This window comes from Sinohyriopsis cumingii, unplaced genomic scaffold (assembly GCF_028554795.1).
Source record: "Sinohyriopsis cumingii isolate HCF-2022 unplaced genomic scaffold, ASM2855479v2 utg002698l, whole genome shotgun sequence".
NCBI lineage: Eukaryota > Metazoa > Mollusca > Bivalvia > Unionida > Unionidae > Sinohyriopsis > Sinohyriopsis cumingii.
The window spans coordinates 410784-482872 of NW_028316273.1; the positions used below are offsets into that span (position 1 = coordinate 410784).

At 37.4% G+C, this 72089-nt stretch overlaps 2 protein-coding genes and 1 pseudogene across 3 annotated transcripts in view; all 3 read left to right on the forward strand.

Moving 5' to 3' along the window:
• The first annotated feature begins 7363 nt into the window (after positions 1-7363).
• Positions 7364-41494, forward strand: LOC149770115 (uncharacterized). Of its 2 annotated transcripts, XM_089949371.1 has the most exons (3): positions 7364-7485; positions 34443-34511; positions 35908-41494. In XM_089949371.1, exon 3 carries the CDS (start codon positions 35913-35915, stop codon positions 38040-38042), a length of 2130 nt encoding a protein of 709 aa, XP_089805497.1. In that variant the 5' UTR covers positions 7364-7485; positions 34443-34511; positions 35908-35912; the 3' UTR covers positions 38043-41494. The 2 variants fall into 2 exon arrangements, with proteins under 2 accessions (XP_089805497.1, XP_089805498.1); XM_089949372.1 differs by lacking the exon at positions 34443-34511.
• Positions 41495-51883: 10389 nt separating this feature from the next.
• The window catches only part of LOC149770116 (uncharacterized), a 21505-nt gene continuing 1299 nt past the window's right edge, over positions 51884-72089 (forward strand). Inside the window, exons 1-2 of the mRNA XM_089949378.1 lie at positions 51884-51976; positions 69084-72089. The exon at positions 69084-72089 is cut by the window's right edge and continues 1299 nt beyond it. Coding sequence (XP_089805504.1) covers positions 69089-71218 — 2130 coding nt within the window. The 5' untranslated portion in view covers positions 51884-51976; positions 69084-69088 and the 3' untranslated portion in view covers positions 71219-72089. The remainder of the gene's footprint in view (positions 51977-69083) is intronic.
• Positions 71877-72089, forward strand: part of LOC149770117 (uncharacterized) — a 4030-nt pseudogene continuing 3817 nt past the window's right edge.

The following is a 72089-nucleotide window of genomic DNA, read 5'->3' on the forward strand; positions in this document are numbered from 1 at the left end:
ACAAGCCATGCAGATCATGTAACTAGCTGGAGTCCCTCCATGAAGGAGAATGCAAATGACAAGGCAAAAACATATCTGTGCTGATAGTAGCAATGGTAATACATATACTTACCTTTATGCATCTTGAATTTCCTCAAAATGTACCTTCTAAGTTAACATCGTTTCTTTCTTAGTCTCTCCGGTGGCCTAAGTTGTTAGAGCGTCCGTCGTACTTAATTTAAACAACGGTAATAGCGGCTGCCTCTGTGGGTGCTCAGCATTATCAGTTTAGTTTTAGGACAGGTCGGCCTGGTGTCAGGATAATGTGACTAGGTGAGACATGATGCCACACGTTTGTGGCATGACACTCCAGTGTTATACATCACTATAAACTGCCACACTGCAGACATTTTAGTGATATGACTAAACAAATTCTAAAAACTACGTTAGAAATCCAAATCACACACAGACGGACACGCACATTTGTAGTTCATTCTGATAATCAGACGTACATGGGTCCAACACTTCATCCACACTGCGAAATTGTATTGTAATTTAGACCACATTGCCAACAGACATCGCATCATAATGAAGAATTTACTGCAATCAAAGTGGAAATTAATTTTATATCCCCACGCAAACAATAATTCAAATCCTAAGTCCTTTTGAGAATTTCAATTAATGTAATCCATATTTCATAGAACAGCTGCATCAAGGCAGCTCTTCCACTCACAAATGTATGGTACATAATTGACCGAGCTATTAAACCCAGTCCATTACAACAATGAAAACAAAATTCATTTGGATGGGCAGAAAAACAAACTGTCTTATTTCCAGACCAGCTGAAAAATTGGTTTCAAGGCGAATTCATTCACAATAAGACTCTAAATATCAATTTTAAAATGACCAAAGCTAGGTTTATTTTTAAGCGAACGACTGCGCACGCGATATGCTACAAAGTTCAAAGGTCCCTGAGTGGTGCTATTCGAACGCGCATACTGTTACTGTAGATTGTTGAGCTTATAGTTTTACATTTACTTTGAACTCCAAAATAAACTCAATAACATAATGAGTATATGTCAAAATCAGTGTAAGTATTTTTTAGCGCTCATTACGCCCGGTTGAAAGTTCCTTTTGTGACTCAAAAGAGCTCGCGTAATCTTTATCGTATCTTTGAAATGAACCAAACATTTGAACGAGAATACAATATTTGATTGTTACCAGAGCAGATTCTTTCTGTGACATTTTAAGGATTTTTTTAAATGGGTAGATATCTGGATTTGCTTGCCTGTTGTGTCTTGGCAAGCGTCAAGGCAAGAAAACAAATCACGTTTTCCACTAAACGTTTCATTTTTACATACATGATTGATGAACACATTGTCGTTAAAGAGTTGATCTAAGATATGACAGTACTAATAATTAAGCAAACGAAGGGATAATAAACGTAATAAAATACACCACACAAAAGTTCCCTTAAATTAAAAGGGACAGCTCCGGTACCCTAGGTAGTAAGAACGTCCACCTCAAATGTGATGTCTGAAATTCTTTTAAAGCTGTGTTAAAAGTCCAAATCCACACACACACACACGCACAAAATTAAAATGACTTAAATAAACTGATCCATGAAAAAGATAGCTTAACATTTATAGAATAGGCGAGGAAACAAAATGCAAGTTGCAATGCCTTAGCATGAATCTGCATTGGAATACAACGGGAACCTAAATAAGGAAGTCTCTTGCAAAACAATATTTTTGGTTCTTTTGATCAAAGTTAAGTTGGAGCTTTTTTAAATACACCCATTACAGATCAGTTGGAGGCATATTCCTTACTTCTATAAAATCGTTTTAATTTCCAATCATTTTATAGGTTTCTATCTTTTCGCATCAATAGCTCTGAAGGTATATGTTTGTATATAAGCAATGTACGTTTACTGGACATCAATTTGATCCAGACATTTCCATTAAGAGTTCCAAATCTTTATCATAATTTGGTCGACCGCAGTACCGATTTCTGAACAAACTCGCTCCCTGTATTGTATTGGACCGCAAATAGCTTTTAGCGAACCTAACCAAATTTTGAATAGGTAATTATTAAAGACAGTCGCAAAACAAAATCAAATAAACTTTGCACTTCGGTGCGCGACAACCGGTAGTGCAACCAGCGTCAGAGACCACCTGTTGTGTGCTGTAAAAGCAGGGCTGCTAGACCTGGTGTACAGCTTTTATCGGTCCCATATTTACTACGAATTAAAAAAGATTATAGTTCAGATGCGATATTACCTTCCGTGCCAAATATGGTGGAATGCTAAGGTTGCGTAAAAACGCATCTGTAACGAGTGTAATAAAGATAAAAATGCATAGCAGCATCTAAACCAATCGCTCCAGATTCCTTTTACCCATTCATTTACACCACCGGAATATATTTTATATGTCTTGGCTAGAGACAGCGTTGTGCAGCCACCGCCTCTTCATGTAACTGCGATTACAATCGTACTTATGACGAACCCCAGAATTATGAAAATCGATAAGAAACGTGATTCCCTCTTGGTGTAAGGGTGAACGCAATCTTAGGTCCAGGGTTGTATTTTCATATATAATGTTGCTGAACCGCGTTAATTTGGTTGTGAAATATCACTGGCAATGCGTCAGATGATTCATGCTGTAAGCCAGATTGTTCTCTTTAAGTGCAAACAATGACTGTAACTGCCCTCACCCTTCTTCGCCTTCCAACACGCCCATCTATGTTCCTGCTGATCTCAACGATCATTATCTGGGTATCGGCAAGGACGCCAAATTACCTCTGAACTAGTTTAGGGCAATAACTTCTAGCATAGGACAGATTTATTCCTTACGGCCTCTTTCTTTGTCGGGTCCTTCAATCCCATAAACTTCATTGATCAGTCTACTTGTTCAGTCGGAGTTTGACCTTGAACTATGGTGGAGTTTCTTCGTTTTTGCAGCTTGTAGTTTCTTCAGCTTATTGCCTAAGAGATTAAGATGAATAAAGGATACACACCCCTTTCGCTCTAGCATGCAATGAACCCCACTTTACCTCGAATGCGCAGTCCTGCTTGGCTCTAACCTTCCGATTAATTTAGACATCTCCAAACCGAATTCTTTTCCGATATCAATACACTCTGCTAGGGGATGTTCTACTTGCCTTATCTAGCTTCCACCTAGCTCGCACCTTGCTGCAGCGAACCAACTAGATGGTTTCTGTCGTCAGTTGCTCAGTCTGATTAACTTAGTGGCAAATATGTTTTCATCATCCTCTTTCACGGGGCTGAATAGGTGTGTGAACTACCTCGTAGATATCGGCATTAAATCCGCATGCTGCCATGTCGCAGACAATGTAACTACGCTCGGTTATTAAAGCGTGGGCATGTGGACTCCAAAACAACTGCGAACAGATCCCACTACACTAAAAAAAGTGGGTTCGCGAACACTCAGCCTTCCAAGGGTTAAACTAAAACTTTCAACGGACAATAAATTCATTTATAGGGCATACTCGGGCTAATATACCACACAAATATATACGACAAGCTGCGCCTGAAAATAAAAGAAATATACGTAAAGCAAGCAAGCGGCAACAAAATAAAAGAACACAAACAACAAAACAAACATATACTTCAAGAAAATGTCATAAGACAGAACGTTGTAACAGATCTCACCTAAACAGGCCTCGATGAATTTATATTTGTAGGCGAGGTGACATTTCTTCCACGAATGGCAAGGTCATTATGGTGGAAATATAGGATGATGAGTGAAGTGTACTCTAAAGTTAGAATGTTTGCAATATATCATATTTCTGAATATTCTTTCCATATTAAGATGCGACCAATATTATGGTAAAAGTCTTTTACTCCGGCTGCTATTCCATATATATTTGAAGTTTTTGTAACCTAGGTTTTGCTGATTCAATTCAAAAGTCTAGATATGAATGTATGTAAGCCACTGTATCTCTTTCTCTCTATTTACTTTACCTACGTAAATATACTCGGACCTTCACTCCTTGTTAGCAACCCGCTTATATGGAGGCAAGCCCAGACACGCATTCCTCCACGCATCCACCATGAACACGTCAATCCATTTAGAGAGTTATGCCTGCATCCATATATCAATTAATTCATCAATACAATTGTCTCTTTCAGTGATCAGGTCTTTGAAAGGCACTACGCCAAGGGTTTCGACGGCAGCAACATATTTTAATCTAAGCATAGTATCAATCTTGCATTGCGTGTGTAAGCGCTTGTATGTGTATGTGTATGCAACCGTTTGCACACGTTTACAAATCCAGAGAGCTCTTAAAATATTAAGAGTGCCCTTCAATTATTTAAATTAAAGTTCAAGCAATATAATAAAATTCTGATAGAAATTCTAACATTACTGACTTTCATTATTTAGAAAACACGGCATTGTCAGGAACAATGAAAATAAATGAACAAATCAAAAGTCAATAATTATTGACCCCAGAAAAGGTTAAGTATGAGCCAGTGCCTATGAGAATAAAGTAAATAAGAGTTGGGTTTTACCTTGCTTTTTGTACCCCTGTTCCATTTAGTTGGCGTAGAGGTGTGCATATGTACGTCATATGCATGTGTAGAACTATTTTTGTAGGTCTGGGGCTGGGTGGGGCGGCGCTTTGCAGCCGTCGAAGAGCTGACAATAATTTTAAAAAGAAATGCATTCATTCCTGATGTGTGTGTGTGGGGGGGATGTGTAATCCATAGCGCCAAATTTTCGACAACTTAATATGAAATGGAATGTTTGTTCTGCACTAGATTGTAGAGTCCTTCGTACAGTTTTAGAGACTTCGTTTTCTATCTTCTGTTAACTTATTCGCTATTTGATAATACGCCATTATTAAGAAATAGGTAGAATCATTATGTGTTTGTATTGGAGAGTTGATAGTCCACAAGGGAGAATATGTATATAGTATTGAAAAATCTTCACCTGAAGGTCCGTTGTATAATACTATAAACAATTCCTGTTGCAATCTTATTTTTAAAACTAAAATACACTGATGCATCTTGTTTACAACATTGGAATAGCTTAATATCACCGCGGACTAATCAACGGCTGGTAAAGTTTTTTTTTTTTTTGTTTTGTTTTTCTTTTTTGGTTTATATATATATATATATATATATATATATATATATATATATATATATATATATATTTCTATCAATATGTCTTCTTCATAGCAAACCGACATCAGGTTTTACTATCGTATTATTAAAAAACGACTTTCGCTCGTAGCAAAGAATGGCTGAAGATTATTGACAAGAAAGTGTGTATAAACTATTTAATTTTTACCAATCATTTTGCATTTAATCCGTCATAGAATACGTACTCAAACTTTTGACTTCATCTAAGACATACATCTCTGTGTTTCTGTTCGTATTTTTTTTTTTAAATTAGTATTCGTCACTCTTAATTCTCGTAAAGCATGGGAAATGTGTACGATTAAAAGTACGGTTGAAATATTTCATGATTAACAATTTTGAATATTTGCCTTCTCCTTTGTTTGAGCTTTAAGATGCCAATATTAGTTGGTCAATTTTATTTTTTATTATTGTCTTGTTCTTAGAAACTTCGTATTTCCATTACGGTTTACACTTGGCTAGACTGAATCTCATCTAATACTGTTTGCACAAATTATAATTGACAGATCCCACTGCATTATTCCTTAATTTCAACTTTCTCTATATATCCGAAAGTGCACTTCACATTTTCAACTAAGTTCTTCATTAAATATTAAAGGCATTAAGTGTAATGGCAGTATTACGTCTTCCTGTCTTTTGAGTTCTGTCTTCTCTCTCCTTAGAGCATACAAAACGTCTGTTTAATATTCCCTTGTAATGGTTATCTGACATCAGTCTTTTAATGTCATTTTGATCTCAATTTGTTACGACATTGTAAGTCTGAATCTGTTTAAGGTAGAAACTCAAATTCTGCATCATAAAATATTGAAAGAATTAATATTTTGCAACTTTTCTTAAAATTTTTAGAATTACAGAACTTTTGTGGTCCTAAGGACTCAAAATAATTAACAGGTTCATTAAGATTTCGTTATTCAGATGGTAAACAGATCATTAGTACCACTGGTGCAAACTTTACACTTCAATTTATCAATAATGGCAGCTCTGTCCGCGCCACACATCAAGCACAAATAGTCGTGAATACCTCACAATATGTGAAACATTGAGTAATAAATCGCCTATCGGAGAAGTAATTTTAATTCCTTTTTCATTGCTGTGTCCCAGAATGAAACAACGTTGTTTTGGGTTTGCATGGGTTCAGCCAACGTTAATGTTTTAATGCTTAAATGGTAATTAATTTCATTAAATGTATATTTAAGACAGACAACAATATTTCGATTCGACAAAGCCTTATTTAATGTTTTCTGCACTAATGTACGCAATTATTACTATTTGGATTAGACGGGAGTATTGGAACTACCAAGGAATTGACTATATAGATCTTCTTCGAGTAGGAAAAATGAGTACGCTATAGATTGCATGCGATTCAAATCGTCTTATGATTGTTTCCCTTGCTTACAAATTCAACTATAGGTCAATGTATATTCAACTAATTTGATCCAATCAAATACTCTGCTTCCTAAATAATCGATGTATGGATTTCAGGTATATAGCACTAAGTAACAAAGTGGCAGATTTAAACGCCTGACCAACATTAGAGCCGAAGAAATATATCCGAATATAGGACTTGAACTCGAAAGTAAATATTCAGTCACATTTTATTACATTCCATTTTAGCCTAGTGGTTAGAGCCTCCGCCTCGGACGCGGGAGGTCACGGGCTCAAACCCCGAATGAGTCATATCAAAGACATAAAAATGCTACAAGCAGCTGCCTCGCTATGCGCTCAGCATTAAGAGGTTAGTGTTACAAATGGTCGGCCTGGTGTCAGGATAATGTGAGTGGGTGGGACGTCAAGCTACATGTCTTCGGCATAATGCCCCAGTGCTGGACATCACTCTAAACTGCCACACCACAGACATCGTAGCGATATGACTGAAAAAATGTTAAAGCTATCTTAAAAATCCAAATAACACACAGACACACATTACATTACATTACATTTTAATTAAGGTAGTAATGCTAGAAACTACTTAAACTTAATGCAGAATAATGTGTTGTTTTGAGGTATAGTGACCATTAAAGTAGTCGTGACAATGGGACATGAGCTACACAACAAAACCCTTGCCATTCAAATTATACGATTCTTAATATTTTTTCTCCTCAGAAGTTCATTTCTTTTGAATGATAATTACTTGTTCAAATACCCGACAAGTAACATTCAGCGAAGAGTAATCTCCCATGGTTTACCAAAGATCGTGTTTCTAATTTTACTCCAAATGGAATAACCCGGTAAGTACTAAGGAAACAAGTAAACAAAACCAAAAGTCTAAACCAGAGATTTTGCTGACTTCAGAATCAGCGGAAGAAGCATAACGGATACAGTTGATTATACGGTACAGTTGGGTGAGTTAGTATGTGACATTTTATTTCGATTACCAGTCTCCTATCAGATTTCAAGACAACGTATACCTTGTGCATCCATTATTGGACACCATTGAAATGTGCCAGTGTAATGGAGAGGCGATGTCGCGTGAAATATTTGGAGCACTCTTTATCTTTGCCAGAACGATTTATTCACAAGGCAGCTTTATTCATTAGCATGAATGTTTGATTTTATAAACAAGATATGGTCTTGAGGATATGAAGTTAATCCTTTCAGCGGTTTAGATTTCAGCTGTGTTTCTTTTTACTTTCATCTACCAAACCTTTACACCAAGCGCGATGTTATATTTCGTTTGTTTACTTTACTACCTTATTTTCCTATCTACGCGCGTGTGCATGCATCGTTATATACATAGACAATATACGCTAATTTGTACATAATGTAATAATCGCCAGTTACGTGTTTAAACAAAAGGATGCATAGTCATCTCACGCCTTTATATTTGTTTAAATTTCGAGAGATCTTTTAAGAGAATACGTGCTCCTAAATCAAACAGGCCTGATAGATAGATAGAGAGATGGATGGATGGATGGATATATAAGGGATTTAGAATTTCCGAGTTCCTAACTTTTGGCACGAAGGTATATCCAGTAGCAATGTGAATAAAAACACAATGTATTGTTTTCTCTTTTGAAAGTGAAACAAGTACTTCTGAGAATAGAATTAACAAAGTATGTGTTTGACCCTTGCCCTTTGTACCACGTGGTCTAGTTAAGTAATCTAGGATTGCAGAAGTGTACATGAGTTGAACTGTCAGAATAAGTGCTATTGCTACATTAGAAATCGTCAGGAAATAAACTTCTGAACTTGTACAACGTGAAATCTGTGTGATTCATATTTTCAATGCAAATAATGCGGTTCCTCGAATTGGGAATGATCCTACCAGACATGAAACGCTTGTGCAAAATATAACCAAAACAATATTATGATATAGGAAGGGTAGGTGTTAGGTTTGAAAATCTGGGGGGACAGATTAATTTTATTTTTTTAAATAAAAATGTACATTGAAAAATATCTTCCTATTGTTGTAGCTGTGTAGGGTAGATGGCAGCTACATTGGGGAATTAGCTGGTAGAGCAAACATACAAATGTCTAGGCTACATATTTTTTAATGATTTCTTTTCAATGTACCAAATTCAAATTCAAAAGCTCTCTCTAACTTGCTTATTTTGATTATAATGGTGTGCGTAATGGTTGGTGTACATGTGTCTCTGGTTTATGTCCGCAAAGTGGACTAATAATTGATCCTGGGGTAAGGAATTAGAGCCTCATACCCCAGGCGTTTATGTGCACAACGAGCACTGTTAATGTAGCCGTCATGTCGTAGGAATAAATGTCTCTAACGACCTGAATGAAGGGCTTTCATGAGCGGGAATGGACCCAACACGCACTCATGTTCAAATAGATGAATTTCAGTTACCCATTACTGAGCTAGGTGTCGACCAAAGCAGTATGTGACGCCAGCAGCGATTGGTCACCATTATGACGTCACATCGGGACACCCAGGTTTAGACGGATGGTAGTAGTACGACATCTCCGTTGTGGTACAGATGTCCGGGAGAAGCAAGGGAGGAAAGGTACCCGGAAAACAGGCGCAAACGACACAGAACCCTCAAACGCCAGCCCGTACTCAACCAAATATAGTCCAGGTAATCTAGTGGACATAAAAATACCAATAATGTGTGATCCATCTGCGCAATTAATCCAACAGAGTGAGCCATTTAAACAAAAAATGATTCATAATAAATAAAGTTGGAATTTTGTCTATAAAGTGTACATCATACTAATGAAAAATACCAATCGGTTAAGTAAAAATGATTTCGAAATGTTTTGTATCACACATAAGCAATGAAGCAATAACGAAATTTTGATGGCGTTATCGAAATGATCAATTTAATTTCTAAGATAGAGATTTTATCTAAAGCAGTTTCAAGCCAAATGGAAACTGCATGATTTTCTAAGGCAGTTCTAGTAGGTTGCTCGACCTTGTCAATATCAAGTATGCCCGGGGTCTTCAGAAGTAAGGCAACACTTGGTTCACGGTGAGCTATCGTCCAGTCCCACATTCGTCGCTGGTCCCTCCCTTGAAAAGGCCTCTCCTGAGTGTCCACATCGTCGACCGGACCGCTAACTTCCTAGCTGGTATGTACTTGCCTGAGTACTGGAGAGTAGGGTTCCTTTTACTAACAGCAGTATACTCCACTATTATTGAATAGTAGAGACCCGTTGACATGTATGTATTGACGGACAACTGTCTTTGTTCTTCCACAATTCTGCGGGTCCCTCTGTCCGCTCGTGCAGCATGTTTTACATGGCTCCGTCATGCAACTTCGTCACAGTACCAGCTAGGGCTCTGAAATAGCCCCTCAATGGCTCCTTAGAAAACCATGGTTAAGCAACAGCAGCTTTCCAGCGAAATAATCCTGCACTACTCTTTGTCGTCCCGGGAAAACATATTAGTTCTTGTTGGGTTGTCGACTCATCATTTCTTCGTGATTAATTCATGGCCGCCTCGCGGACGCACAGATGCAGTGCTCCAAGATTTTAGGTGGTCGACGTCATCTTGCTGAATGAATCGATTTGATTGATTGATTGGATTATAGGGGCGTTCGCACGTAGTTCACGTGCATCTGGTTAATTCCTGCACTGCAGGATGTTTATTGTTCCTCGGGAAAGGAATCAGAGCCACATCCCCCAGGCGTTTATGCACTCAATGAGTACTGATAATTTAGCCGTCAGTTAGCGAGACATAATGTCCCATGCTATCTCTGTGGTTGGCTATCATGAGTGGGAATGGACCCAGTATTCACTCATGCTTAAGTAAGTCTGTACCAGTTGTGTGGATGAGTGGGATTAGAACCGACACTGTCTCATGTATATATGATTTTTGTTAGTGAGGAATTTATGCGCGCGCTGCACGCTGATAATTGTTGTCCGGCCGAGGCATGAAAGGAAGTGTGCAGGATTGCAGGCGCCGATTCACACACAGGAAGGTGTCCGTTGACGAATCCAGGCTGTTAATTTAAAGATGTCGTCTTGAAGGAATTTTGAATAAATAATCTTAATTTCCGAAAGGTTCTAATAATTTTTTGAATTTGGGAGCAGCTTTGTGCTGTTTTATATTGTTAGTGTTGAGCATACATGGAAGTTAGTTTGAGAGTGTTATAAATAGGGTAGATGAAGCAGCAGAGAGGGCGAACAGACCAAATGATTCCGACAAACAAATAAAACAAACAAAAAGAAAAATAAAATCTGTAGAAAGGTCCAGATTTTCACAAATAAACGTTTCCTGGGAGGTTTTTATTTTTGTTGAAACCAAACCCCATCAATAAAACCTAGTTCGAAAAGATAGCTGAAAAATAAAGTACTCAACGTGTTTATTTATTTTTTTTTTTTTTTGTTTAATTACTGGACGACCAACATTGGTAGGCGCCCTCTCTGCTGCTATTAATTAAAAGATTTTATCAAGACCCACACGATATCTTGTTCTTGGATCATGTAAATTTATTGTTATAAATCCATGCGGAGTAGCTTGCGCTCGTGAGAAGAAATTTCTGAATTTAATTATATCCATGTCACCACCACACCAAGTTTGATGAATATTTCGCAGCATGTGTGTGTCTACACCATTAAACACAACTAAAATATTGCAGTTGTCCCTGATCACTTTTGGTATTTGTGTATATCGTTGAGTAACATAGATCACATCTGTATTTTTATGTCTACCTCGGGAAAATATTCTAGCTGGATTTGATTGTTTATCTAGCATCACATCGTCGTATACAACTAGATTATTAATAAATCCGTCTAAAACATCTACGGACGGTGCTTCATCAATATCGGTTATAAACTCTATAACATCATTACCTTCATCCAGTAATCGCGCGTTTTCACTGAAATCTTTAAGTACATCATAACATCGTTGATCATCAGCGGATGGTGCTACTAAATACAATTTATCCCATTTCAACCATCTCATTATTAAATTAAGTAATAACTGCGTCTTACCCGATCCAGATGGTCCAATGATAATCATTCTGATGGAATTCGCTATCGCAGGAGGATGCTTAACTGGCTCTCGTCGCCGAGTTGCTGAGAAATCAATTATATCCATATATATTATAACATGAATTTATATTGTTTACGCTGTAGAGTTTAAACTCCAACTGTTGATTTAGCTACAGTTATAACAAAAAATAAAAAATAGCGTATGGTGGAAAATGTTCTGTGTGCGGTAGGAAGAAATTTTCGTTTTTACCTAATAAGCGCGGTGGTGATGTTGCTAATTTGATGTCAAAGTTTCCAGGTGCTCCATGGGCTAAATACAGCGGAGAAAAACATCTACCAGGATATAATTATTGCAGTCCCGGTACCAGACTTGATATCAGGCTCGATAATCAAGATCAACCAAAACCAGGCGAGGAACCAGTAAACGCTATTGATCGAGCTTGTCACGCTCATGATGTTGCGTATAAAAGTAAAAATCTACAAGATAGACATATTGCGGATGTGAAATTAATTCACGCGCTAGATTCTATAAAAAATAAAAATATCAAAGAAAAATTAGCTAATTGGTTAGTAAGATCCGCGATGAAAAGTAAATTATCGCTTGGGGCTGGTAATTTATAAATGGAATCGATTTATTATTCACCGAGAGGATACTGGAGAGGCAAAGCAGCAGTTGGTAAACTTGCTGATGCAGCAGCGGTTAAACATTCTACTGCTAAAACGTGGTTATCCAAACAAGCAATATGGCAAATTTATCTACCACGTCCTAAACAAATTCAGTACGCGTATTTCGATGTCAGTGTTCCCAATGAAGTTCATCAAGCTGATATTCTGTTTTTACCGCATGATACTGTGCGTGGAAAAACGTACAAGTACGCGTTAACCGTAGTTGATGTTGCAAGTAGATATAAAGAAGCAGAACCGTTATCGACGAAAACATCATCTGAAGTAGCCGATGCGTTTGAGCGAATTTATCAACGAGGTGGTGGACCACGAGGTCGTCTACGATGACCACAGCTACTACAGGTTGATCCTGGTAAGGAATTTCTTGGTCCAGTATCATCGTTGATGAAACAACATAATACCAAAATACGACGAGGGCATACTGCAATTCACCGTGATCAAGCAATTGTTGAGCGATTTAATCGAACACTTGCCGAGCGGTTATCTGGATATCAATACGCGAGGGAATTTATTCAGGATAAAAGATCTCGCGAATGGGTTGCAAGATTACCAAACGTGATAGCTGCATTAAATAATGAGATCACACGAACAACCAACATGAAACCCACTAGCGCAATTACGAAAAAAAATATACCAACACAACGAAAAGATGTTGAAAAACAGAAAATATTGGGTGATGTCACAGTCAGATATTTATATGAGCCTGGTGAACTTGAAGGTGGTAAAGCGAGAGCGACTGATCCTATTTGGAGTGTTACCACACACAAAATATCCACCGTGACAAGATCGCCAGGTAGACCTGCAATCTACAGATTAGATTCGGCTGCTCCTCAACGCGGATTTGTACGTGAACAATTACAAATAATCCCCACGGATACACAACTACCACCGCGATCACTTAACTAGCGCTAGTGCCTGAACCGCGACGTCGATTACATTCGAGACAGGTCAGCATGGTATTTTCACGTGTATGACCGCGACTATTATCTTTTCTGTCTACGGTAAATTGTCTTGAATCATTACTCGAATACCGCCATAACATTATACAATTGCAACTTGTGCAATGATTATTCTGCTGCTGTTTTAACTCAATAATAAATTCAACATCAAGATCAAACTCGCGTTTATTTTTTTTATCAGATTGTTTATATCCGATTAATTTTTTTCTTATTATATCATCATCGATGATGTTAAATTTATCAACGATTTCAGGAATTATAATTCTACGTAATTGAGATATCTTTCTGACCCTCGATACCGCTAAATAGACTAAATTTGACCACTCGATACGATCGTCTACAATCCAGACTCGTGTGTCAGAAATAGTTAATCCCTGAGACGAGTGGATCGTCATAGCGTATCCCAACACCCATGGAGATTTGTCAGCGTGTAGTGCATCTTCGACTACACTGATATCAACGGCGACAATATCATTTAATACGAGATTCTGTTTTTCAGTCTGTCCTGGAATATCAACATTAATATTTTGTTTTCGTGTATCTGATGGTCTATAACACAACGGTACGGGTAATTCTGAATATTTTTCTTTATGTAGTTGAAATAACTGCTGTTGTAAATCGTCTCTGATTATTTTTCTGCTTGCTACGATCAAATCGTTGGGTCTCCATAAATTTAAAAAATCGCTCATTGAGGTCTCTGAGATTACTCCGCGTAATATTTCACACTGAATTTTGTTTGATTGTAATCTGATTAATTTTTTTAACTCCTTTAAATTTGCATCGAGAGCTCTATGATCATCATCTATTTCTTCGTAATAATCAACGAAAGTTTTTAACCAATCATGTGGAAATGGTCCAACAAAAGGCGGTGGTTGACCATGATCGCCACACATTATTATAGCGGTATTTTTCGTCAGCAACCAATCAAGAAACGTTTTTAATGTATCCAATGACACCGTACATATCTCATCCCAAATAATTATTTTAGGTATATATTTTTCTCCCATTCGTTCAGGAGTCCATGTATCCCCGCGCCACCGAAAGAAACTATGATACGTGCAAGATTGTACTTGCCGTTGTTTCATCTCGCGTGCAAGTCTATGTGTGGGTGTCAGCACGATCATATCTGAATTTCTAAAAACATTAATTGCTCGAGTCGTTTTGCCGCATCCACCAGGTCCATTGAGATATACTGTCTTATATCTGGTTATTGGATCACTCACCGGCGGCGCTTTCGACATTTCTGATATTTTATTACCCTCACGATAAAAATCTCTCATTGGAACATCTGCTGATTCTGTGTAATTGTGTAATATTTCTTTTTTTATCCTCCACGAACCCCATCGCTCATCATTACTTGTAAATTTCATAACAGATTCTAAATATTTACTCGAAATATAAAACGAATCTGTTGCGACTCTGACTGCGGTCATAGGAAATCTATTAATCATCGATAATAAATTTATGGAAACATAAGCCAACATGGAAGATCTTAGATGAGTATACTGTGGGGAGACGTCATTTATGTAACTAACGATCGTGCCCAATTTTGTTCCGTCGGATAAATAAACATTTTCTCGATTTACAAATATATTTCTCGCTGTTGTATCAGCGATTATAAAATCGTACTCGGCATCATCTAAAATTAATCGTGCGTGATGTCTTTTATGATCATATGCACCACCCTGAGTAAATTTACCTATAATTTTTCTACCGAGATCTTTTGCGGTTTTGAGTTTAATCTCGAGAATTTTAGGAGCTTCTTTGATAATATCATCTTCGGAAACATCAGGACATTTTTCCTTAAACTCGCTAATAACTTCATCGAGATTGATATAATCTGGCATGGGCAACCAAACTTCGGTCTGTGCATGATATGATATAATTGCCTCACTGACCACCAACGATGTCTGTATCGCACAATCTAGCATATATCGTAACAAAACTATAGGTGCCCAACGTTTTTCACAAAAATGTCTGCCAAACCAAACATAACAAATCTTGTGAAGATTTTCGTTAAACTCGAATGATTCAACACAAGCAAATCCAGTCAGATCAAAATCAGGTAATGGTCCATTAATTGCCACTCGAGTCATCTCGTTTGTGGGGTGACCGAATCTTTTAAAGTATACAGAACAATCTCCGTATCCTAGAAAACTTCCTGGATAACATGCAACCATATCAACCGAAATAACATCATCGTAATTATATTTGGTATTCCACAATCCACCGTGTCCGTATTCGACGCAACTTGCGCGTATGTCCTCGAGTAAATCAAATCGTGTTGGTTTCCATGAATTTCGTTCTCTAGCGAAATGAGCCGCAACAGATGGAACGGTAAAACAATTAGTTAGTAATTTGTCAGTATTTTCCGCGTGTTTGCACTCTAAAAACCTATCCGCGAGATTTTTCATCTCGTCATGGAGAGATTCTGTTCGATATATTTCACCATTTGGTCTAACAAACTGATCAAATCCACCCTCCTCATTACTTTTAAATAACTATACCGATACAGGATCGTTTTTTACTTATTTCGTTGATAAAATCAAACATACTATCTGCCCCCATATCTGGGGGGTAAAATCTAACAGTTCGATCACGTGGAAATATTGTTACTGCGCTGGTCCATGCGTGCGCGTTATGATTAATAATATTTATTGGAGTTCCTTTTGATTTATATTTGGATTCGTACAGTACCTCCCCCGTTATTGTTGATACTGCTATTGGAAATTTTAATATTTTTCCTAACTCAGCAACATCTTTTATTGCGGCACCTGTATCCTTAACTGAATCAGCCCACGAGCTTATTTTTTTACGTCTTAAATCAGTTAATCCATTTCCACGCATCGCGTTTGTAAAGTGTTCTATTACTCGTTCGGCTACACAATTTAACCTTGAAAATTTCATGGGTGCCAGTTTATCAACGTTGGGTTTCTTATTTATCTCATAGATTCCATAAATAACCGCTGTTACAGGATACGCTCGCTCATAATACGGTTTGTCAACACCCGTCGATAGACCCGGTCTGGAATTTTTACTTAATATGACAGTTTTATTATTACCAAGGACAGGATCATATTTGTCACGGATAATCCAACTACCTGTTTCTGTTAATACAATTAATTTTACTTTGAGGAAATATTTTTGATTGCCCTCGTATTCAGTGATGTAGTTAATGATAGTTGCCGCTCGCTTGTCATTCATTGTGGCGTCCTTGACAGTATTGCGAATAATCTTGAACGTTGACCATGTGTGAGATGCACCATCTGTGTAAAATTCCTTCTTGGCGTCGTGAATTTTCGAGATCAGACTTTTATTTTTCGGATCAACCAGATCTCGTACTGGTAAGTCAGAAGATAATCTGTCGAGGTTGAATTTATACTTAACAGGCCTAGCTTGGGATAATTTCTCAAACTCGTTCATATAATTAAAACAAATATTTAAATAAAAAATATTATATATACAATGTCTCAATGCAGATGGTTGATGATAGGTTCAGTAAATCGATGCAATAAATCCTGTAGAGGCGAATTTTGTTGGATGCACTTACAAAGTATACGACGAGGAAGTCTAGGACCAATACCGTGTCTGCGGTGTGGTGTTGGAGTGCGAGGAAAAACAAAATTATGTGGAAAGTGCGGGGGAAAACGGTTCAGAGAGCTTAAAAGATATTATGACAAAAAAAAATAATAATGGTGAAAACGTTATAAAATCCGTGGAGGATTATATATCAAGATTTCAGACAAACAATGATTTAAACAAATAATATTATTATAATGGAGCAAAATAAATTTGTCCCACATCCCACAATAACAAACTATGAATCAGATCGTAATGGCATGATTAGAAATTGCAGGTTAAAAAAACCAGTTGGTTATATTACTAATGCTGGTTATCTAATGTTCACATACAATGGAGAAAAGAAACATTATCTGTGTCATAGATTTACGTACGAGTGTTTCTTCGGAGTGATCAGTGACGGTCTTGTGATCGATCACATTGACGGGAACACTCAAAACAATAATTTATCAAATTTACAAGCTATCACACACAGCGAGAATAATACACGTGGTAATACTGGAAGATGTAAGACAGTTACTAGAAGGGTGGTAAATTCCACAAACACAGAAACTGGCAAAGTAATTATATTTCGTTCGATGTGTGCTGCTGCGAAATATTTTGATATTCACCCGCATTCAGTACAAAAAGTAGCAGAAAATATATATAAAACCGCTTTCTCAAAGAAATATAAGCAGAAAATCATCTTTCAGTATCAATAATTATCATCACCACATTATTAACTATCATCACCACATTGAATTAATTTTTTTAATTTATGTCACAGTATGTCCTCCATACACTACTGAATTTTTGATTATATGGGGGGGGGATTACTTTGTAATATATAGTTTTCTTCGTAGATTTTTGATTTTTTATGATCGTAATTGGTCAGTTTAACTAATTACGTCGTAATTAATTACTCGTAGAAGCATATTTATGGTTTTTAAATATTTCCCATCATACAACATTACGAGAAATCAGGGCAATTTTACAACCGCTGTTATTGATCCGCAAGTAGCTATATACAATCAGCTTAGAAACCGTTGTTATGGTGTACAGGTGCATTTCACAATCCGTTATTGATTTCGCAGGTATTTGCAGTCTGCATAATACAGATATATTCAGAAACTGCTGTTATAATTCAGAAACCGTTATTTTAATGCAGGGTAGTTATTTAAATGTAGAAATTATTATTATTATTCAGAAACCGCTATTTTAGTGTAAATATATTTGAAATTAGTTCCTTAGTTATATATTAACTTTCGAAACATATGTTTCTAACAAGATTTGATAGCTCAATCAGTATCGTATTGGACTGTGACGCTCGCGGTCCAGGATCAAATCCCATGACTGACAATTGGTCGGGTGGTTACGCATATTAGCGATTTTTATAATTAATTGGGGCACCGCCAGCCCCTCTCCGCGAGAACACCATCCTATCATGTCAAACGTGGTAGATACATGTTTTTGTATTTCCCACGGGTTGATTATTGTGGGTGGGTGTTCTCGCGGAGAAAATGGCCTCATTACATTACATCTCATTTCATTCATTCATTCATCACATCTCATTACATATATTTCATCTCATTATATATATTTCATTACATTACATCTCATTACATACTTAATGAACCTGCTAAAAGACTCGAATAGAGGTTCCATTTCAAAATATATATTTGTGCCGTCATTCATTGCATAAACCTGCTAAAAGACTCGAATAGATGTTCCATTTCATAATATATGTTTGTGCCGTCATTCATTCATTCATTGCATAATGAACCTGCTAGAAGACTCGAATAGAGGTTCCATTTCATAATATATGTTTGCGCCGTCATTCATTCATTCATTGCATAATGAACCTGCTAGAAGACTCGAATAGAGGTTCCATTTCATAATATATGTGCCGTCCATGCATAATCTGAGCTCGCTAAAGACTCGATAGGGGCTCTTCATTCATTAAATGTTATGTGTGCCTGGTGAACTTGGTAGAATGCGATGGCAATCTGCGAGTTCTTGGCTGTACTGTCCATGCATAATCTGAGCTCGCTAAAGACTCGATAGGGGCTCTTCATTCATTAAATGTTATGTGTGCCTGGTGAACTTGGTAGAATGCGATGGCAATCTGCGAGTTCTTGGCTGTACTGTCCATGCATAATCTGAGCTCGCTAAAGACTCGATAGGGGCTCTTCATTCATTAAATGTTATGTGTGCCTGGTGAACGTGGTAGAATGCGATGGCAATCTGCGAGTTCTTGGCTGTACTGTCCTTGAAACATCCCGACGAACTCGCTAAAGACTCGATAGGGGTTCTAGGGATAATTTTTTTTTATTTTAAAGATTTATATATTATATAATGAACCAGAAAATATCGAAGATATTATTTCTGCTATCAAAAAACTAGAAGAAAACGGAATTAATATATCTGGTGAACTAAATCCTGAAAAAATAATGTCTGATTTTGAAACATTAGAAGAGCTTAAGAACGAAAATAAGCACGTTCTATCATCTCAATATAAGTTCATAAAGTGGATTCAGTCAGCTATGTTTCAGTCACTGGCTGTGGTGAGCGATGATCAAGTAAATAAATTTGTTCCTCTTTCTGTCGCAGTAGAAAAGGTCAGATCGCTGTTATCACACGAGTACGAAACGAATAAAAGAATCAGTACCCGCATAAGATACTTAAGAAAAATTATGTCAGCGGGAAACGACCAAAGCACCCCTGTCTGAATTAATTATTTATTTATTCTGACATATTTATTCTGAAATATTTTATTTATTCTGAGATTATATTCTGAAATATTATATTAATTCTGAGATTATATTTATTCTGAAATATTATATTTATTCTGAGATTATATTCTGAAATATTATATTTATTCTGAGATTATATTCTGAAATATTATATTTATTCTGAAATATTATATTCTGAAATATTTTATTTATTTCTGAATTATTTTATTTATTTATTCTGAAATATTATATTCTGAAATATTTTATTTATTTATTCTGAAATTGATGGGCTGGTTGGTACTCAGGATCATACAAACCAATCAATTTCGTAATTTTGATGGGTTAGTTGGTACTCTGAATCATGCAAACCAATCAATTTCGTAATTTTGATGGGTTGGTAGTCAGATTTATTATTTTATTTTATTTTTTCTGAATTATTTTCTTTATTCTGAATTATTATTTATTCTGAGATTATATTTATTCTGAAATATTTTATTTATTCTGAATTATTATTTATTCTGAGATTATATTTATTCTGAGATTATATTCTGAAATATTATTTATTCTGAAATATTATATTTATTTTGTAATTTTGATGGGTTAGTTGGTACTCTGAATCATGCAAACCAATCAATTTCGTAATTTTGATGGGTTAGTTGATACTCGGATTTATGTAAAATTATCAAATTTGCAATTTTGATGGGTCAGTTGGTACTCAGATTTATTATATTTATTCTGAGATTATATTTATTCTGAAATATTATATATTTATTCTGAGATTGATGGGTTAGTTGGTACTCAGATTTATGTAAAATTATCAATTTCGTAATTTTGATGGGTTAGTTGGTACTCAGATTTATTATTTATTTTATTTTCTGAATTATCCATCAGATCGTAGGGGTAAGTTGCTTGATTCTCTAATTGATTTCAATTGAATAAAATACCAAAACCAACAAAAATTAGAAAAAATCAGTAAAATTAGCTCAAATATCAGTAAAATTAGCTCAAATATCAGTAAAATTATCTCAAAAAATATGTAATTTTTTACTGATTTATTGGTTTTTGCTGGTTTTGATATTTTATTCAATTGAAATCAATTAGAGAATCAAGCAACTTACCCCTACGATCTGATGGACAAAATCACCCAAAATGGGTAAAATACCCATCAAAAACACGAAATTTGTTAATTTTTCACTGAAATTCAGAAAAAAATAAAATATTTATGATAAAATAAAATAAAATAAAATATTTCTGATAAAATAAAATATTTCTAATAAAATAAAAATAAAATAAAATAAAATATTTCTGATAAAATAAAATAAAATATTTCTTAATCCGCTCCTTATTTTATTCATTCTGGAATATTATTTTTTTAAGTTGATCGACTTTAATGCAGGAATGTGCATAATTTAGAATCTGATCTCTGCTACAAATGATCTCGATAATATGTTTTTGACGGAGCTCATCTAACTGTTCTTGTGTTAATAAGAAATCCTTACCTCCGTATTCATCAATAACTAAATTAACGTTAAATTGCTCCATGTTTTGTGAAAACGCTGTTCTGATGGCGTTTTCAAGTACTTCTTTGTCATGTATAAAAACCCTCACGTGCTGGTACATTATATAATATTTACTTGATTAATTCGAGATCAAAGATCTACGATTTCACATACAGATTTATCACGAGCTCTTCTCCACGTACGTCAATTAAGCGATTGAGGTGGTCTGTGAGCTTAAAATTTATTCGTGTTAACATATTATTGTGACACCGCAGATAAACAGGATTAGTTGGTTCTTGCACGATTAAATTTCCGGGGGAAACTTGTGGTGTAAATGTATATAAAATATATCCTTGTTGAGCCTGATTTGATCTTCCGAGATCTATTTGATAGCTGCCATTGACTACGTCACAAACCAGATTGACCACGATCGTGCTGGTTATATTAACGATTCCCGGAGAAACGTGTCTGCCGCCGCCATGTGGATCATTATTATGTCTGAGAACAGATGCTAATGGTGCTAGTTTTCTCCATGCGTCGAGTATTTTAGGATAAAACTCATCAATGACATCATTGACAGATTTTTTAATTTATCTGGATTATAATCAGGAAACTTAAACGTTACAATGTCAGCTTCGGGTATTTTGTATTTGGTTGCGAAAAATCTTCTATGATCGCCCGATGATTCAAAAACCAGGTTTATGATTCTATTATGAAAATATTCAATAGTATCAGCTATATTATTTAAAATTTCTACTCGTTTAATAATTTCTTCACGCGTAGATGTCAAATCAGACAAATATTCTCGAAAACTGTTACGTAAATTGTCTAGTTGTTCCTCATGATCTGAATTTACGATATGAATGACATTATTGATATTTATATCGTAAAACGAATTACCGCCAACAACGTTGTGTAAGATCCAGTAGTACTCACCGGTTTTATCGACACGAAATTGATCCCGTTTATCCCATACACGTTTTTCTATGTTCCACCAGAAACTTGCATAATTCATTTTAATATTATGATGAAAACTTTTCGATGATGTAAAATCATCCCGAGTTGGTTCTGGTGGTCCTTCATACACCGGGGAAATTTCAGGCCAACCTAGTACGGATCTTATCGTGGATTGATAAATATCAACGACGTAATCGGGAGAATGTATCTCAACCGTCGAAGATAGCGTCGATTCATGAACGTTAATTGATATTTTTGCTTCTTTTCCGGTTATTGATTTTATTCTACGCTGAAATTCCTCACTGATATCTTCAATCTCATAACTACCAGTGGGTATTCCAATATCTATCCAGTCAGGAGTACCATCTGTCTTGTTCTTGTTAGCAAATACGAGCGAATTATTTGCTGATGTACCATGAAATGATTTTGATCTGATATTTGGCCAACTGTAATATACCCGTAATTGAGCTAACGCTATTTCTTTTACTGGAATTGCAGTAGGAAAATTAATACTAAATTCAGGATTAGATGAACTTACCGAGATCATCGTTATCTTTGGCGGAGTTGTGTTAGTCACGATCTGCTAGAGTAATTCTGTCATTATTAATATTTGTATCTTTAATACCGATACCTTCGTCGTATATTTTAGTCATCATTGAAAACTCGAAATCGGATATAATTCTATCACCGAGACTCGCTGATAACAACGAGGATAATTTCGAGTATGCTACCATCGCTGTGTGTAATTTTATCATGCAATCGGATAATTTTTCGTTCGTGCAAGTACATATTTTTTTTGCGATGATATTGAGCACACCTGCAATCGTTGTTGCCGCAGAAATACAAATAGTTACAGCTACTGGTGCCATCATTGTCACCGCTGATAATATAACACCCGTTCCAGCAACAACAGCGGATACTGAATAAACAATCACGTCGACGATAACTAATCGTCGTCGATATTTTTTTACTTTTACTGTATATTGTTCGACTTGATCTTTTAGCGCCGCCTGCCATTCACGCGCTTGATTGTATCTGTATTGTGCACCGTCCATATATATTTATGCAGTAACCAATTGAGGTGTTTCAGCTACAAATTCCAAACACCACCAGTAAGATGTTGCGGTTAATTTCTTATCAGCTGCTTCCAGAATAAATATTTCTTCAGTTCCGTTATTTATTATAACAGATACAACCCCGGAAAACCTGTCGGTGGAATGACGCCATGGAAACGTTGTAAAGATCTCAAATCGCGCAGCACTGAACACGGACACTGTACACGCCAGTGACTGTTGCGGTATATTTGATTGTATTATTTTGCTGCGACCATGTTGCAAATCCCGATGATACCGTGTACACGATGTTTGTGATATGTCCGGGAGTTATTCCAGCTGAAATTTTAATCAAGTTGGTTTTGTTAACGATCTCAGGAATTCCCGCTACGATGTTTTGCTGTGTTTGTTTGATCGTGTCAATGTTGGTCTTGATATCTTGCTGTGTTTGCTTGATCGTGTCAATGTTGGTTTTGATATCAACGAGTTTTATGTCAACGACAAACGGAGTTCTGAAGAATTCTTCTGTGGTTCTTTGATGGTTTCTGCGAAATCTTGCAAAAGCGCCCACGTGAACATCATACTCAGCCCGTAACGTGGATAATTTATTATCTGCGGTACCATAGCTAATGTCAACATACTTTTTCGTTGCTGCGTCTTCGTCGGATGTTGGATCTCTTAAAACTACTATTTTGTTTCCGTTCATGCTGAGTTCACCCGTCATTGCGTCGCCGGTGTTTTTCACGCGATTAGCAACGCTTCTTCCAATTTCATTTCTGATGGTTGTAAATGATACACCCGAATCTCTGATTCTGCCGCCGTCAGTAAACACAGGAATATTATCTGTAACTGCACCGAGTACTCGTCGAACTATATCATTCCATTTAATATTGCTCGTTTTTAGTTTACCATATCGATCTTGAAAAATAACAACCTCATCTGGGTCAACTCCAGCCAGGTTCATAATATCAGCGAGGTCATCCTTAGTCGCATACTTCGACAGATCAACATCACCGGTTTTGTTCTTAACGCGTGAAGATCTTCTTCCGTAAATATCAACCATTATAATAAGACATGTTGTTTAAAACGCTTTACGCGAAACGAATCTGTTACTTGTATAATCATGCACGACTTTATGTGGTGGTTTGGATGATTTTGATATAGCGTCGAGTACATTAATTACTTCACGGCCGCATATTGGCGGATCTGTCATTGTTTGTGTGGGTAGCGTTGAATACCAAACTTGCGCGTGGAGTGGTGCAACATACTTGATAAATTCAACGGGTGGAGCTAACCCGTACGAATCAAAATAAACGATTCCACGTGGATCAACCGCGTATGATACCCAATGAGTACCGGGTCCAGAACGTTCTTCGAGATTAATAATACCTGTTTCGAGTTTATTCGGTTGTTTCGATAATTGATCTCGCATAAAAACACCTCTAAAGGCTTTTATTTTTAATTTTTTAGCAGCATCAAGTAAATCAAAATTTGATGCTGGAGTATCTAACGTGGAAGCCTCAGACCTCTTCCCAAAGGAGATCCGGGTAATCTTAGACCCCGTCCTTTTTTTTTGTATCCACTTCTAGTTGCTTTCTTTAGAGCCATTCCAGCAGCTGTTCCAACAGCACCTAACGCGGCTGCTTTTGCTACGGCTGGAGCAGCAGCAGCTATTAACGCTGGAATAGTCGCAAGAAGTGGAAATATACCACCGGTTTTAAACATGTCTTTGATGGCGCTCGGGGAAAGATGAAATTGAACTCCAGTTTTTGATTCCAGGGATTTATTGAAATGTTTAATCTGATTATTTGTCAGCGATAATTTGTTTGGACCACCACCAATCTGATCTCGTTTTAGTGATATTTTAGTTCCGCATTTGTTGGCGGTTTTTGATTGAAGCTTTTTTACCTGACCAGGAGTCAGAGTAACATTAACATGACCATACGACATTTTTATATAAAATATATTTTTCTAAATAGCATGATTAAAGATTTTCCACCGGTGCATCAACGACCCTCATTCGACCACTACCGCCTTCAAGTAACATGGCCTTATCGCTAAGTATGACCGCGATTGCTCTATAATCAACACCACCTGTATTCAGTGTTGCTTTAAGATGTATATCAACGACAGATTGTTTTGATAGATCAAGATGCTCCAATGAAAAATAATAAATCGGATATAAAGTTCTGAAATCTACTTGTGATATTTGCAACCCAGTATCTATATTTTGATCACGTCCCATGAATGACATTAAACGATGATATGCACGCGCTATGTGATTTTGTTCATAATTTAGATGTATATTCTCTGTTGGTTCTTGTTGTCCGTTTATCCGTAAAGAAATATCTGTGACACCTAATTTATCAAATATCATATGAGAGCGAGTTTGTGAGTTTAATCGATCAGTTTCCTGAAACGCAATAAAAATATGTCGCGGTGCAGAAACACCCTGTTGTGATGCTATATGCCATGTAAACTGACCGTTAACGTTAGTTTGCATACTGTCTGTGCTTGTTGTTGACCATGACAATAAGGATTTACCACCAGTGTCCATGAAAGAAATTAATTTTTGTTCTACTGCGATCGTTGGAGTCATTACCGGCATCCATAGTGAAAGTTTAGACAATATTACTTTACCAGCATCACCAGCAGGTCTCCACAGAGCATCGTTATCATCACCTTTTCGCAAAAGAACAACCGTGTGTCTAGCTCCAAAAATAACCTTCCTAAAATTTCTACAAAATCCAAAAATATGCGATAGTGGAATTGCACATGAGAATCTTCTATTGCCAGTAGACAACATATTTCTACGTGCTGCAAATCCCAAGTTGAAATTTTCGCCAGAACCATGAACCACTGGCCACACATCAGCATCAGCGTTATCGGCAAAATTTCTTGGTCGTCTTATATTATACGGATCGCTTTCAGGGTTATTGGAGTTATCTTTCACAAACATCATTGCAGGGCCTACTGATCTTGTATAATCATCAGAATATCTTGCTAATCCTATTATTGTTGTAGCACCGTCGACATCTTTCTGGATCGATTCGATATTTTTTCCATCGATCATATAAGTGGCGCTATCAAACAGTGCCATGATCCCGTTGTTGACAAAACCAATTTTTACTGCATCTGCATAATTAGTGTCATCCGTTTTTATAATTGTACCTTCTACCTCAAGAAAAGCCCCAGCGGGTAAAAAGTATCTACTTGTATCATGAACTTGTAGTTCAATTCTTCCACGTTGATTTGGTATTCGTGCTTCATAAGAATAAAACTGATAATCACGTACTGATTCATCTTTAAGGACAGGTGCTTCCATGTCAGATGCTGTGTCTGATTCACGCTTAAACATTTTATTATAATTATTTTCGTCTAACACGAAAACCGGGTTTAGAAATTCCACTCCCTGATATCATGCTTGAAATATTATTCCCTGGTTCACTGAGTCTTTGATCTGCTATCAAATTTCTTTCTGCTTCTTCAGATATCGCCGCTAGTTTTTGATTTGCGGCCTGATTTATTATTTTACTTACGTCTGCTGCCATCACCTCAGTACTTGCCAGTTTCACCGGTTGTTGTTTTCGTCGCAATAATCGTGCTAGTCTTTCTTTGATTGCCGAGAACGCCTTACCAGCAACATTGACAATTGCACCAGGCGCTTTATCACGAACAATATCAATAGCTTTCATCGATAATTGTTTTGCAATAGGTGCTACTTTTGGGGCTAAGCTTGTAAATAATCCCTGAATAACATCACCAAGTCCATCTCCGTAAGTAGCTCTGTAGATTGGTAATCGTAAGTTTACCGCTCTGACCTGCATGGGTTTACGATGATTATTATGTATGATCATCTTATTTTTATTTACCATTTATCTAACAACTAGTCATCAGCAAGTTCATCGATAAGTTCTCGGTAAACGCCGATATCCATGATACCACCCTGAAATAATCGCCGACAAATATCAGATGCTTCATTAATTATTTCTGGTGAATTATTTCCGGCACGTTTTCCTCCTATAAGAACCTCTAACCGTGACACATCATTAATGATATAATCAGGACAAATAAAATTGTTTTCTCCCGACGTAGTCAGAAAACCACTTCCTACAGCGCTCGGAGTATCATCACCAGGATCTCTTTCTTTACCCAGGGAACGTAATTTCTCCCGTTGTTTAGTTTCTATATTTTTTAATATTTCTTCTTCTTGTTTCCATTTTTCTTCTGTTTTTCGCTTCATTTCTTTTGCCATCTGCTTCCTTTTCTCTCCAGATGGTTTTTGCGGTGAAGAAGATTGCTGTTGTTCTGTATGTTGCAGAGGTGGAGGAAGCTGATACTGGAAGAGTTCTTCTTGTTCTAGTTGTTTTATTTGCTCGTCATAAAGTCTTTTTATTTCTTGATGAAGATTTCTATATTCCAAATCATCATATCTAGCTTGTTTTTTATTTCTATATACACGATATATCCATTTAATAAGATCATCATTACTTACTTTTTCATAACTAGGTTTTAAAATTATAGATTTATTAAATATACTAATTAATATTTTTTCAGGTAGTTTTTCTCTTTTAGTATTTCTAATATCTTCGATAAAACCTTCCTTAAATCTTGCAATCAATTCCACGTTTACTTCTGCTGGTTCGGGTTTACGTGCACGCTCTTTTTGCACGTCGGCGACTTCAGCACGAAGTTTTCCAATACTTTCAAGTATTTCCTCACCAACAGGTGGAGGTTGAGCCGCAGCTATTTCCCTGGCTATGCCAGGTGGAAGATCTCGTAAAATCTTCTTTGTCTGTTTAGTTCTTCTTGCTATTTTTCAGCTTGTTCTGCTGTTTGTTTTGATACCGGAAGAAGATCCTCTTTGATGACTGTTGTAACTTGTTCAGTAGCTGCAGTGACGGGCTTAAACAGTTTTTTAGTGTCTTCTTCGTACTCAACTTGTGCTTCTTGTTGCGCTTGTAGATTTTTTCTAAATGAATCTCGCACGGGAAGAAATTTTTTAATTGCTTCTAATCGTTCTCGTGCTGTTCTTGCAGTATGAGATTCTGGATGTACCATTATTTTTAATATAACAATCTTTTAATTAATAGCAGCAGAGAGGGCGCCTACCAATGTTGGTCGTCCAGTAATTAAACAAAAAAAAAATAAATAAACACGTAGAGTACTTTATTTTTCAGCTATCTTTTCGAACTAGGTTTTATTGATGGGGTTTGGTTTCAACAAAAAATAAAAACCTCCCAGGAAACGTTTATTTGTGAAAATCTGGACCTTTCTACAGATTTTTTTTTTTTTTTTTGTTTGTTTTATTTGTTTGTCGGAATCATTTGGTCTGTTCGCCCTCTCTGCTGCTGATGAGAAAGAATTGTTTAAAAAGAAAAGAAAATAAATAAGAAAACACATTTAGGGAGTTGAGAGGTGTAGCGTGTTTCCCCTCTGGTGGTGGGATCCGCGTTCGCCCACAGGCGATAGCCATGACCTGGTGACATGTATCCCTCGCCCCTCACCAGAAGATTTGCATTCTGCTCCCCTTGCAGGTCCTTCCGTGTGGTTCTTTTGGGATGGGGTATAGTTATCAATTGTTTGAATAGACAGGTCACCTTTGCTGAATATTCAGGTCCCGATTGACATATCAAAGGTGCCCGTATACTGGATTGATACCTAGTTTTAGAGGGGTTGGGTTTAGTATTGGTAAAATATTTATTTTTTGTGGGGGGTGTTTAGTTATTGTTTATTTGCGAAGACGGGTCAACGTTGCTGAGTATTCAGGTCCCCGTTGACATATCAAAGGCGCCCGTCTTCAGGACTGAGGTCTAGTTGAGGGAGTTGGGTGGAGTGGTGGTAAAATATTTATTTTTTAGGTGGGGGTTTACTTATTTTGATTTGAGAAGACGGGTCAAATTTGCTGAGTATTCAGGTCTCGATTGATATTTCAAAGGCGCCCATCTTCTGGATTGATACCTAGTTTAACGGGGGGTACTAGGTTTTAGTAGCTTAAAAGACTATGGTTTGAAATACTAGATGCCTGACAGGAATGGATGAGGGGTATATTTTATCTTTGAGCCTTGTTGTTTCTAGGTAGGTTAGGATGTTAAATTTAAATTGGGATAGTTATTGTCTAGTAGGTCGTGGTAGGTGTAAGAGGGTCCAATTGCTTTTTGAGATGTTATGAATTTTGCTCTTGCCAGTTGATATTTAGTGCCATTATCTTTAGCCATTTCTGTCTGACGGACTTCACAGGAGACATCCTGATATCATATTTCTATAACTGACTTGGTTGTTTCAGGTACACAGATCTGTGATTCCTACATTAAACTAAACATTTTATATCTCACTAATGAGTTGTTTGAAGTTGATTGGAAACCATGGAAATGATTATAACATATCTGATCAGACTCACATTCACTTTCAACCTCATCCTCAAAATATTTATGTTAAATAACTGTAGTTTAAGTGTAAGGGTTGGCAAAGCTTGTTAGGGTTCAAGTATAAAATATCTATTTCTTTAAAATCTATATAGCAGATACTCTTGCTAATTAGAGAAATTTAATCTACTATCTTGTCTCTAATATCATTAGCATTTTCAAAATCTAAAACTAATTATAATTCCTGTAAATAATCATTTAATTAATTTGCATAAACACAAATGCCTGTTGTTCTCACTTACTACTTAGACCATAGAGCTAGATCTGACAAACCAAATCATTATTGTCCATAAGCCCATGGGATGAGTGTGCTGTAAAGATTGTGCTTTAGATGTGGATTCTATCCAATATGGCTATGTACGAGACTTAAAAAAATGGAAAACAGTCGAATCTTGTCAAAAGTCTCTACTGCACTATTACGTGGAAACTTACACTAAAAGGAGACGAAAACATTCTACATATTTCTGGAGTACGCAAGACGAAACATCCTATCCCCAAATTACCCCACTCCACCTTAAAGGTGCCTCACAGTCTTCCACCGATCTTATCTCTATCTTCGTGTCCAACTTTTTTTTATTTTATTGGAAGGTACTAAAACGTAAAAACTACGTGCAATTCGTCAATACTGTGTCTCATTATTCTGATACAAAATATCAACTAGACACATATATACACAGAAGCGTCTGTATTGGAGAGATGCTACACACATTTTCTGACTTGAATTAGTATTGGGTAGTTTTTATCTGTAGACCTGTCAGAAGCGTAGCGGGGGGGGGGGCAGGGGGGTACATATGTCCCCGGGCGCCAAGGAGGCTTACAACGTTACATTATAATAAGTAAACAAGGGTAATATTCAAAAATGTGATTAAACGGGGAGGGGGCTGGGGCGCCAGTTTTATAGTTCGTCCCCGGGCGCAAAATATCATAGCTACGCCTCTGAGATCTGTTGCTGAGTATAATGAACCATACTCTGTAAATTTTGTTCAGCTTGGCTGCCCAATAAAAGAATTTGTAAATAGAGCTGTTTAATCCATTACTTTGCATTAGGAATTATACTTAAATCGGATATTATGTTTATAGGGACCATATACGACATTCCATACTTTCTCTAATAAAATGTATTTTTGGGCTGGTATCGGATGGGGTGACAACCGGCTGAGCAAGCAAACATTCAGGTTTGTCCTTGATCTGTTTTGGGTATACCGCCCTGATAAGAACACATATTTCGAGGGGTTTGGTCACTTAGGTTATGTGTCTCACAGACTACATTGCGTTGGGGAGAGGGAGGTCAAAGGAGCTTTCACGCAATCCTAAAATGATATGCTTGTCCTCTTCCAACGCAATGCCTCCACAGGCCGATGGTATACGCTAAACTAAGTGGCGAATTCCGCTGATGAGATCACACCTGCTACCTAGTGCCTGACCATTCTATGGTTTACCAAACGGTTATGTAATCGAACTCCTTTGATCATATCTTCCTTTTTTAAAACTCAGGACTGTATCTCCTCCCCACTTTGTATTTGTATATGTATAATTATTTACATCAATCGCGACAATTTATGGATGATATCGCAGCACCGTTGGGACACACCTTGTATTATTTTTACGCTTTGGGATGAACTGCTCCAGTAGTCTAGTGGTTAGAGCGTCCGCCTCGGATGCGTGAGATCGCGGGTTTGAACCACAGACGAGACATACCCAAAGACTTACAAAAATGGTACTAACAGCTGCCTAGTCAGGCGCTCAGCATTAAATGGCTGATGTTAGAACTGGTCGCCCTGGTGTTAGGATAATGTGACTGGTGGGACATGGTGCTACATATATGCGGCATGAAGCCCCAGTGCTAGACATCACTATAAACTGCCACTCTGCAGACATTTTAGCTATATGACTGGAAAATTGTTAAAGCTACGTTAAACGTTCCAAAACACACACACACACACACACACACACACTTACTTTTGGATCTATCATTACGAAGCTTAGACAAGCCATTATATAGCATGAATGCTCGCCGCTGTGATATTATTGTCATGGTCACAGATATAGAACATCTGCGTTACCATTTTTGTGAATGAATTTTGATTTCCCTTATATATTATCGCCGTTGGAAATTTTTATGCAGAACTGGCACACATATGATTATTAAGGTATGAAAAGTACACGATACAATTGGAAATACTTTATTTGCTCATTACATTAAATGATGAAAATCATATAACAGTCCAATTAGGCTTTCAAACTTTTGAATATATAAAAATATATTTATTGAGCATAAAGGTATGACTAGCATTGAGGCGACAAGATTCTACACACTTTCGTACGTGAGAAAGAATAATTACCAAATACAAATATTACTGCTGAGAATATAAACATCAGTAACGTATTTGATGTGGATATATTGTCAATTACAGATGTGAAATCTAAAATATTATCATCTAATGCACATCCATAATAGTACTATATATATTACTCACAGATGTATGATATATATATAGAGAGATATTACGTAAGAATTTGTTCTTTCGGGTTTTATGTGAAGATTTGCTTCGTAAACTCTAAGTCAATCCGTTCTCAATTCCGAGAGAGAGAGAGAGAGAGAAGAAAGGAAGGAAGTTCGAGTCATTTGATGTAGTGTCACTCGATGATGAAGACGTGACTACATTCTTGGGGAATTGAAGGTACTCGGGATCGAGCTGCAAAGACAAAGCCTGTATGAGTTTCTGGCCAGCAAAACTTTATTGAAATACTCAACATATAAAATTACATTTCAATATCAAACTACACAAGCTCAATTTACGGATATAAGAAATACATATAAAACTACGATATTCTTTCACTTACCAACATCATGCTTGTATAATATCTGCCGTTTAGAATGTAATACAGATAATTAAATATCGAATAAATTCACGATAGCAAAAGAATCTAAAATTCAATATTTCAGACTAATACCGTAATTGAAATATATTTTACTGAATTTATTCTAAAAAGTCAGCATATTAAGCTCTATTATTTAAAGAGTATTTTATTTCTAAATTAACTATTACTGAGTATGACGTTGGTAACGATCGTTGCTTTTACTATAATCAATAATATAGTTATAAGTAAATATAAGTTATTCAAACAATTAAACTTTCCGTTACATTATATTAAAGAGTAGCAAAGAAATATTAAAATAATCTAATGTTTAAACATACTGATGTTAGGTTAGCATCTTAACACTAAAAATTCTTATAACACTAAAAAGTCTTATACTATGAAAAACTGTACATAGACGGTTATCTTACCTGCAAAAGACAAAGCCTTTTTGAGTTTCTGGCCCGCAAAACTGATGTCGACCCGCGGCTGGGCTTAATATACCCGCTTTCTTAAGACAACGCCAAATATGGCGCGTTCTTTAGCTCTTGCGTTTGGCCAGAATCTCAAAGCGAGGCTTCGTAGTCTCTTACAGATTATTGTCTAGGTCTATGTACATTATTACGTAAGTACTTCTGCAAGATCAACACATTTGCCCTCCATAAGAATTTTTGGAATCTGTCTAGTTCGCTATTTTTGTAACCTGCTGAATATACTCTTTTGTGCTGAGTCTGCGATACAAGTAATATTTTGTATAAGACAGTTCGTACTTGATCATAATAACGCAATCATTGTTGAATAGTAGGATACGAATAAATGGATTAAATCTCATTATATTTTAGTAGAAGATTACTTTCAGTATGATTTATCAATTTACTTCTAATACAGTTTAATCAAAACTTACTCTTGACACAATTTAGGGGAATTTTCAATCCTGTTACTTGTACTGAAAACTTCTGTCCTAATATATATATATATATATATATATATATATATATATATATATATATATATATATATATATAGAGAGAGAGAGAGAGAGAGAGAGAGAGAGAGAGAGAGAGATGTGGGTGTTTGGATTTTAAACGTAGCTTTAAGAATTTTTCAATCATATTGCTACGATGTCTGCGATGTGACAGTTTGTGCTGATGCCTAGCACTGGGGCATCATGTTGCAGACATGTATCATTTTGATCCACCCAATAGCATCATCCTGACATCAGGTCGACCAGTCCTACCAATAACGTCTTAATGTTGGGCGCCTATTGAGGCAGGTCCTAGTAACATTTTTATATGTCTATGGTATGACTCGGCCGGGGTTTGAACCCACAAACGCACACTTCAGAAGCTGATTCTCTAACCACTAAGCCACTGGAGCGACGAATGCAAGGTATATATTACAAAAACCATCAAGGTAAATTGTCTATGGATGTGACTTTGACCCCAACTATCAGGGATCACTCCAGCATGTGTGTGTGTGTGTGTGTGTGTGTGATTTGGAATCTTAACGTGGCTTTATCACGGTTCTAGTCATATCACTACTATGTCTGCAGAGTGGCAATTTAAAGTGATATCTAGCACTGGGGGCATTATGCGGCAGACACGTAGCATCATGCCCCACCCAGGTATATCATCCTGACACCAGGTCGACCTGTCCTAATACTAGCCCTCGTAATGCAGATCGCCAAGCGAGGCAGCTGCTAGTAACCATTTTTTAAATATGTCTTTGGCATAAATGGGCCGGGGTTCGAACCAAAACCTGAGACATCCGTAACGGACGCTCTAACCACAAAGGCCACCGGAGTGGTCCGCCAGCATGCCGTAAGATGAATTGTCTGGGCAGCTTAGCAAATAAATCATGACTCGAATTTGATATGCAAATGAAAGATTGCAACCAGAACCATAGGAAACTGTTGCTACACCAGTCGAAGAAGTTAAAGTAACGGACATGTCTTGCTTCCCACGTTCTCAATCTGAGAGACAATATTAACAGGCATGTATATTTCTGTCACACTCTTGAGATCCCCTTAATCGAAATATCGTTCAGAGAGCAAATGACTTCCAGACTTTTATCGTAATCTGTCTTCAGATAAAAGCCTAGCTTTATCAAGTTCATGAAATATATATATATACCTATGCACTGTATATCCACTGGCCTAATATACATATATATTTCTAATTTTAGATTCAATGGAATAACCAGAAACAAACATATCCAAGGACACAAATTTGGATTTTGAGCAGTAATATTCGGGTAAATTTTCGCTGTTATTTCTCAATATGTACTTTAGTATTGTACCGCTCCGATGGCCTGGTGGTTAGAGCGTCCGCCTCGGATGCGGGAGGTCGTGGGTTCGATCCCCTGCCGAGTCATACCAAAGACTTACAAAAATGGTACTAACAGCTGCCTCGCTTGGCGTTCAGCATTAAGAGGTTAGTGTTAGGACTGGTCGGCCCGGTGTCAGAATAATGTGACTGGGTGGGACATCAAACTACATGTCTGCGGCATGATGCCCCAGTGCTAGACATCACTATAAACTGCCACATTGCAGACATCGTAGCAATATGACTGAAAAATTGTTAAAGCTACGTTAAAAATCCAAATCACATCACATACATGACATTAGTATTGTACACATATTAAATTAAAAAGTTGGCTATATAGAAGAAAATCAAATACTTGATTGTAAAGACGTACGGAAAGAATTTCATAATACATATGTGAAATAATTAATTTATATTACAGATGTCAGATGTCATCCTTCTTTAGAAATGTTTACAGTTGTAATTGAGTGTACCTAAACGCTTGTCATGTTTGCATCCGTCGCCTATATAGGCACTAAAGGGACATAGTTGATTATGGTCATTCATATGGACCAGGATTTAGTCAAGTTGTCTTGTCTTTAACTAAACCTACCATTTTTTCCTATTAGACTTACCATTACCGTGACCTCCGACCTCTAGACCATTGACAATCAATATCTATAGGGGCTTTTTCCATACATTACGTGCAAACAGTAACCTCAGACATTGGTCAATGTACAATGCACATGGTCTGCAGCTAAAGCTATTTTACGAATTTGAGTTTCTTCTTTCATTTGGTGACCTTGACCTTTAACCCGTTCGTCCCCAAATCAATAGAGCTCTATCTTATCTGATATGCCCATGATCTACTATTACGTTTGAAGTTGATTGGTCCGAAGTTTCCTTTTCTACAGAAACTGGTGTTAGATCTACTGATATAAAAATAATAATAATGATAATAATAATAATAATAATAATAATCAGTGTGCATGAGTTGTCCCTTGTTATTTAAAAATAATAATAATAATAATAATAATAATAACCAGTGTCCATGAGTTGTCCCTTGTTATTTTATAATAATAATAATAATAATAATAATAATAATCAGATGCAGGTTCTACATACTTTATGTTGAAATATGTTACTGATCGTTTAGACAACGAATAAACTGGGCAAAAAATAATTGTCTTCAAATACTACTTACTGATATAAATATTAGTTGCAATGACCATAGTAATGCGGTTGATGATGATATTAATGATGACGATGATTGAAAGTTAGATAAATGCCCAGTTATTAGATAACTATATAAGTATTTTCTTTGAATACTTCTCATTAAAATTCAGGTAACATGTACCAACAAGGCACAGAATACGCACGCGCACTATCTATGCGGGTGTCCAGCACTCTTGATGTCATAGGCTACTCACAGTTAGACCGAAACAGGAGGCTCAGGTGTGTCACTGGATGGGAGTTTTTCTGCAACATAGGAAAGCGCTTTAAACCAGGTAGATTACTAAAGAAATACATGTTTGGAAGTAGAGGAGAGGGATCCACGGGACCAGGACTAAAATCAGATCAAGACATTCTGGGTGAGAGCGAGAGAATAAAGGTAGTCACAGACCGAGCTGACTGTCAGCCTGACAAGATAAATTGCCTCATGGTGTATGATGAATTCACTCACCCCGGGTACGTTAAATTACAGATGGTGGATACACTACCTAACGATACTCCTGATCATCCGTACTTCAATGTAGACTCGTATGGTAGAACTTTGATATCCAACAAAATATTTCTTTCGATAAGTCCCGACGACTTGTCAGGCCCAGCAATACATACTGAAAATAAATTTAAAGAGCTATCGTGTGATTATGTAACTGTTCTTAGGTGCAAACGATGGCCTGATGAGGCACGTGAATGGTTCCAACGCCATCGACCACATGGGTGGCCAAAGTCACAATATATGCAAAATGCGTGTAAAGATGGTTGTTTTGCTGCTGCTGTTGGACACCCACAGAGTCTTGAGAAAGATTATGAATGGAGACTATCTTTCTCTTTCACTGAAAGAGAACTTATACGGTCCTTTGAGGATACAGAGATGAAAGTATATATATTGTTAAAAATGATCAAGGAAACATACATTAAACCCGTCCTTGATGATGCCTTTGCAAGTTACAGTTGCAAAGTTTGCATGTTGTGGATGAAAGAAAAAACACCGCCAGAATTGTGGCGCACTGAAAACCTTCTATATTGTCTTACTCTGTGTATCAGACAGTTGTGCGAGTGGGTCAGTAATGGTTATTGTCCGGACTATTTTATCATCACAAACAACATCTATGACAGAAAAATATACGGACCAGCCAAGATCAAATTAAGTAAGATACTGGAAGATCTTGTATCCGAAGATTGTCGAATGGTGTTTGGATTAACATGTTGCAACCTGGGACAACTTCTACAGCAGGATTCTAGCAATTTGGACATTGTCCGCAACTCAAAACTCGTCAGCAGAAATGTCACTTTAGAGACATTAGTAGACTACCAGATATATATTGAAGAGGCTGCCAAATGCAGAATCGACATGCTTCGCGACATTCCTCAGGATGTCAAGATCCTGACACTCTGTATAAGACAAATATTGCATGCTATGAGAGACTCACCACCCACGCTGCGTATAGATGCACGTCATCTCTTAATGACTCTATTGTCACGAGTGGGGTTTTATATTGTTTCTGTATGCAAGGAAAATATACATTCTCTATCCCGGGAAGAGGTAGATTATTGCATGGCTCTGGCTAGAGAGTGCCTGTCTCTTGGGATTAACAGTGATGCTACCTCAGTGAGATTAAAACTGTGTGGACTTGGAACAATGTTTGGGAATTATATTTTGACAGAGACTGGCCTGCAATATATCAGTGATCATAAGATGAAATATATTTGCTCATGTAAAACAACTAAATCGTATACACTGAAGTGCAATATGGCTCTCAACTTAAACAAATTTAAGACAGAAAAAGACAGTACGAATGATCTGCTGCAGAACCAGACGTCTTTCAGTGTCATCTATCTTCCGTCCGAGATCTCCATTACCCCGCCACCCTTGAGGATGGAGATGTACAGGTCAATTGGCGCACCCCCATCACTGAGAGATGAAGAGAAACACTTCTGGTATGACTGGGCCGTTGTTGATTCCCTTATGTGTCTGCATTTCTTTCAGTACATGAATTTCCTCATGTTAGGAAACGAGAGACTTAAAATGGCTTCCATGGAGAAAATGCTGCAGGTAATCAGGACAGAGCCGTATATTCCCAACAGAGAAACGGAACTAAATCTTCTTGGTTACTGCTTCATGAGAGAGTCCCAAGTAAAAAATGCTTTTATTTGCTTCAAGAAATCACTGACAATTTGTCCGCATCACAACGCTGCCAAGTTTCACCTGGGAGGTTTGTTTCACAAGGTCCGTATAGCTCGATTAAGACGTTAATGGCATTGCAAAAAGTTGACCGACGTTCAGTTTAAAACCTGCTGAAATATTATATAAAATATAACACGCATATTTGTGATTAAAACAGTGAACTAATTTTAGCAACACTTATCATTTGACCTATTGATGATAATTAACGGACAAGTCATATTTGTCGGTTATAGAAAGATGTTATTCATATGACGGGCCCAGGAAGATTTCTACAGTAAAGACATGTCTCACTTATTGCTTTTGTCCACAAAAGGAACTTGACTAATTGTTGAATAAGACTTTAGAGTTAGGCTTTATTACTGTTCTACAGTGGAAATTCTGTTAAAAGGATGTCCAAATGTATTATTTTGTGACAAAATTGAATACAGTAATAATGGAAATGTATTATTTTTTTTCGTGGGTAGGGAACGATATGCAGATGAAACCCGTCAAGTTATTCAGAATGTAGACAAATATGAATTATAACATGTATAAATAATTTTTGAAAAGACGCTATACCCGTATTTATGAATGTCATGAAAATTTTTCGAGCGGTTTTATTTCAGTATATAAATGAAGATTTATTATAATAAGAAAAGAGCAAGTAGCATTATGGAAACTGTATATTTTGATATATATTGGAGTAATGTTATTGTAATCTTGAAAAATGTTGCAAATCTTCATTAGAATGGCACAAAACAGGTGAAAATATAGAATCGTTTATTGAGCGCCTTTTTCACACAGAATGAACAAATGTTGCAAATTACACGGCAAATAAGTCTTGCCAAAAGCAAAGGGCGATAAGGGATCATTTTGGTCAAGGAAATCATTCAAATGGCACAAACACTAACATACAACAGTGCTAAACTGTTGTGGAACCAGTTTATGGAATCTGCCGATTCTGTATTCAAGGACACAAAGCCACAAGAAGAGATTACACAAATGAATCGATAACAAAAATAACAAAAAAAAACTTTACAGGATCTGCATGTTTGCTGTAGAAATACGATACAATAAAATGATAAATGAAACGAGCAAAGATGAATGATGTTAAACATTTTAATCTACGTCCTAATGCACTTGGCGCTCAACATTAAGAGGTTAGTGTTAGGGTTGGTCAGACTGGTGTCAGAATAATTTGACTAGGTGGGACATGATGCTGCACGTCTGTGGCATGATGCCCCAGTGATAGACATCACTATAAACTGCCACACTGCAGACATCTTAGCGATATCACTGAAAGTTTTAAAAAAGTTATGTTAAAAATCCAAATCACACACAGAAACAGACGCACACACATTCGTAGTTCTTTCTGATAATCAGGCGTACATGGGTCCAAAACTTCATCCACACTGCGCAATTATACTGGAATGTAGACCACATTGCCAACAGACATCACATCATAATGAAGAATTTACTGCAGTCAAAAGTGAAATGAATTTGATATTCACACGCAAACAATAATTTAAATCCTAAGTCCTTTTGAGAATTTCAATTAATGTAATCCATATGTCATAGAGCAGCTGTATCAAGACAGTTCTTCCACTCACCAGTGCATGGTACAGAATTTACCGAGCAATAAAAACCAGTTCATTACAACAAGAAAAGCAGAATTGTTTTGGATGGGCAGAAAAGCGAAATCCCTTATTTCAAGACCAGCTGGAAAAGTTGTTTCAAGGCACATTCACAATAAGACTCTAAGTGTCAATTTTAATATGACCAAAACTAGATTTATTTTGGAAGCGAACGACTGAGCACGCGATATGCCGCCAAGTTCAAAGGTCGCTGGGTGATGCTCTTCGAACGCACATACTGTTACTGTACATTAATGAGCTTAAGTTTTGCATTTACTTTGGATTCCAAAATAAATTCAATTACTTAATTTTGTCGAGTGTTCGCATTATTCTCCAGCCTTAGGCAGAAAAGCAAAATGAGCATATAGTATACAGTTTACTATATTCGTATGGTGAAAATACGAACTCGACTTGTTTTCTTGTACCGTATATGAACGGCAACCGAAACATCATTTTTTGGTGATGTGGAGGTGGCCGTGGTAGTATGCGTGCTGGAACGATAGTTGTCTAATCTCGCATTCAGAGGTCCTAGGTTCGATACCAAGCAGAAACCCAATATGGAGCGAATTATTGATATGCTTGTTTAGCGGTAAGGTTGGAATAGTCCTAGTACTATTAGTGGTAATTAATGTCCTTACATTCGTCAACCATAGGGATCTTAATATACATCCTCGTAATAAAATATATATATTTATAAGTATATAGTCTTTAGAGTAATTCTCCTTAGGCCAGTGCTTGGAGTAATGCTACATTACTCCCTTATATAGATATAACCTAACTTTGCCAGTGCCAAGGTATCTTAGGACATACGATATATATATATATCAAAAAGTTTCGAGAGTGTCTGCACGTTCTTGTACCGTATATGAACGGCAACCGAAACATCATTTTTTGGTGATGTGGAGGTGGCCGTGGTAGTATGCGTGCTGGAACGTGCAGGCAGGCGATAGTTGTCTAATCTCGCATTCAGAGGTCCTAGGTTCGATACCAAGCAGAAACCCAATATGGAGCGAATTATTGATATGCTTGTTTAGCGGTAAGGTTGGAATAGTCCTAGTACTATTAGTGATAATTAATGTCCTTACATTCGTCAACCATAGGGATCTTAATATACATCCTCGTAATAAAATATATATATTTATAAGTATATAGTCTTTAGAGTAATTCTCCTTAGGCCAGTGCTTGGAGTAATGCTACATTACTCCCTTATATAGATATAACAAAACTAGATTTATTTTGGAAGCGAACGACTGAGCACGCGATATGCCGCCAAGTTCAAAGGTCGCTGGGTGATGCTCTTCGAACGCACATACTGTTACTGTACATTAATGAGCTTAAGTTTTGCATTTACTTTGGATTCCAAAATAAATTCAATTACTTAATTTTGTCGAGTGTTCGCATTATTCTCCAGCCTTAGGCAGAAAAGCAAAATGAGCATATAGTATACAGTTTACTATATTCGTATGGTGAAAATACGAACTCGACTTGTTTTCTTCTGAATAAATACTTCACACCTATCGTCCTGCACTGTATTTCAGGAAAACTAATTCATATTTTCCCATACAAATGCGTAACCTATAAAATGCAACGAGGCAAAAGTTTCATATTATTTTATGTACAATACAACAAATGTTTTTTGTCTCCTAGAAATATTAGTCTTTGCTATATGTACAAATCTTTTTTATTAAATGTGTCTATGTCAAGATAGAGTACGTGTTTTCTCTTAGCTTGCGCTCATTACGCCTGGTTGAAAGTTTCTTTTGCGACTCAAAGAACTCGTGTCATCTGTATTGTGTCTTTCAAATGGAACAAACATTTGAACGAGAAAACAAATATTGTATAGTTACCAGATCAGATTTTAATGTGACGTTTTACATATTCATTTAAATAAGTAGATATCTGGATGAGCGTATATGTTGTGTCATCGCTAACGTCAGAGCAAGAAAACAAATCACTTTTTCCACGAAATGTTTCCTTTTTTCATACATGATTGATGAAGACACTGTCCGTGGAGAGCTGATATAAGATATGACTGTACTAATAACTAAGCAAACGAAGGGATAATATACGTATACATCACACAAAAGTTTCCATAAATTAAAAGGGACAGCTCCTGTAGCCGAAGTGGTAAGAGCGTCCGCCTCGAATGACGTGTGACTGATTTTTTATTTTAAAGCTACGTTAAAAATCCAAATCATACATACACACACGCATACATACACACACACACTCATACACGCACACGCAAAACATAAAATGACTTAAATATACTGATCCATGACAAGGATCGCGTAACATGTAGAGACTAGTTGAGGAAACCAAATGTAAGTTGCAATGCCTTAGCATGAATCTGTATTCGAATACAACGGGAACCTAAATAACTAAGTCCCTTCCAAAACAATTTTTTTGGGGTTCTTTTGATCAAAGTTAAGTTGGAGCTTTTCTTTAGATAAACCCAGTGCATATCAGTTGGAGTGATATTCCTTATATGAAACCGCTTTTAATTTCCCATCCTTTTATAGGTATTCAAACTTCTCGTATTAATAGCTCTGAAGGGGCATGGATGTATATACGCAATGTACGTTTATTGGACTAAAATTTGACCCAGACATTGCCATATCTTTATCATAATTTGGTCAAGCGCACTACCCATTTCTGAACAAACTCGCTCCCGTATAACAAGATAACCGGGTTGGTTTTCGGATTTATAATAGAACACTTTTGATGGCGATACAAATACGATGTTTAGTGATGATTCATGTGAACGAAGAAAGAATTATGCGTGTATAAGATCCAAATATTGAACAAATTAACACAATCCGCAATAACTTAATAATGCAACATAAATGTGAATACAAATAACTGACCCTACACAGTGAATGGACAAAGGTTAATGATTCACAGTAATTTCACAGGACGAAAAGAATGATGCGCTTTACTCAAATAGTTAAACATGATGTACTTTACTCATATAGTAAAATGAATTCACTCAAATAGTAACAAATGAGGTCCTTTACTCCAATAGTAAAATGATGAAAACAATGTGACAGATATCATACAAAATATCGTTAGTCCCAAAACATTTGGTATAACAAAAAACCCAAAATTAGCCCACGGCTAAAAGATTACATGTATGGAGTTACAAAAAACACTCCGTCACCAGAATACTTGGTTACCAGTCAAACTGGTCAATCAATCAGTCAGCATTAAAGGTAGTCACCGACCACCATTCAATTCCTTGGTCAATCAAGCAATCAGCGCCCACCAATCGGTCAGCAACGCCCGATCAACTGCTACTCGACCAGCAACACACTGTTCACTCGGCTGCACCGCCGCCGTCCAACCAGCTCCTTCGCCAGCTCCAACGTCAGCTACACAGCCGCTCTGGCCAGCACCACAGCCGTCATGGTCAACTTTCACGGTTAGCTCTGCAACTGATACCCCGTCAACCCTGACCACCATGGTCAGCTCCGATCAGCTGAAAATAAATCTGACACCGTGTACTAAGATAATAACGTTATATACGGTAGGCTATACAAATAATATCGGCACAACATTACAAAGCAATAAACAGGTTCAGAAGTGAACCAACCCGTGTCCGATAAGAATCATATGGTACTAAACGTTTCTTAAAAATGCAACTTTATATTGCTAATATGAATCTTTTGTTAAGTCACATACGATAATATAAAATCTTTGCATTATGCTACGCAAGCCGTAGCTATATAGAACATATAAAACAATAAAAGTGATAGTACAATAATTACAACTTATACACAAGAAATTGAGAAAACAAACTCACATACCTCTACAGCTGAAGATGTTAAAGTTCTTAAGCAGATGTGGACACCTCTTAGCCCCATCCCAGCACATATAGCTGGTTAGTGCTTAGACGTTACACCCTGGGTTTCCGAAAATGTTATGTAGTGCGGTGTTTCCTTGTCCACCCATTTTGTTTTGGATGTGTTGGTGTTGAAATTAAATAAAAATAACTACATAAAATAATTGTAATTCCGTCAGTGTTACTCTCTGTTTTCTCGCCAAATTGCAGAGTTTTACGTTATCCCAATAAAGCTTAGGTAGTTGTACTCTCTTCCCTGTGCCTAGGCCGGCAATGGACCTGATTTCTAACCACCCTCGCTTAGAACTTAGGATGGTACTAACTTTCCTTAGAACTATCTAGTCCAAGTGAGAGGTTAATTTCCTTGTTTTTGTGATTGCTCATGTTATAGTGACTCTGTCAGAGCCATTTTTCCTTATGTTGTGCATTAGTGTGTGTTATGCTGTAGTAGCTCCCCTTTAAATGCAAGGACAGCTCTATCTATATCAAATTCATTGTAGTTGTTTGTTCTTATCTAAACCTAGTTAATTTTGACAAAGGATTTAAAGCCAAAACTAAAATATCTAATGTTGAAAATAGTAAAGCGTATAAGTCCTTTGTGTTTTGTTTAGTGAGTGTATGTATTGCGTAGTGTTATTGGTGTTTCAGTTCCTCTGTATGCCTTAGCATATTGTTATCTAACTGTGTTCGGTTTTCTTCTTGCACCTTGGTACAAAAAGAAGATTGAAATCTTCCATCACGCGGGGATAAATAGGTTGGTGAACTCGTAGATATCAACGTTAAATCCGCTTGCTGCCTTGTTGCAGACAATGTAATTATGCTCGGTTATTAAAGCGTGGATATGTGGACTCCAAAACAACTGCCATGTTGCAGACAATGTAACTATGCTTGGTTATTAAAGCATGGATATGTGGACTCCAAAATAACTGACATGTTGCAGATAATGTAACTATGCTCGGTTATTAAAGCGTGGATACGTGGACTCCAAAATAACTGCCATGTTGCAGACAATGTAATTATGCTCGGTTATTAAAGCGTGGATATGTGGACTCCAAAACAACTGCCATGTTGCAGACAATGTAAATATGCTTGGTTATTAAAGCATGGATATGTGGACTCCAAAATAACTGACATGTTGCAGATAATGTAACTATGCTCGGTTATTAAAGCGTGGATACGTGGACTCCAAAATAACTGCCATGTTGCAGACAATGTAATTATGCTCGGTTATTAAAGCGTGGATATGTGGACTCCAAAACAACTGCCATGTTGCAGACAATGTAAATATGCTTGGTTATTAAAGCGTGGATATGTGGACTCCAAAATAACTGACATTTTGCAGATAATGCAACTATGCTCGGTTATTAAAGCGTGGATACGTGGACTCCAAAATAACTGCCATGTTGCAGACAATGTAATTATGCTCGGTTATTAAAGCGTGGATATGTGGACTCCAAAACAACTGACATGTTGCAGATAATGTAACTATGCTCGGTTATTAAAGCGTGGATATGTGGACTCCAAAACAACTGCCATGTTGCAGACAATGTAAATATGCTTGGTTATTAAAGCGTGGATATGTGGACTCCAAAACAACTGACATGTTGCAGACAATGTAAATATGCTTGGTTATTAAAGCGTGGATATGTGGACTCCAAAACAACCGCCATGTTGCAGACAATGTAAATATGCTTGGTTATTAAAGCGTGGATATGTGGACTCCAAAACAACCGCCATGTTGCAGACAATGTAAATATGCTTGGTTATTAAAGCGTGGATATGTGGACTCCAAAACAACTGCCATGTTGCAGACAATGTAACTATGCTTGGGTATTAAAGCGTGGATATGTGGACTCCAAAACAACTGCCATGTTTGCAGACAATGTAACTATGTTCGGTTATTAAAGTGTGGATATGTGGACTCCAAAACAACGGCCATGTTGCAGACAATGTAAATATGCTCGGTTATTAGAGCCTGGATATGTAGACTCCAAAACAACTGCCATGTTGCAGACAATGTTAATATGCTCAGTTATTAAAGCGTGGATATGTGGACTCCAAAACAACTGCCATGTTGCAGACAATGTAACTATGCTCGGTTATTAAAGCGTGGACATGTGGACTCCAAAACAACTACGAACAGATCTCATTACATTAACAAATTCGGTTCACGAACAATCAGCCTCACCAGGATTGAATTAAAACTTTTAACGGACAATCAATTCATTTATAAGGCATACTCGGACTTATATACCACACAAATATATACGACAAGCTGCGCCAAATAATAAAAGAAATAAAAGTAAGGCAAGCATGCGACAACAAAATAAACGAACACAAACAACAAAACAAACATATACTTCAAGAAAATGTCATCAGAGAAAACGTTGTAACAGATCTCACCTAAACAGGCCTCGATGAATTTATATTTGAGGGCAATGTGACTTTTCTTTCCCGAATGAAAAGGTCAATGTTGTGGAAATATAGGATGATGAGTGAAGTGCACCATAAACTTAGACTGTTTACAATATATCATATTTATAAACATTCTTCTCGTATTAAGAAGCGACCAATATTATGGTACCAGTCTTTTCCTCCGGCTGTTAAAGTATAAAATACGAAATAAATTTGTTCACATACTATGGAATGCGTCTCATGAACGTCCAAAGAGATAAATTTGCTGGTGATGGGCAACAAATGACAAGGAACGGTGAGGGTGAAATGAATTTAGTAAGTTCCCTTTTTGTCCTCAATTCCATCTGGTTCATCGGGATAATTGTACAACATTCCGCCCTTGAAATGGAATAAGTAAGGTTAATTGTCGGGATGATTGTACAACATTCCGCCCTTGAAATGGAATAAATAAGGTTAATTGTCGGGATGATTGTACAACATTCCGCCCTTGAAATGGAATAAATAAGGTTAATTGTCGGGATGATTGTACAACATTCCGCCCTTGAAATGGAATAATTAAGGTTAATTGTCGGGATGATTGTACAACATTCCGCCCTTGAAACGGAATAAATAAGGTTAATTGTCGGGATAATTGTACAACATTCCGCCCTTGAAACGGAATAAATAAGGTTAATTGTCGGGATGATTGTACAACATTCCGCCCTTGAAACGGAATTAATAACGTTAATTGTCGGGATGATTGTACAACATTCCGCCCTTGAAATGGAATAAATAAGGTTAATTGTCGGGATGATTGTACAACATTCCGCCCTTGAAATGGAATAAATAAGGTTAATTGTCGGGATGATTGTACAACATTCCGCCCTTGAAATGGAATAAATAAGGTTAATTGTCGGGATGATTGTACAACATTCCGCCCTTGAAATGGAATAAATAAGGTTAATTGTCGGGATGATTGTACAACATTCCGCCCTTGAAATGGAATAATTAAGGTTAATTGTCGGGATGATTGTACAACATTCCGCCCTTGAAACGGAATAAATAAGGTTAATTGTCGGGATAATTGTACAACATTCCGCCCTTGAAATGGAATTAATAACGTTAATTGTCGGGATGATTGTACAACATTCCGCCCTTGAAATGGAATAAATAAGGTTAATTGTCGGGATGATTGTACAACATTCCGCCCTTGAAATGGAATAAATAAGGTTAATTGTCGGGATGATTGTACAACATTCCGCCCTTGAAATGGAATAAATAAGGTTAATTGTCGGGATGATTGTACAACATTCCGCCCTTGAAATGGAATAATTAAGGTTAATTGTCGGGATGATTGTACAACATTCCGCCCTTGAAATGGAATAAATAAGGTTAATTGTCGGGATGATTGTACAAAATTCCGCCCTTGAAATGGAAAAAATAAGGTTAATTGTCGGGATATACGGGATATACAGTTTGTGTGTTAAGTACGCAGATAATAAGATCACGCTTGAACCTAAAGGTAAACTGACAACCATTTGGATAATTACGGTTTTCAAGAAACATGCAGCCTTACACCCGAATATATATATTTGAAGTTTTTTGTAACCTAGGTTTTGCTGATTCAATTAAAAAATCTAGATATGACTGTATGTAAGCCACTGTATCCCTTTCTCTCTATTTACTTTACCCAGCAAATATATTCGAGCCTTCACTCCTTAATAGTAACCAACACATATGTAAGCAAGTCCAGACACGCATTCCTCCATGCATCAACCATGAATAAGTCAATCAATTCAGACAGTTGTGCCTGCATACATACATCACTGCATTTATCAATACACTAGTCTCTTTCATTGATAAAGTAAGCAAGAATTGGGTTTTACCGTGATTTGTGTATCCCTGTTCCATTTTGTAGGCGTACATAAGTGCAGATGTAAGTTATTAAACTATTTTTGTAGGTATGGGTCGGGGTGGGTGGGGGTGCGCTTTGAAACCATCGAAGTGCTTGCAATAAATTTAAAAAAGAAATGTATTCATTCCTCGTGTAGGCAGGGGTATTTATTTATGATCTGGGGTTGTTTATGTATGATATGGGGTTGTTTATGTATGGGGGTGTTTATGTATGATCTGGGGCGTTTATTATGATCTGGTGTAGTTTATGTATGATCTGCGGGTGTTTATGTATCATCTGGGGGCGTTTATGTATGATCTGGAAGGTGTTTATGTATGATCTGGGGGTGTTTACGTATGATCTGGGGGTGTTTATGTATGATCTGGTGTAGTTTATGTATGATCTGGGGGTGTTTATGCATGATCTGGGGGTATTTATGTATGATCTGGTGTAGTTTATGTATGATCTGGTGTAGTTTATGTATGATCTGGGGGTGTTTATGTATGATCTGGTGGTGTTTATGAATGATCTGGTGTAGTTTATGTATGATCTGGGGGTGTTTATGTTTGATATGGGGGTGTTTATGTATGATCTGGTGTAGTTTATGTATGATCTGGTGTAGTTTATGTATGATCTGGGGGTGTTTATGTATGATCTGGTGTAGTTTATGTAAGATCTGGTGTAGTTTATGTATGATCTGGGGGTGTTTATGTATGATCTGGGGTTGTTTATGTATGATCTGGGGGTGTTTATGTATGATCTGATGTAGTTTATGTATGATCTGGGGTAGTTTATGTATGATCTGGGGTAGTTTATGTATGATCTGGGGGTGTTTATGTATGATCTGGTGTAGTTTATGTATGATCTGGGGTTGTTTATGTATGATCTGGGGGTGTTTATGTATGATCTGGTGTAGTTATATATGATCTGGGGGTGTTTATGTATGATCTAGGGTAGTTTATGCATGATCTGGGGGTGTTTATGTATGATCTGGGGTAGTTTATGTATGATCTGGGGGTGTTTATGTATGATCTGGTGTAGTTTATGTATGATCTGGGGGTGTTTATGTATGATCTGGTGTAGTTTATGCATGATCTGGGGGGTATTTATATATGATCTGGGGTAGTTTATGTATGATCTTGGGGTGTTTATGCATGATCTTGGGTTGTTTATGTAGGGGGTGTTTATGTATGATCTGGGGCTGTTTATGTATGATCTGGGGTAGTTTATGCATGATCTGGGAGTGTTTATGTATGATCTAGGGGAGTTTACGCATCATCTGGGTGTGTTTATGTGTAATCCATAGCGCCAAGTTTCGACAGCTTAATATGAATGGGAATGTTTGTTCTGCACTAGATTGCAGAGTCCTTCGTATAGTTTTAGAGAGTTCGTTTATCTATCTTCTGTTAAACTATTCGCTATTTGACAATACGCCATTATTAAGAAATAGGTCGGATCATTATGTGTTTATATGTATATGGAGGATATGTATATAGTATTGAAAAATCTTCAAGTGAAGGTCCGTTGTATAATACTATAAACCATTCCTGTTGCACTCGTATTTTTAACAATAAAATACACTGATGCATCTTGTTTTCAACATTGGAATAGCTTAATATCATCGCGGACTAATCAACGGATCGTAAAGTTTTTATAAAAAAATATATTTCTTTATCAATATGTCTTCTTCATAGCAAAACGACGTAAGGTTTTGCTATCTTATCATTAGAAAGGGACTTTCGCTCGTCGCAAAGAATGGCAGAAGATTACTGACAAGAGAGTGTGTATAAACTATTTCATTTTTACCACTCATTTTGCATTTAATCCGTCATAGAATACGTACTCAAACTTTTGACTTCATCTAAGACATACACCTCTGTGTTTCTGTTCTTATTAAGATGGTTTTTTAGTATTCGCCACACTTAATTCTCGTAAAGCATGGGAAATGTGTACGAATGAAGTACGGTTAACGTATTTCAAAATTAACATCTTAGAATATTTGCCTTCTTTCTTGTCTGGGCTTTATGATGCCAATATTAGTTGGGCAATTATATTTTTTTATTATTGTCTTGTTCTTAGTACCTTCGTATTTCCATTACGGCTTAAACTTACCTAGATTTAATCTCATCTAATATTTGTTTGCACAAATTATAATTGACAGTTCACAATACTTAATTTCAAATTTCTCTATATATCCGAAAGTACACTTCACATTTAAATTCAACTAAGTTCTTCATTAAATATTTAAAGCATTAAATGTAATGGCTGTATTCCGTCTTTAGGCACGTCTTCTCTCTACTAAGAGCACGCAAAACCTCTGTTTAATGTTCTCTTGTAATGGTTATCTGACATCAATCTTTTAATGTCATTTTGATGTCAATTGGTTATGACATTGTAAGTTTGAAACTGTTTAAGGTAGAAACTCAAATTCTGCATCATAAAACATTGAAAGAATTAATATTTGCAACTTTTCTCAATAATTTTAAAATCACAGAACTTTTGTGGTCCTAAGGACTCAAAATAATTAACCGGTCCATTAAGATTTTGTTATTCAGATGGTAAACAGATCATTAGTACCAATGGTGCAAACTTTACACTTCAAGATAATAATAATAATGGCAGCTCTGCCGCGCGCCACACGTCAATTACAAATATTCGTGAATACCTTACAGTTTGTATGACTAATATCTCACTCTTTGTATGACTAATATCTCGCACTTTGCATGACTAATATCTCACAATTAGTATGACTAATATCTCACTTTGTATGACTAATATCGCACAATTTGTATGACTAATATCTCACTTTGTAGGACTAATATCTCACAATTTATATGACAAATATCTCACTTTGTATGACTAATTCCTCACAATTTGTATGACTAATATCTCACACTTTGTATGACTATTATCTCACAATTTGTATGACTAATATCTCACTTTGTATGACTAATTCCTCACACTTTGTATGACTAATATCTCACAAGTTGTATGACTAATATCTCTGTCTTTGAACACCAAGTGAAACATTAAGTAATAAAGCGCCATCCGGAAAATTAATTTTAATTCCTTTTTTTATTGCTTTGTCCCAGAGTAAAACAACTTTTATTTGGTTGGCATGGCAGCCAGCGTTAATATTGTAATACCTATATGGTAACTATTTTCATTTATTGTATATTCAAGACGGACAACAATATATCGGTTGACTAATCCTCATTTAATGTTTTCTGCACTAATGTACGCAATTATTGGAATTACCAAGGAATTGACTATATAGGTCTTTTTCGATTTGGAAAAGTGTGCACGCTATAGATTGCATGCGATTCTTATCGTATTTATGGTTGTTTTACTTGCTTACAAATTCAAATGTAGGACAATATATATTGATCCAATTATATTTCTTTGCTTCCTAAATATTCGACGTGTCGATTTAAAATATATAGTACAAAGCAACAAAGTGGCAGATTTAAATTCGTGTCCAACATTAGAACCGAAGAAATATATCCGAATATAGGACTTTAACTCGAAAGTAAATACTCAGTCACATTTTATTATATTCCATTTTGGTCTAGTGGTTAGAGCGTCCGCCTCGGATGCGGGAGGTCGCGGGTTAGAACCCAGGACGACTTATGTCAAAGACTTATAAAAATGGTACGAGCATCTGCCTCGCTAGGGGCTCAGCATTTAAAGATTAGTCTTTGGACTGGTTGTCCTGGTGTCAGGATAATGTGACTGGATGAGACATCGTATTACACGTCTGTGGCATAATGCCCCAGTGCTGTACATCACGATAAACTGCCACACCAGACATCGTAGCGATATGACTGAAAAAGTGTTAAAGCTATGTTAGAAATCCAAATAACACACACACACACACACACACATTACATTTTATCTAATTAAGGTATTAATGTTATAAACTACTTAAGCTTAATGCAGAATAATGTGTTGTTTTGAGGTATAGTAACCATTAAAGTATTCGTGACAGTGGGACATGAGCTACGCAACAAAACCCTTCTCCCTCAGAAGTTCATATCTATTGAATGATGACTACTTGTTCAAATACCTAACAAGTAACATTCAGCGAGGAGTAATCTCCCATGGTTTACCAAAGACCGTGTTTCTAATATTACTCGAAATGGAATGACCCGCTACTAAGGAAACAAGTAAACAAAACCAAAATTCTATACTAGTGATTTTGCTGACTTCAGAATCAGCGGAAGAAGCATGACGGATATATTTGATTAAACGATACACTTGGGTAAGTTTGTATGTGACATTTTATTTCGATTACCAGTCTCATATCTGATTTCAAGGACAGCTTATACCTTGTGCGGCCATTATTGGACACCATTTAAATGTGTCAGTGTAATGGAGAGGTGATGTGGCGTGAAATATGTGATACACTCTTTTACTTTGCCAGAACATTTTATTCACAAGTCAGCTTTTTTCATTAGCATGTATGTTTGATTTTATAAACAAGATGTGGTCTTAGGGATATGAATGTAATCCCTTTAGGGGTTTCAGCTTGAGTCCCTTTTTACTTTCATCTACGAAAACGTTACACCAAGCGCGATATTATAATTTGTTTGTTTACTTCGCTACCTTATTTTCCTATCTACGCGCGTGCATGCATCGCTAAATACATTGATCCATCTTCTATAATTAATCAAACAATGGACGTTTATAATACATAGTACAGACGCACGAAAAACACTCATTTCTATACATACAGACCACAGCATGTAGTCTCATTCATTACGTTCGGTACCAAATGCTACATAGTACAAACGCTCGAAAACACTCACATCCATACATACAGACATACAACATGTAGTCTCGTTCATTACGTTCAGTACCTAATGTTACGACAAGGGCGTACATGACTTCATGCAAATTAAATAGATAATATATGCTGATTTATGCATAATGTAATGATCGTCAGTTACGTGGGTGAACGAATGGATGCATAGTCTGACGCTTTTATATTTGTTTAAATTTCCAGAGATCGTTTAAGATAGTGCTTCTAAATCGAACAGGCCTGATAGATTTATAGATAGATAGATAGATAGATGGACGGACGGACGGACGGATGGATGGGGGGATTCAGAATTTCCGAGATTCTAAATTGTGGTACGAAAGAATGTGAATAAAATATAACGTATTGTTTTCTCGTTTGAAAGTTTAAACAAGTATGACGTAAAATTTTGAGAATAGAATTAACAAAGTATGTTTGACCTTGCCCTTTGTACCACTTGGTTTATTTAGGTAATATATGATTGCAGAAGTGTACATGAGTCGATCAGTCAGTATAAGTGCCATTGCTAGATTACCAATCGTACGTAAATAAACTTCTGGATTTGTACAACGGTAAGAATATGATTTATAATTTCTATGAAAAATAATCAGCTACTCGAATAGGGAATGGTGCTACCATACATGAAGCGCTAGTGCAAAATGAAACCAAAACAATATTATGATATAGGGAGGAGTCTGTGTGTATTGGTGAGAAATCTTGAGGGACTGGTTACTTTTGTTTTTAAAATAAAACTTGACGTTAAAATATATCTTCCTATTACGTTGATATCCTTTCGTCAACTTTTCAACTAAGTAATAATAACAAAAATGTGTTTTGAAACTAACAAGAGACGAAAACGTGCTAAATATTTCTGGAGTACGCAAGAAGAAACACCCTATCCCCAAATTACGCCACTTCACCTTAAAAGCGCCTCACTGTCTTTCCCAGATCTTGCCCCTATCTTCTTGTCCAGAAATAATTTTTGTTCGAAGAAATTAAAATTTTAACTATGTACAGTTTGTCAATACTTCAATATGGTGATGAAACTTATAAAATAAAAATATGTATACACAGGAGCGTCTGCATTAAAGGTACACACCTTTAGCTGACATGCAATTAGTTATAATCTTTGGATCTGTTGTTGAATGTAATGAACAAGTCTCGTTGTACTCTTTTCTACATTTTTTTCAGCTCGATTGCCCAGTAAAAGAATATGTAAATAGAGCTGTATTATCCAGTACTTTACATTAGGTACTATACTTAAACCGGCTATTGTGATTATAGAAGCTATAGACGACATTCCATAATTTTCTAATAAAATGTGTTAAGCTGCGGTTTGGGCTGGCATTGCATCGGGTGTCAACTTGCCGAGCAAGCAAACATACTGGTTTGTCTTTGATCCCATTGTGGGTGTACCGCCCTGATGAGAACCAGGATATCAAGTCCCTGCAAGGGGTTTAGTCACTCAGGCGAGGTGTCTCAAAGACTACATTGCGTGTTGGGTGGGGGAAGGGAGCTCAACGGAGCTTTCGTACAATCCCAAAATATGATCAGCTTGCCCTCTCCCTCCGTATTGCCTCCACAGGCCGATGGTATACGCTAAGCTAAGTGGCGAATTCCGCTGATGAGATCACACCTGCTACCATGTACCTGCCCATTGTTGGGTTTGCCAAACAGTTATGAAATCGAACAGATTGTGATTTTATCTTCCTGTTTGCAACTCAGATCCAAGTCTCGCCACAATAGTTTAATATCTGCATGTGTATCATTATTAAAATCAATAGCCATAATAAAGTAGCATCGCTCCGGTAGCCAAAATGGTAAAATGCATCTGGCTCAGATGCGGGATGTCGCCTGTTCGAGCCCCAGCCCAGTCATAAGAAAGACTTTAAAAAGTGGTACTAGCATCTGCTCCGAGAGTGAAGGGAGATACTTTAGCCTCAAGGGGACTTTAACATGGAAAAATGTAACATGGGTGGGTCTACAGCGGCTCAAGGGATTGGGACTGTCTAGCGTCTAGGGATTGGGACTGTCTAGCGTCTAGGGATTGTGACTGTCTAGGCTCAATATAAGCGATTTAGCCTCAATGAGACTTTAGTGCTAAAATAGGAGGTTGCACCCTAGCAACAAGGGAATTTTAACATGGGTGGGACTATAGAGCGACAAGTGAAAATGAAGCATAGCGACAATGATATGGACTGTATAGCGACATGGGAAAATGGAACATAGCGACAAGGGATTGGGCCTGTCTAGACTCAATGAGAATTGAACATAGGGATGTAAACATAGGGAATGTAGCGCGACAAGGGATTGGATCTGTCTAGGCTCAATATAAGCGATATAGCCTCACGTAGACTTCTCTGTTAAAATAGTGGCCCAGCACTATAGCCTCAAGATTTATAGCCTCACGTGGACTTTTATGATAGAACTGGATCCCGGCACTTTGTGGACAATGGGGTTTTAACATGGGCATATTTGGCCTGTATACGGACGAGGGAAAGTTGGGACCGTATAGGGTCAATAGGAATGGAACAGGTGGGGTGACGTCACGCTACTGGTCACTGATAACAATGTCCGCCAGGCTTTATATAAAGTTGTATGTCCCGTACCGCCAAGCGTTCCATAAAGTGTTATGTCCCGCTCAGCAAAGCATTCTATCAAGTCATATGTCCCGCCCCGCTAAGCGTTATAGCTTTTATATATAGTATTTGGGTCTGTATAGCGACAAGGGAAATGGAAAAGGTGGGGTCACGTCACGGTACTGGACATCGGCAACAATGTTGCAAGTGGTTGACCTCAATCGGGTAAAACGGGGGCAGCGGAAAAAATCTATAACGCCAGGCGTGGCGGGACATAGAACTTTATAGACATAGAATCACCTACCAAACAATCCATAGTGATGAGAGTGCTAATCTAAAATAAATTTATATACAAAACAGCATACTCATACTAACAAAATCCACGTAATTTACTATCAATACATTGCAGAGAAGGGGATTTTTTTTATCTACAGAACACATCATAATCTACAATAACCTCAGCAAAAGAGTTATAATGTGACTATATATCTCCGTTTGTTTGTAACACCACCTCCTACCGATTTCAATAACGAAAACGTTTAATGTGATAAAAAAAAGTGCACATAACTAAGTCAATTGAATCATTGATTTATAATTTCTAACCTGACTGTTTATTGAATGGCACTAATATTGGCACCCCCTGCACCTTTCATGTTTAACAGACCTTCCGTACCAACACGGCGCCATATTGCGTAGTTTATTCCCACCAGACAACATATTGACGTAGTTCATCCTATATGGTAACTGCCGGATAATTCCGTAAATTACCATAACGTTGAGAGTTTGGAATTATATGCCTTAGCAGACAAGAACATATAAATTAAAGCGCTTGTTACAGCCATGTGAAAGGCACATTTGTTGTTGTCGTTCTTTTCCATTGCTTGATTCGACATTGTACATATCGGAAGAAGACAACATATGTATGTACAAATGTAGTCGTGGTCACACCCCTTTCCTGAAAATGGACTTGTCTAGGAACTGGAAATGGATCTCGAGTATATCCGTCTATTATACTTAGCATTTATGTTAAGTATGAAACATGCAGATGATGATGGTGTTAGGGGCACTCTACTCACAGTCAGGTTAGAAATGATAAATCAGTGAATGAATTTACTATGTTCCTTGCAGTTTTTATCACATTAATGGTTTCCATTATTGAAATCGGCAGGGGGCTACAGGCAAATGAGTTGGTATACTCAGACTCTAGTAGTGTCCCAGAATAAGGCTAGAAATAACTTGGTTTCGCCATAGAACGATTTAATCATTTTCGTCGTACATGCGTAAATCATTACCTAGGGTGATTAATTATTTTTGCATGGTAAGCACGGGTATTTTACACTAATATTCACTCTATTGTGGATTTAAGGCAAGTTCCGTTTCTAACTGACACACTGATCTTGGATGTTGTCAACGAGTGAACGTTCTTCATTTGTGTTCTCCAGCCATAGGAGTAACTGTTAAATTTGTATTTCATTTGATCTGTGAAGCGTATTCAGTTTTTAATGTCGTATCGTGAAATGATGCATTTATTACTGCGCAGATTTGAAACGTTATGAACTTTTGAATTACAAGTTGCTATTAGAGTTTAATTTAGCAGCAAATATCTATAGTTATTAATTTTGAACCTATTATAGCTGTTTATGGCTGTCTGTAGCTGTCTAGGGCTGTCCGAAGCAGTTTCGCGCTGTCGAGGGCTGTCTGTAGCTGGCTGTACGTATGTCTGTGCGCATGGTGGATTCATGAAGAGAGGGTGTAGCTAATACAAGTGGTCCAATCTAATCTAAAATAACTGTGTGCTGTCGATGCGCATGTGTGTGCGGGTATCTCATGCTATCTGTCTGGCAGTCTGTGTGTCGATATGGAAGATGATGTAACCATCAAGGCCATACGAAAATGAAACCGCTAGTTTGTAAACTTGTGTGCATGGTGGATCCATGAAGGGTGTGTACGGCCAATACAACTGAGGGCCAACCCAAGAATTCGGGAGAGCTGTGTGGTTTCTCAGTGGACACATTTTGCAAGTTTTACAAATATTTATAAATCACTGGGGCTCCGATTGGCCGAGTGGCCTAAAGCACTCTCCGTTACGGATCATTGCCATCTCATCTCTGTCTGCGTGGGTTCGAGTCTCGGATTCAGCCAATGTGGGTATGTGAGAAAGCTTGCCAGTAGCTTCTCGTGGGTCGGTGGTTCTTTCTAGGGTTTCCTCCACCATTAATACTGGCCGCCATGTATAGCCTATCGTGTACTGAAAAATGGCGTTAAACCCTACAACAACAACAACATATAAATCATGCGTCTGTACAAATGACTGAGTCGTGTTTGTTTCAATTGGCTGTTTAAATTGAGTACAATTGAGCTGAGTCATTTTGAATACATAAGATTATTTGAATGTTTATTTTTGATTACATGAGATTATGTGAATCTCAATTACATTCCAGGAGATTATTTGAATCTGACTTTCATTTGAATCATTGCTTGTTTTCCCACTCTTGTGAGTGTTTGGATAGAATATTTGAATGAGACGTATGTTTGGAGCGTGAAAGAATAACTGTATATATTTTATTTCTTTATTTATTTATTTATTTATTTATTTATGTTATATAAATTATCATCATTCATCACAGTGTTGTGTTGTCATTCGATCTAAGCATCCATTGAGGTCTATCCTGTTACAAGTGGGCATAGTCATACTACTGCACCTTCACACTAAACAAACACATTTCTTCTTTTTGTTAAGAGTAAAAACAAATACCTAAAACACAAACAAACATACGAACGCACACTTCACATACACACATACACACAAACGAATGCGTGCATACCAACACACACACACACACAACCGAACGCGTGCATACAAATTCATACACACATACAACCACTTAAGGGAAAATCGTTTTGTTAAGGGAAGAAAACCCACATACACACATACAATCACAAATAAAAAAACGTACGCAAACGCACGCAAACACATACAGGCACTCAAAACACCTTTTTTTTCTTAAGGGATAAGTTTTTTGCTCAGGGAAGAAACAAAAACACAAACACGTACAAGCGTTCCCTAATGCACATACACACATACGAAACGCACAAACGAACGCGTGCATACAAAAACGCATGCATACAAACACACACACACACACACACACATACATAATTTTTTGTTGAGGTATAAGCTTTTTGTTCAGGGAAAGAAACAAACACATAAACACACACGAACTCGTGCATGCAAAAAGCCTACAAACACACACGTACACATATAAACACTTTTTGTTATGAGATAAGGTTTTTGTTAAGGGAAGAAAGCAAACATACACACAACAAACAAACGTACGAGCACGCACAAAAACACATGCAAACACACATACAAACACACATACAAACGTACGAGAACGAACACTAAAACATATTAAAAAAAACACAGATAAACACACTCACACAAACACCTTTATGTTAAAGATACGTTTTTAGCTAAGGGAAGAAAACAGACACACATATACACTTACAAACTCACACGCATACAGACACATATTATCTTACAAAGCCAGAGAAATGAAGTGTTTATAGTCATGCTTCTTTTTTGTAACTAACAAACATTAAGACAGATAAATAGTTTGGTAGTTTGATTAGTATCTCTTTTCTAGATGGTTGGGCTGAAAAGGGCTGTTTTGTTATGGCAATCTTTTTATTGTCTAAGGTCGTGTCCTCGTCTGGCTGCTGGCTTTCCACGGAAGTAAGGACTAGCCTATCTGTCTCCTGCTGTTGTTGCCGCTGTTGCTGTTTCTGAAGTCTGTACTTCTCCGTCCATTCATCTTGCCCCTTCTTTGATTTCGTCTTTAAACAGTTCTTCTACCAGGTCTTGGGCCACTTTCTACATCCTGACATTTTCGGTCTCATCAGGCTTTGCCTGACACGATGTCAATTCACGTGGGCTTCGCTCAGCTTGGCTAGTCTTGAACACATCTTCATAGATGGACGAGTCAGTAATGGATGGTCAGACTGTAGACCGCCCCGTTTTATATGTCTCAAGCGCCTACGCGATAGCAAACATACCTACGCTTTTTTGCAGACCCAAAGTGCCCGAGGTTTTATAGATTTTGTTTAAGTCGACGACGGGGACGTATACATGACGGGCCCTCCGTCTTGGCACCAGTGGTGAAACAGATCGGTACGAAATCGCAAATAATTGGGTGGCTGTGTGGGTGGATTTTAAATCCACGAGTAAATATGCGTATGGGGTTTGAGTAGCATCGACGTACGCATGAGTCAGCCAAGGCGTTCATAACTGTGTGGCTAAGACTTGAGCTTGCGATTAATCTATAGGGCTTTTGAGCAAGAACGCGTATTGAGCAATGGGCTTTACTTTGTTGAAACAAATGTTTGGTAATGTAAATGAAACTTGCATTATGCTGATGTATCTGCGCGTAAACTACAGTTTAAATTCTTCTTTGTCTTTTCCTAAGATGCCATCGAAGATGACCATATGTGTTTGTCTGGGGTCAGACACGATCCCGTCGTCTTCGCCAGGAATGCCTTCCACAAACACGACTGAAATCTCCTTGACTTTCTCGCAGGAGAATATACACCGATTGCCACTCTTTGTAACACCACAAGATACATTGAGGTGGACGATCGATCAATTGATTTTTATGTTCGATCAAACGCTTGTCGAATTCAGTTTTGCCTTAACCGCTGTTTCCAGCAATTAAAATGTTAAAATGATGGCGAAGATAGAAGGCCTCCGGACTGGCACGATCTAAATTTTCGTCGATGACTTTGAAAGTATATCGATAAAATACACATCAAAACGATCAAAGTGGAATATGAACAAGTCACTATACAACATGTTTGGTAACAAAAGTGTGGTGTCCGAAGGACAGTTTTAATGTTGTTGGAGTCTCTACACCACTTGACACAGTAACACACGAGCCCTCCCGGAATGCTCCTTCGGGGATATCCATGTCGATAAGTCTGATAGTCACAACAAACTATCGGTCTTGGACGTTTTCATTTTTTAAATGCAGACCAATATCGATGTGTCCGTAAGGTAAATTGAAGTGGTTGGGAAGCCGCACTCGCTTGTTGTACACGATTTGATAGTTTTGTCCAAAGCCCGACTGACAATTTGGCGTGTGGCTAAAAACGTACAATCTTGTGAGGCTCGTACGTGGTCACTTTAAAATATTGATCCTCTCCAGGCTTCTTTCAACAATCCAACGTTCACCATTTGACTGGTGCGATCATTGAGAGTGAATCCTTTCATTTAATTCTCCATGTGCACTTCTACGTGGGGTCCCTGTATTCGTAGCCGTAACGTCTGGGACAGCCATTAGCAAAACGTAGAATCTTGTCGTTGATGGGTTCGTCCGTCCAGGCTCCTAAACGATCTCCTTCGATGTCAGGGTGACGTAGACCAAGGCAATCAATGGAGATGCAACTGTCCGTGTCAAAATTCAGCACACTATCTCCTAACTGGTGTAAAGATTCGTAGAGTTTTAATCGAGCAATGGCTGTCACGTAGACTGCAATGATGGCAGTTCCAAATTCATCAGCCTCTACAAACTCCAGTTCTTCTTCATAATTGACCAGGATCAAATCCTCACGATGGAGTTCACGTGTTTCATGCATTTATTTTTGTCGTAAATCATCAGGAATTAGAGGAAAGGCTCTGTCAAATACTCCGTCTTGGGTAAACACAGACATTGTGCCATTTTGTCCCATAAACAATTTAACATTACTATGGCAAATGATCGCCTTCCTTCGTTTTTTTCCCACGTGGTCTAAAGTGATGCCTTCCTGCTCTAAGTATTTCTCATTGAATTTATTTTGGTCTACGGGAGTGTGGCACCAGGAAGGATAGTCACTAGATTCTTGTTTCATTTCTAAAAAAAAGGCATCCACGTAGTCTGCGAAAAACCTTTCTGAGCCTTGTGGTATTTTTCTGTCTTGGGAACGTGGTAAATTTTGTACACTTCTAACAATTGGTTTCCCAGGTCCTGAGCTTTAAACAAGTCCACGCTGACAAAGTTCATGTCAAGGCGCGTTCTTCGTGTGTGTGCTGACAAGATTGGTCTTGGTTGATGTTTCGGAGCAAGCAAGGCACAAGCGAAATATCAGTTTTCCCTGGCAATGTTGAGGTAAAATGGGAGGCAAGACTTTACATTTAATCAATCCTTCGTATTGTCGAATGTTCTTCAGGTCGATGTATTTCGTCAGCAATTGCGTGTGCCCTGCGAGATTGTGACACTGTTTGCACACGTAAGAATACAGCGAACACACGTCCACGTATTTGATTTCTTCTCCTTCCACCTAGTTAGCTTGGTACAGCAAACAGTTGGCATTCGTCCGTCCTCCGTACAAGCTATCCCGCGTGTTCAGAGGGTCCACCAGCGTGTAACTTTCCACGATGCGTTTAAACTCGGGACCGGTTTTGAAACTGTGATCGTACTCGTGTTCCCACATTTCCACCACTTGGTATCCTTGCTGTTCTAACTTCAAGCGTAATTTACAAGTGGCATCGGACACGTTATCCATGATACATTGTAATACCTGCTTGATGAAATAAGCAGACGTTAAACTCGCACACGATCTGAATGTTTTCTAAGTCCCAACTATTCACCGAATACGTTCTGATGGTCTTTTTACCTCCTCCGTTTCGAGCGTGTTGGATCCATTTGTCTTGCTTGTCGCACAAGTAATGTAGCCAGAGTATGGTTTTGACCGACTATTGACGTTTGAGAAAGTCGTTTGTTTGGGAGCAAATGACATATAGGGTCTACTCGGGCATGAATCGTTGACGGTACACTAAGGAACACGCTTTGACAATGGTGCATGCTTTTTTCAAAGGATCGATCCCTCCGTGCTCCATAAATAATTCTCGATATCTTCCACAGCATCGCCGTAAAATGTCCACGTTGGAACGACAATACTATAACGTGGCTTCCTGAAAGTCGAAGGGGTCCGAGACGTGAGTGTGGTCTCAGGCGTAGAAAACTTCTCGTTGTTCGGTGATCATATTGTCAGGGTCGTAGTACTGAGGTAGAAATGTTGATCGTCTTCGATATTGAAAATGTGCGCGTAAATAGACTTTGGACATTTTTATCATTCCAAACGTTTTATGCATTCGGCTCAAAGGCATGGCCAAGTAACTCATCGAATCTTTAACTTGCCCTTGTCCCACTTGCATGGAAATGATTTTGACACCGTTCAAAGTCACTTTAGGACTTTCGGTGATTTGTTCGGTATAGTATCTCAGAAGATATCACTAGAAATTGTGAGACATCACCGTGGCATAGCGATGACAATCTCCATAACGTTCGATATCCTCTTTGATCCACTGGGCGACATCGGCAAACGTGTTCGGTTCCCGAAAGATTTTTTCACGTCCTCCAGGAATCTTGCTGCAATGACGGCAGTGACTAAACATAGGCTCTTGGATGCACTTCTCGCACGCTCGGTGAGCTACGCAGAAATTAGGAATGTGAATGCAGTCGCTTGCATTCAGATCCCCTTTCTTCTGGTCATCTTCTTCCTCTTCCTGTTTGGGTTCTTCCTCCTCATTTTTGGCTTGGTATTTTTAATGAAGCATTCGTGTTCCAAGTGCACGATTTGCTGACAAATGTGAGCGTTTCTTTTCTAGACAATGGTGTACCTTGGCTTTATTGCTGCGTATCACTTGTTCACGAGTAGGACACAGACTAAGAAGCTGACAAGCACTTTTCTGCTGTGAACCTTGCGTAAATTGCGCTGCCAAGCTAGGCAATGCACTCGTTTGATTGTTATTTTTTTGTTTTTTTTTTGTTTGGTGTTTTGTCCTTCGCCAGACAGGGTTGAGATGCCAAACATCCCTCACATTTCGATCCGCAATCCTTGTGTTGCTCTCGATTGTTATAGCCATAGACATATTTCTCGCAATAATAACGGTATCCCAGGAATCAAGTGATACTGGTAATGGCATCGAAATGTTCATCTGATGATAGATGCAATGTATTTCAATCTTTGAAATATTTGCCTCGAAACAACAGAGGTCCACTAACTTCTTGAGGGTATACTTTCAACGTGTAGCGTGGAGTCAAGACGCCTTGTAGTTTCTGTTTTTCATGAATGCCACATGATGTGTCGTTGGATAGGCGAGCCTGCTTCTGCTTTTCTTTGGTGTTGGACTAGGTCGGATTGTCGAATACTTTTCCAGGCTATTTTCCATTCTGCCGTTTCGCTTTTGTCGACATACGTTCGTCCCACCACTATGGGCCGGGCTAAACACATCTGATCTTGAGGGTTGTTTATTTCGAACGAGGCTCTTTTTTGTACTGCGAAGGTTGTCTACTAATAACACCTTTTTGCGTCCGGTCCCTTTGGGATGAGAGACGTGAGTCATGAACAGTGTCGCTTTTCCATCGGTGATGTGAAACTGGTCATTGGATTACTGTACGTATTGAATCTTGTCGATGACTTTAGAAGGTGTCAATTCTGAGGGCCTGTTAAGCTCGATTCAAACGGTGGACTTCAGACTGTCGTGATAAACGGAAAGTGTAAAGCGATCGTCTTCGTTTGGCTCGACATTGCTGTTTCACTGTGGTTAACACAGAATCTCACAAATCGTTGACGAACCCCTTTGCTTTCTCCAGCGATACATCAGCCTTGAAATCTGTAAATTTCACCGTGTAAGTGTAGGCCGTGGTTCTAAATTTTCTAGAGGAGCGTTTGTCAGTCTATCAAATGTGGTAGCAGTTTTAAGGGGTTACTAATGATGACATTTGGTTTGACGAATACTCTCTGAGGCTGGATTCTGGTTCACTCATGTCATCTTCAAAATTGCTGGCATGGATTTGCCAAATCTTCAGGCGATATGTCATGTCTCTGCCGCTTACTGTCTTCATCTTCGTTCTCAGTGAAATTGTGCGCTCGTGTCATCTTGATTGCAAACTTGCAAATGACTAAATTTTAGACGCAACAAAGTCCCTATATATAAGATTTGTCTTTCGAGGCTTTAAATATTTGGGTTTTTCCATAGTAATTTCCACAAATTGTAGCTATAAATACATACTAGGGTTTTTAAACAGGATCGTCACAAAAGCTGAGACTATACATATTTACTAGTTTTATCCATTTTAGTCTGAACCAATGCTACCAAATGTTCCGGGATTCGTTTAGTCTCCGTTAAATTCTGGGACAAAAATCTCGGAACCTCTCGAACAGATCTCTTCATCTTACTTACTTCCCTCACCTTGGCGATAATATACAAACAAAAAAAAACAGGAACATAGAAAAGGGACATGATAGAGACACCATTAGGGACATTGTAGAGACATTAAAGCTGCGCAAAATTATTAATCCGCATAGCTATATCGTACATAATCTATGTATGTCTGTATGTCTGTATGTATGTATGTATGTATGTATGTGCTTTTGTATGCACGCGATCGTTTGTGTGTATATGTGTATGTGATTTTGTATGCACACATTCGTTTGTGTTTGTGTGTATGTGTGTATATGTGCGCACGTACGTTTGTATGTGTTTGTTTCTTCCGCTAACAAAAAAACTTATCCCTTGACAAAAAAGTGTGCGTATGTGTGCACGCGTACATTTGTATATGTTTTTGTGTTTGTTTATTTCCTTTAACAAAAAGCTTATCCCTAAACGACAAAAAATAGTGTGTGTGTGTGTGTGTGTGCATGTGTTTGTTTTCGTCCCTTAGCAAAAAAAACGTATCCCTTAACCAAAAGTGTTTGTATATGTGTTTGTATGTGTTTGCGTTCGCGTACGTTTATATGTGTGCATGTGTGTTAGTTTCCTTCCCTTAGTAAAAAACTATCCCTTAACAAAAATAGTGTGTGTGTGTGTGTTGTTTGTATGTGTTTCTATGCATTCATGTACGTTTTTATTTGTGTGTATGTGTTTTCTTCCTTCAGCAAAACACGTATCACTTAACAAAAAAGTGTTTTTATGTGTGTGTGTTTGTGTGTATTTATATGTGTTTGTGTGCTTTCGCGTACGTTTGTATCTTTGAATGTGTGCTTGTTTTCTTCTCTTAGAAAAAATGTATCCCTTAACAAAAGAAGTGTTTGTATGTGTGTGTATGTTTTTATGTGCTTGTGTGCGTGCTCGTACGTTGGTATTTGTGTGTGTATGTGTATTTGTCTTCTTCTTTTAACACAAAACTTATTCCTTAACAAAAAAATGTGTGTATATGTATGTTTTTGTATGCACGCGTTCTTTATGTATGTATGTATGTATGTATGTATGTATGTATGTATGTTTTTGTATGCACGCGTTCTTTTGCATGTATGTATGTATGTATGTACGCTTTTTGTATGTACCGGTTCGTTTGTGTGTATGTGTGTATGTGTGGGCACGTACGTTTGTATGTGTTTGTTTCCTTAACAAAAAACCTATCCTTTAACAAAAAAGTGTGTGTATTTGTGTTTGTATGTTCGTATGTATTTTTGTATGCACGTGTTCATTCGCATGTGTGTGTATGGGCGAGCGCGTATGTTTGTATGTGTTTGTTTGTTTTCTTAACAACAACAAAAAATTGTCCATGCTTAACGTGTTTGATTTGTGTGAATGTGGAGTATTGTGACTACTCTTTTGGTCAGGTTGTTGTAATGCTTTGTAGATTAAAAAAATCGCCTTCACAATATGTTGATATTAAATAACGTGAATTTTGTTAGTATGAGTGTGGTGGTGTTGTGTACACAGATTTATTTTAGATTAGCACTCTCATCACTATGGAGTGTTTGGGATATGATTCTATGTCTATAAAGTTCTATATCCCGTCTAACGAGGCTCAATTCAAGCCAGCCTCTTGCAATATTCTTGCCAATATCCAGTACCTTGGCATTACCCAACCTGTTCTATTTCCCTTGTCGCTATGAAGACCCAATATACTATATATAAAAGCTATAACGCCGGGGGGGGGGGGGGGCGGGAGCATAGACCCTGATAGAATGCTTGGCAGAGCGGGACATATCACTTTATAGAACGCCTGGCGGAGCGGGACATATAAGTTTATATAACGCCTGGCGGAGCGAGACATATAAGTTTATATAACGCCTGGCGGAGCGGGAGCGGGACATACAGTTTTATATAACTTCTGGTGGACATTATTGCCAATGTCCATGACGTCACCCCACCTTTTCCATTCCTATTGTCCCTAGACATACCCAATATTTTGTGTTGTTGTCCCTATACAGGCCCAATATTCCCATGTTAAAACTCCATTGTCCCGAAAGTTCCCGTCCTGTATTTCCCATGTTAGAGTCACATTGTTCCCAAAATGCCGGGACCTTATTTTAGCATAGAAGTCTACGTGAGGCTATAAATCTTGAGGTTATAGTGCTGGGCCACGTTTTGTAACATAGAAGTCTACGTGAGGCTATATCGCCTATATTGAGCCTAGACAGACCCAATCCATCTATATTCCATATGTTTACATTCCTTATGTTCAATTCCCGTTGAGTCTAGACAGGACCAATCCCATGTCGCCATCTTCCATTTTCCCTTGTCGCTTTACTGGCCCAATCCTTGTCGCTATCTTCCATTTTCCCTTGTCGCTCAATAGTCCCATTCATGTTAAAATTCCCCATGTCAAACTCCCCTAGTCGCCATCGTACACCCCTCCTATTTTAACACTTCAGTCGCATTGAGGCTAATCGCTTATATTGAGCCTCGGTAGTCCCAATCCCTTGGCGCTACAAAGTCCCAATCCCTAGACGCTAGACAGTTCCAGTCCCACTCATGTTAAATTTCCACATTTTAAATTCCCCTTGAAGCTAAAGTACAAACAACCAAATTTAACAGTAAAGTCCCATTGAGGCTAAACCGTTTATATTGAGCCTAGACAGTCCCAATCCCTTCAGCCGCTATAGTCCCATCCATGTTAAATTACCCCATGTTAAATTCCCCTTGAGGCTAAAGTACAAACACCCAAATTTAACACTAAGTCCCATCGAGGCTGAAGTAACCCCCTTCACTACTTGTCTCGTTTGGAGCTCGGCATTATGAGGTTGTTGTTACGACTGGTCCATCTGGTGTCCGGATAATATGAATGGGTAGGACATGATGCTACATCTGTGCGGCATCAGGGCTAAACATCCTTACAAACTGCTACACTACAAACATCGTAGCGATATTAACTGATAAAACTACGTTAAAAATCCAAATCTCTCTCTCTCTCTCTCACACACACACACACACACACACGCACGCACGCACACACACACACACACACATATTATAGCTGCTGTGAGTACTATGTACAATATTATTATGGCTATGCATGTGTTAGGTGATCACATTTTAGATTTCACTTTTGTAATGTTGACAGTATATCCACATCAAAGACGGCACTGATGTTTATTGTTCTAAACAATGCTATTTGTATTGTGTCATTATTCTTTCTCCCATAAGTTAGTGTATACATTCTTGTTTCCTCTATGCCACTCTAACGTTTATGGTCAATAAATCTGTATTTAGATATTCAATAGTTTCAGAGCCAAATTAGACTAAGATAAGGATTCTCATTAATTAATGTAGTCAGCAAATAAACTATTTTAAATTCTATCATGTAATTTTCTTAAGCTAATGTTCATATGTGTACCTTTTTTGCACAAAATCTGCGTACCTATTCTTCATGTCTCCGTCTGAAAAATCACCATGACCACAACATTTGAAAACCATTTCTACAGAAACCACGGAGATTAACATGTCGCCATGGATATGATTTTACTATGTAAGAGTTATTCAAAAAGTAACAAAGTAAAAAAGTTATTTCACACATACGAAATTCTTCTCATCTTACATAAGCGTTAGTTCTGCATATTTGAAACACATTTTACATGTGAAATATTCTTAATATAATTACGGACAAGTTATTCTCACAATATGACAGTTATGCTATGTGAATAAAGAATCTCAATATATAAAATAGTATTGTACACATATAAATTAAATATTTGGCCATACAGAAGAAAATCAAATAGTAAAGACGTAAGGAAATAATTTCATACATGGAAAGAAATATATTATGTGAAATTAAGAATTTATTCTACAGATGTAATATATCATGCTACTTCAAACATGTTTACAATTGTGATTGAGTGTAATTAAACACTTGTCACGTTCTTAGAAGTTATTATATAGGCATAACTATGGCATGGTTGCTTATGGAAATTATTAACCAACGGGTCTCAGTGATCCGGGCCTCTGGTCAAGTTATGCGGTTTTCAACTAAAATTACCATTTTTCTCATTAGACTTGCCATTACCGTGGCCTCTGACCTCTAGGCCACAGAATGTAACGGATTATATCATGATCCGTATTGAAAGACATCCTCAAGGAACTTACTCTCAACAAACTTTATTCTGCAAAACAGGTTTTTCTTTGAGATGCACTGAAAGTGACCATGTACCTTCAGGCATCAGTAGTTACAGGCTTCCTTAACTCACGTGCAAGCCTATCCCGCATTGGTCAATGTACAATGCACGTGGTCTACATATAAAGTTACTATGCAAAATCGATTTTCTTCTTTCATTTTGGTGACCTTGGCCTTTCATCTCTTCGCCCCCAAATCAATTAAGCTCTGTCTTACCTGATCTAATCCACTAGTTTTGAATTTTGTTTGATCCAGAACTTAATCTTTTTTAACTTTTCATTTTCTGCTGAAACTAATGTTAGCTCACCTGGTATAATAATAATAATAATAATAATAATAATAATAATAATAATGATAATAATAATAGTAATCAGATGCAAGTCCTACTTACTTTATGTTGAAATATGTTACAGATCGTTTAGACAACGAATAAACTGGGCAAATAATAATTGTCTTTAAATACGGCTTATTGATATAAATATTAGTTGCAATGACCATGGTAATGCGGTTGATGATGATATTAATGATGACGATGATTGAAAGTTAGATAAATGCCCAGTTATTAAATAACTATATAAGTATTTTCTTTGAATACTTCTCATTAAACTTCAGGTAACATGTACCAACAAGGCACAGAATACGCACGAGCTCTGTCTAAGCGGGTGTCCAGCACTCTTGATGTCATAGGCTACTCACAGGAAGACCGAAACAGGAGGCTCAGGTGTGTCACTGGGTGGGAGTTTTTCTGCAACATAGGAAAGCGCTTTAAACCAGGTAAATTACTAAAGAAATACATGTTTGGAAGTAGAGGAGAGGGATCCACGGGACCAGGACTAAAATCAGATCAAGACATTCTGGGTGAGAGCGAGAGAATAAAGGTAGTCACAGACCGAGCTGACTGTCAGCCTGACAAGATAAATTGCCTCATGGTGTATGATGAATTCACTCACCCCGGGTACGTTAAATTACAGATGGTGGATACACTACCTAACGATACTCCTGATCATCCGTACTTCAATGTAGACTCGTATGGTAGAACTTTGATATCCAACAAAATATTTCTTTCGATAAGTCCTGACGAGTTGTCAGGCCCAGCAATACATACTGAAAATAAATTTAAAGAGCTATCGTGTGATTATGTAACTGTTCTTAGGTGCGAACGATGGCCTGATGAGGCACGTGAATGGTTCCAACGCCATCGACCACATGGGTGGCCAAAGTCACAATATATGCAAAATGCGTGTAAAGATGGTTGTTTTGCTGCTGCTGTTGGACACCCACAGAGTCTTGAGAAAGATTATGAATGGAGACTATCTTTCTCTTTCACTGAAAGAGAACTTATACGGTCCTTTGAGGATACAGAGATGAAAGTATATATATTGTTAAAAATGATCAAGGAAACATACATTAAACCCGTCCTTGGTGATGCCTTTGCAAGTTACAGTTGCAAAGTTTGCATGTTGTGGATGAAAGAAAAAACACCGCCAGAATTGTGGCGCACTGAAAACCTTCTATATTGTCTTACTCTGTGTATCAGACAGTTGTGCGAGTGGGTCAATAATGGATATTGTCCGGATTATTTTATCATCACAAACAACATCTATGACAGAAAAATATATGGACCAGCAAAGATCGCATTAAGTAAGATACTGGAAGATCTTGTATCCGAGGATTGTCGAATGGTGTTTGGATTAACATGTTGCAACCTGGGACAACTTCTACAGCAGGATTCTAGCAATTTGGACATTGTCCGCAACTCAAAATTCGTCATCAGAAATGTCACTTTAGAGACATTAGTAGACTACCAGATATATATTGAAGAGGCTGCCAAATGCAGAATCGACATGCTTCGCGACATTCCTCAGGATGTCAAGATCCTGACACTCTGTATAAGACAAATATTGCATGCTATGAGAGACGCACCACCTACGCTGCGTATAGATGCACGTCATCTCTTAATGACTCTATTGTCACGAGTGGGGTTTTATATTGTTTCTGTATGCAAGGAAAATATACATTCTCTATCCCGGAAAGAGGTAGATTATTGCATGGCGCTGGCTAGAGAGTGCCTGTCTCTTGGGATTAACAGTGATGCTACCTCAGTGAGATTAAAACTGCATGGACTTGGAACAATGTTTGGGAATTATATTTTGACAGAGACTGGCCTGCAATATATCAGTGATCATAAGATGAAATATATTTGCTCATGTAAAACAACTAAATCGTATACACTGAAGTGCAATATGGCTCTCAACTTAAACAAATTTAAGACAGAAAAAGACAGTACGAAGGATCTGCTGCAGAACCAGACGTCTTTCAGTGTCATCTATCTTCCGTCCGAGATCTCCATTACCCCGCCACCCTTGAGGATGGAGATGTACAAGTCAATTGGCGCACCCCCATCACTGAGAGATGAAGAGAAACACTTCTGGTATGACTGGGCCGTTGTTGATTCCCTTATGTGTCTGCATTTCTTTCAGTACATGAATTTCCTCATGTTAGGAAACGAGAGACTTAAAATGGCTTCCATGGAGAAAATGCTGCAGGTAATCAGGACAGAGCCGTATATTCCCAACAGAGAAACGGAACTAAATCTTCTTGGTTACTGCTTCCTGAGAGAGTCCCAAGTAAAAAATGCTTTTATTTGCTTCAAGAAATCACTGACAATTTGTCCGCATCACAACGCTGCCAAGTTTCACCTGGGAGGTTTGTTTCACAAGGTCCGTATAGCTCGATTAAGACGTTAATGGCATTGCAAAAAGTTGACCGACGTTCAGTTTAAAACCTGCTGAAATATTATATAAAATATAACACGCATATTTGTGATTAAAACAGTGAACTAATTTTAGCAACACTTATCATTTGACCTATTGATGATAATTAACGGATAAGTCATATTTGTCGGTTATAGAAAGATGTTATTCATATGACGGGCCCAGGAAGATTTCTACAGTAAAGACATATCTCACTTATTGCTTTTGTCCAGAAAAGGAACTTGACTAATTGTTGAATAAGACTTTAGAGTTAGGCTTTATTACTATTCTACAGTGGAAATTCTGTTAAAAGGATGTCCAAATGTATTATTTTGTGACGAAATTGAATACAGTAATAATGGAAATGTATTATTTTTGTTCGTGGGTAGGGAACGATATGCAGATGAAACCCGTCAAGTTATTCAGAATGTAGACAAATATGAATTATAACATGTATAAATAATTTTTGAAAAGACGCTATACCCGTGTTTATGAATGTCATGAAAATTTTTCGAGCGGTTTTATTTCAGTATATAAATGAAGATTTATTATAATAAGAAAAGAGCAAGTAGCATTATGGAAACTGTATATTTTGATATATATTGGAGTAATGTTATTGTAATCTTGAAAAATGTTGCAAATCTTCATTAGAATGGCACAAAACAGGTGAAAATACAGAATCGTTTATTGAGCGCCTTTTTCACACAGAATGAACAAATGTTGCAAATTACACGGCAAATAAGTCTTGCCAAAAGCAAAGGGCGATAAGGGATCATTTTGGTCAAGGAAATCATTCAAATGGCACAAACACTAACATACAACAGTGCTAAACTGTTGTGGAACCAGTTTATGGAATCTGCCGATT

Excerpts from the sequence above, each read along its gene's own strand:
- LOC149770115 (XM_089949371.1), top strand. The coding sequence starts at position 35,913 with ATGTACCAACAAGGCACAGAATACGCACGCGCACTATCTATGCGGGTG.